Source organism: Hevea brasiliensis, unplaced genomic scaffold, assembly GCF_030052815.1.
Source record: "Hevea brasiliensis isolate MT/VB/25A 57/8 unplaced genomic scaffold, ASM3005281v1 Scaf1, whole genome shotgun sequence".
Classification (NCBI taxonomy): Eukaryota; Viridiplantae; Streptophyta; class Magnoliopsida; order Malpighiales; family Euphorbiaceae; genus Hevea; species Hevea brasiliensis.
In genome coordinates, this window is record NW_026614585.1 from 10,336,251 (window position 1) to 10,407,651 (window position 71,401).

A 71,401-nucleotide genomic window follows, 5' to 3' on the forward strand; every position below is an offset into this window, starting at 1 on the left:
GGAGCTAATACATAGTGATGTATGTGGTCCATTTCAGGAAATGGCTAGAGGTGATTTTCATTACTTTATTACTTTTACTGATGATAAATCAAGGTTTGGGTATTTGTATTTGATGAAATACAAACATGAATCCTTTGAAAAGTTCAAAGAATTTAAATCTGAAGTAGAAAATCAAACAGGAAAAAGTATTAAAGCTCTTCGATCAAATCGTGGAGGTGAATACTTGAGTACTGAATTTGATGAATACTTGAAAGAGCATGGCATTGTTTCCTAGTTGATTCCTCCAGGAACGCCACAGCTGAATGGTATATCTGAAAGGAAAAATCGTACCCTATTAGATATGGTACGTAGTACAATGAACTATACTGATATGTCAATCTTCTTTTTGGGATTTGCATTAGAATTAGCTTTGCATATTTTGAATAGGATTCCATCAAAGTCAGTTTCTTCCACACTTTATGAGATATGTTATGGAAGAAAATCGAGTCTTAAGCATGTTAAGATTTAGGGCTGTCCAGCTTATATCAAAAAGCTGAACACTGATAAGTTAAAAACCAGATCAGAAAAGGGTTGATTTGTTGGATATCCAAAAGAAAGTTTTGGATATTATTTTTATTTGCCTACATCACAAAAGGTTGTGGTAAGTAGAGATGTCATATTCCTTGAACAACAGTTTATTCAAGAAGGAGGCAAAGGAAGGCAAATAGAGTTAGAATTGGAGAATTCTGACCAACCAATAGATCAAATGGATATAGATCCATCTAGTCAACCTACACCTATTGATGAAACATTTACAGTAATTCCTCGCAGATCAACCAGGATATCTCACCCACCAGTGAGATACGGTTTCCTTCATGAAGATGAATAAGAGTTGTTTACTCATGAAGAAGTAGCTCATGGAGATGATCCACTTACCTATGAAGAAGCTATATCAGATATAGACTCTTCAAAATGGATTGAAGCTATGAAATCCGAAATTGATTTCATATATAAGAATCAAGTTTGGGATCTTATTGACCCACTTGAAGGTATTGTACGTATAGGGAATAAATGGGTTTTCAAGAAGAAAATTGGTTCTGATGAAAAGGTAGAGACCTATAAAGCAAGGCTAGTAGCGAAAGGGTTTCGCCAAAGGCAAGGAATCGACTATGAGGAGACTTTCTTACCTGTTGCCATGCTTAAATCAATTAGGATTCTATTAGCAATAGCTGACACTATGATTATGAGATTTGGCAGATGGATGTCAAAATAGCTTTTCTCAATGGATACATTGAAGAAAACATTTTTATGGAACAACCTAAGGGTTTTAAATCCCAAGATGGTTATAAGATATGCAAGCTAAAGCGATCCATTTATGGGTTGAAACAAGCTTCGAGGAGTTGGAACATCCGTTTTGATGAAGTCATTAAGTCACTTGGCTTTATAAAAAATGAGGATGAACCATGTGTATATAAGAAGGTTAGTGATAGTGCTGTCACTTTCCTTATCTTATATGTGGATGACATTTTGTTGATGGGTAATGACATAGGTATGTTGACAGCTGTAAAGGTATGATTGTCAAATATATTCTCCATAAAAGACTTAGGGGAGGCAACCTATATTCTTAGAATTCGCATCTATAGAGATAGAGCAAAAAGAATAATTAGTTTATCCCAAAGTCTATACTTGGAAAAGGTGTTAAAGAGGTTTAACATGCTTGATTCCAAGAGAGGATTGTTACCAGTGAGACATGGTATCCACCTTTCTAAAGAGATGTCTCCAAAGACACCTGAAGAAAGAGATAAAATGGTCAGAATTCCATATGCTTCGGCTATTGGAAGTTTGATGTATGCAATTATGTATACTAGGCCGGATATCGCATATACTGTTAGTTTGACTAACAGGTTTCAATCCAATCTAGGTTTGGAATACTGGATAACTGTCAAGAATATCCTTAAGTACTTGAGAAGAACTAAGAATTTTTTCTTGATTTATGGAGGTGGTGACTTACAATTGGATGGTTATACTGATTCTGATTTTTAATCAGATATCGATGATAGAAAGTCTACCTCTAGGTTTGTGTTCATTTGTAATGGAGGTGCAGTTAGTTGGAAGAGTTCCAAACAAAGTACGCATCACTGATTCCACTACAATGGCGAGCATATTCTCGCATCGATGTCAAAAAAAGGTTGTTTGGATATAAAGAACCCCAGTCTCATCAGAAATCCAAACACATAGAAAGGCGCTACCACTTTATCAGAGAGATAGTTGGGCAAGGCGATATAGCCATGTAGAAAATAGCATCAGCTGAAAATCAAGCTGATCCATTCACTAAGCCTATGTCACAAGCTCAGTCAGATCGACATCTTGAGAAGATGGGTCTAAGATATTATAATGAATGGCTCTAGTGCTAGTGGGAGATTATTAGTAGTATACCTTAGAGCATATCATTTAGTATGTATCTTGTACATATTTTATTAATAAAAGGCAATTTCACTTTTCCGTTTACATAATGTATTTATGTGTAATAGAAAAGGTCCATGGATATTTTATTAGAAATTATATTCTTAAGTTGTTAAGAATATGAGTGACAGTATTTCTCGCACAAAGTATTATAAATTGATTCACAATCGAGGATACTTCACAATAAGGATATGACTTATCCAGAAGGATTGTAATCATGTTTGTTCCCAAGTTATTTATATGAGATGTAAATAAGATGGAATGGTGAGTCTCATGCCATATAACAAACATGATAGGTACTTATGCATGATAAGTAGGCCGAACCAGTGACGCATATGACAAGCACATAGAGTTTACTCTTGTCAATGTATTGTCATATATCATATCAATGCATATAATCTTTAAACCTGAGATAACACAGTTATCTTGTATATAGGTGGTTTGAGTTTGATACTGCTTTCATACTTGTACTGTGTATTGGTATATGGGCATGTGTTAGCTCTTACTAGTTATATATGGAGGTAGGTGTTGATCAAGATGGAATCTGTTACCCTAAGTAAATAGGGATAAAGTCCTATGTTCATTTAATTATTCTTGATGTTTCAAATTCCTGGCTAGGACAAATAGATTTAATCAGAAAAGAGTTTCTGATGAGAAAATCTTTTTAATCAAGAATTGGAATAAAAGGAGAACATAATATTCATACAAATGGGTTTTGACATAAACCATGACTCCAGCTCGAATTGAGATTTTGTAACAAAGAGATTCTAGTGCATGGTAACATATGATTATAGGTTCATTCAAAGGTATTCCTTGTTACTGATTGGGTGACCATGGCATGCTATGCTAGGTGTCAACCATGGTCTATGAGATGCCTAAAATGATTTAGAGAAATCATTTATGGTAAGAAAGAGTTCTGATGATATTAAGAGTTAATATCATATCTCATTGCCAATTAGTAATGAGCCTAGTAAGTCACACACATACACAAGATAATCACCAAGTTAAATGTGATTTAATTGATTAATCAAAGAGTTTAATTGATTAATTAAAGAGTTTAATTGATTAATTAAATAGGTTTGGTTTGCAATAAGATTACAAAGTCCCTAGCATGGCTTGAAATCAAATCTAGGTTATTGAATGTATAGTATAAGTTAAATTTATATTTAAAGTGTTTAAATATGAATTTAATTATGAGAAATTAATTAATAGAGATTAATTAATTAATTTATATTTGATATAAATTGATTAGAAGAGGAGAAATAATTATTTTGGGTTAAGAACTCAAAATTACAACATAAGGGTAATTTAGTCATTTCATAGGGTAACATGTGGCACCATGAGATGGTGACACATGGCATCATGGTTTGTCATTTGTCTTCCTATCATGCAAGATGATCAAAGTCAAGATTAAGTATAGTTTTAACACTTGGCTTAATGTGATTAGGTCAATTAAAATTAAGATGCAATTAGGTAATGACATGTGGCAAGGGTTTTAAGTGATGACCTAATTATATAATGTGATGTTATGAGAAAATAAAAAATGAGACACTCTTCTTATTTTCTCTCAAGTGTGCCGCCACCCATAGCTCTCTCTCCTCTCTTCATCTTCTCTCATCAATTCAAAGAGAATAATCAAAGTTTCTTTGAATTAAAATTGCTAAAAATTATTTCTAGTGTCCTATATACATCTACAACCTCTCTAAAGGCAAAAACCTAAATTACAATTGGTTGGCAAGGCTTGAGAAGCTGGTTTAGGGGCTGCCCATTGGTGATCTTGACGTGGACAAGCTAGAGGGACAACAATTGGGGTCCTAGGTGCTTCTCAAAAGTACCAATTACATCTACAGTACATCAAAATGTTAGTGCACATGTTATTCTTTTAATCTAGGGTTCTAATGAATTAATTTGTTAATTCAAAAATCTTAAATGGCAAATGTAGATCCTAATACATATTAAAAGTGTTTTAATATGCAATTGAATATTGAAATCAATTAGGTACATAATGAATGTTGCATGATACATGAAACCTTAGAAGAAAATTTTTGAATTCAATATTCTAATTTAACAATTTACATGCTTTCGCTCCTTCAGATGGGACCTTCCTTCATTAATCGAGAGTCCTCATTAATGTGGGAAACTCTCTAGGTTATAATTAGCACATCCCTTTTGAATTAGAGTCCTAATTAAAAGGAATGAAAGTCTTTACCCGAATTAATCCAATTTCCTTACACACACGTCGCACCCTCTATTATTTAGGCATCAACGACGAGATGAATAATGTGTGAGCCGAGAGTCCTCCTCACTCAATATGAATCTCTAGGGATTGAATATTACCTCTTCGGGATTAGAGTCCTAATTTCGAGGAGGGAGGAATTTAATATATTCACAATAAGTTCAACAAACACAATCCCGATTCACTTTGGAGCCTTCCCATTTACCCGTGTTCATGGGAAGTCCAGAATAGTAAGATATCAAACGTTCCTTTAATAAGCCACAGGAACCAATATTATAATTTTAACCCCAATATTATTGGTCTTAAGTTATAAAGAGCACATCGTTAAGTGTATTTACCCTCGTTGAGGGATGATGTGGAGTGCCTAACACCTTCTGCACACGTATACGGATCTCAAACCTAGAATCTCTATTTTTGAAGTGGTCAAATTTTTTTAAGCAATAAATGGTTTTCTTTAATTTCTCTCAAATTAAAGTGGTGACTCTTCACTTTTTCACTTTAACAAGAATCGTTTGACAACCGCAAAACCCCTGCGACAATGTTAGAAATATTTATTAGGTTGTGATTGTTTAGGCCTTATGTGATATTAGAATAAATTACACATGTATATAATTAATTTAGTTTAATTATTCTTAGGGTAACTTGGTGAAAATTTAATTAATTAAGTTAAATAGAAATTTAGGATTGTTTGAAATTGAATTTATTTGTACATTAAATTCTCAATAGTAAATTAATTTTAGTCATCCGGTAAATATTATTTAAATAATTAGCAACCCCATAGATCGGTATTACTTGTGCATGAAAACTGTTTGTAAATAATAATTATTTTGTGAATTACTTGCGTGTGTAGGATTATAATTACATTTTTAGGATAAAGTTTAATAGAGGAATAGTAAACAAGACTTCTAAAAATATTAGTAGAGGATTGGCACTCGAATTAACGAGGTTAGACCAGGCGTAAGTGGTGCCTAATACCTACCCCTTACTTATCCACTATCCCGAACCTAGACATTGGGCTATAATAATGACGGTTGTGGAAACTCTATAAGGAGTAAGTTGTCATCCATAACCCTCGAAAGAAACACTAAATATGTCCTGGTTATTACCCGGGTGGCGACTCCTATCTATCTATGCCTTTGTGGCATAAATCTTTAGTACTGTGATTGTGTTATGAAAAGATGGTACTTACCAGTGGTTTGATTCTATTAGGATTATATGAAGTGCATGTCTAGGAAATGTTTTCTAAGGAGGTGGTACTTAAGTGAGACCATTGTGACTCCACCATCTTTTCTGGGCATTACTTGGTGCATTTTATATAATTCTAGTGGATGATATTTCGCCTCACGTCTTATTACGACTCCACCCCCCCTCCTCTTACGTATCCACTATCTCGAGCCTAGACATTGGGCTATGGTAATGACGGATGTGAAAACTCTGTAAGGAGTAAGTTGCCATCAATGACCCTCGGAAGAAACACTAAATATGTCCCGGTTATTATCTAGGTGGCGACTCCTGCCTATCCATGCCTTCGTGGAATAAATCTTTAGTATCGTGGTAGTGTTATGGAAAGAAAGTACTTACCAGTGGTTTGATTCTATTAGGATTGTATGAATTGCATGTCTAGGAAATGTTGTCTAAGGAGGTGGTACTTAAAAAAGATTATTGTGACTTCACCATCTTTCCTGTGCATTATTTGGTGTATTTTATATAATTCTAGTGGATGATGTTTCGCCTCACGCCTTATTACGACTACCCCCCCCCCCCCCCACCACAAATCTTACAGTCACAACCATCTTTCAAGAAAAGAAAAAAAAAAGTCAAGGAGTTTTCAATGCTCTCACAACCTTCTTTCAAGAAAAAAAAAAAGTCAAGAAAATTACTAAAAGACCACATAGTTTTTTTTAATAATTTTCCTTTTTTTTAATACCATCTTAGCATATTTCTCTTTCATGTTAATAACTTTTGATGGATAAAAGACGCAAAGTCTCCATTTGTTAATTGTGCGAAACCTAAGTGTATCATTTGTCACAAACTGAACCAAGCCCTGAAATAAAAATGATAGAACTACAATATACTTTTTTTTTTAATAATTTTACCTATATATTTTCATAATTGATATGCAATCCTTTCGTTACTGTAATTTGAGATCATTACTAAGAATATTATACAACAATTATATATATTTTCAATTAATTTCTTTGTATCAGAAATCAATGAAGGAAAAAAAAAATATATATATATATATTATTTAAATCGAATCCATTATAGATTTGAGACACAAATATGTAAGATTCATATATTTATTAACTGAATTCTAAAAGACATTTTATGTCTTGAGTCCAATGAATTAAAACTCACTGATTTCTAGTTTTTAACAAGATTAAGGATTTCTTTCATATCTACCACGCGAGGTTTTGGATGGGATACAGTATCTTTTGGCTCTACCGCAACTAAAGACGGCTCCGTTGGATAAAGGCTTGGAGCCCACTAGAGGTTTTCCGACTTTTGGTACGCTGTTGCCAAACGCAGATGGGGCTGTGTTTGAGTGGCTTCCTCTTACTCCGATCTTACTTTTCCCAGGACGCTCTGCAATATACCATGTTGTTAATTATCACATTAAAATTGTAAAATATTATATAAATAGAATCCATTAGATCATCAGAATTACGAGAAAAAAAAAAAAACCAAAGAGAATTAACCGTGAGGACCAGATAATAATTTGCGGACAAATCTTGCATCGAGGTTGAGGTCCATAAAGAGGATTGATGACAAGAGAAGGCAGCAGCAAAAGAGGAAAGAAAGTGGGATTTTGTTAAGCATTGTGAATGAAAAACTAGCTTGTTTTAGCCGTGATGTGTTTTGATGGCTAATAACCAACATATATTTTGCTATACCATAGACGATTAAGACTACGCTAGTTGATCCATGCAGAGAATCTTATGTTCCAAGTCTATCTCGTACTATAGACGTTAAGCGTCAATGACTGATACATATTGACCTTTGAAAGTGATTTCCAAAGTCTTGAATTCCATTTTGGGCTCAATTAATGAATCGGAAAAATAAAAAATAAATTTTGCCCCGGAAGTTTTGAGGCATTTCCCAATAAAATCCAAAATTAAATTTTACATCCAGTAAACCCAACACTTTGGATTTAATAGCAATTTAACCCAAATTTTGACTGAAAATTAGATAAAAAAAAAAGGCATATTAATTTTATTTTTTTACCTCATAATAATTTAAAAAAAAAATCAAGATCTGAAGAACAACAATAGCTCCGCTCAGAATTAGTAAATATAGCTAAAATTATTCAACAATAGTCCTAAAAATTTTCAAACAATTTCTTTCTTGCAAATTGCATCTCGTATTCAATTAATTAAAGAAGAGGCAATTAATCAACTTGAGCCTCCTCTTCTTTAATTTATTTGAGCAACCACCATTGCATGTCGTGAAGTAATCCACAGTATCGCCATCACTATCAGCAAAAAGTCCTCGAGTGAGTGATGAGGCTGATGAACGAAAGGCTAAGATTGAGTGAATGGAAAAAGTAGGGATTTGATATTGAATGGGCTTTCAAGAACTGTTTGCTCTGGAGAAGAAGAAAGTGTTATTTATTTTATAATTTTTTTTTATTTTTTAATTTTACAAGCTAAAAATTAGGGTTAAGCTAAATTTAATTTGAACATGATAAATAATAGAATCAAATTATCTTAATTTAGTAATTTGATTCAATTTTTAAGGTAATTTAATTTGATTTGATTTTATATTTTAAAATTTTTAATTATTTTGATTAATTTGATTTTAGAGAAAAAATTGACTAAAATAAATTGAATCAAATTACGTTATTAATTTTTAATTAATTTAATTTTATAAAAAATTTTTAAATTATATATAATTTTATATATATAAATTATTTAATTTTACTGATTAATCGTTATTAGATTCAAATCAATGTTAAAATCAAATCAAATAACTTGAAAATCAAATCCAAAATAAAAAAATTTATCCAAACTCAAAAATCGATCAGTTCAAATTTAATAGAACTAGAATAGAGAGATTCGATTCGTTCGATTTTTTATTTATTTTAATTTTATTTTATTTTTAAAATATAATAATTTAATTAATTCGATTTTAATAATTTATTTCAATTCAGTTTAAACAAAATATTCAATTTTATTAAAAATATTTAATATTTTTAATATTTTTTATACATATTAAAAATGTCACGTGCTTTTTGGGAAAATTTTCCTCTTCTATTTACTTTTTGTCAAAGTTTGGGTTAAAATGCTGTTAAACTCGAAGTTATGGGCTTATTAGGTCTAAAAGTTGATTTTGGATCTATTTGGACATGAGTAAAAAAATTCAAGGACAAAATCGAACTTTCATCCATTAATGAATCCAACAAGTCGAAGAAACTAGCTTCTCACTTGGAATGCAATTATAATAAGGATAAATCATTATTTAATTATGTATTTTGAAATTATTAAATATTTTATTCCTTTATTTTCAAAAATAGATTTCATGGTCCATTCGTCTTTTTTTTTTTCAAGTATATTTTATTGATTAAAAAAGTCAAACGAAATATCAAATTTTTAGATAAATTTTAAATTAATCTTTAAGGTATGTAAAAAATTACAGGTAAATCTCTCTTTTTTATGAAAAACAATTTAGTCCCTTAAACGGACTATTTTATTCATAATATTTATCATTTTTTAATCATAATATATATATTTATTATATTTTAAATATAATATATACAATTATTTAAATAAAAATATACTAACTATTTAAATGAATATATAAGCTAAATATAAACAACTTTTTTATTAATAAAACAAAATCTTAGAGACTTAATTATTTTAAATTGGGAATTAAGGGTATTTTACTTATTTAACCTAAAATTAATTGTAAATTAGATCAAATTTAGATGGGGGACTAATTTATTGGCTGAACAAAAAATTTAAGAACAAAATTATTTCAAATTAAAAATAATGAGATTAAATTATGAATTTCGATAAACTTCAAGGACTTATTTATGATTTACCTACACAGTCACATGTAATGAATAATATATATATTGTATAATAAAAAATAAATAATGAATAAAATTATCACTAAATGTCAATTAAAAAAATAAAGTAGATAGTACATATAGTTTTGATAAAAGTCTTAAGTTATCAATTCTTCTTTTGAATGTCAAAATTTATTAGAATTATAATTTTCAAATATTTTTTAGTGAAATTGTTTAAAAGAAACTAAGTGAAAATTTTTTAAAAAATAATCCTTATTAATTATTGATTAAATTTTGTGCTTCATGTTTACTGATCATAGAATTCTTACTAACTTAAGGATATTCAATTTATTTTTCTCAACTTAAAAAGTATTCAATTATTTTGGCATAACTAAATTTCAGATTTATCATGTAACATGCTCAATTTTTTCTATTTTTAGTGACATTATTTTTAATGACATGTTTTGTCTGTTTTGGTTATTGAAAATATTATGATTGTTTATTTAGTTATGCAATCATGTCAAGCAGTTAAAACCCATCAAACAGCAACAAATAACCTAAGAGAGAGAACAGTTTTTTCTTTTTTCCCCTATTTCTCTAGGCTTTCAGGCCCTTCCTTGTGCCGCATCAAGCCGCCTTTCTGTGTCCCATAGGGTGGGGAAGTCCGTCCTTTCTCTCGCCTGTATTGTGAATTCCCTCTCCACCTGAGTGGGATCGTAGATAGTTTTTGGAAATTTTGTAGTGCAGCCGGCTAAAATCGAAGAGGGACTTACTGTGGTGGCTGCAGTAGCTTCAATGGTTCTATTTTCTGTTGTGTTTTGGCTTGTGATTATTGCATGCACAGAATCTTATGGTACCATCCTATGATTATTGCATGCAGAGGATCTTGTGAGTCATTGTTTAATAGAATGTCACATCAATATATAAATATGAGAATTGATCTCTTATATAACTCTCTTAATTCAAATTCTACTAGTGAGTTCAACTCAAATCGGACTTTTGTTTAAATTCAAATGTGGGAGCCAGTGAGATCAATTCAAGCCGTGCCTCATCCCGACTTTCCATATTTATAAGGACTAAGTTCTAGCGAGACTAGCTCAAGCCGCGATTACCAGTTCAATCCATATCCACGTATACCATATAATAATAATAACACACCTAATTCTAAATTATAACAATCACAAACAAATAACAATAATTAAATACGTAGTGATCAAAATATCCCTAATATATTAACTATTTGTGTGCATAATTAAATATTTATAAAATATATGAGCATGCCGAATATATAATTAATATTGAAATTACAAAATAATCAATATTTAACTCACAAACTGATCAACCCAATTGCAATTGGTCTAGTTGGAGAGAAGAAAAGTTAGCCGGTACCGATCACCTATACAGACACAATGATCTCTATTAATTTATTGACAAAATTAATCAATTAATTTAATTGAAGATGCATGAATAATTTCTAAAGTTTCACTGAAATTTCAGTAGAATTTCCCCTATAACTGGACTTAACCCCACTGCAATAAAACGTAACAATAACAACGCACATGGTCTCAGGCCCACAACAATAATTATAATGCCCATTTGAGGCCTACAGAAAACCTAATCTAGGTTAAATCTTCCAAACTCCAGCTCGGATCCCTAACTCTACTACAGTTTAATAATTATTTTTAGCACTTCAAAAAAATATATAAAAGTATTCTCGAAGGTCTTCCACATCGTTCTTATATTAATTAAAGTCATTTCACTAAGCTAAGAATATTTCACAGATTTAACCAGCTAACTTAATCAAGGTACAAACTACACAACTTAAGTTAAGGACTACCTTAGCAAATTCTGCTATCTTGAACGCGTTTAGAATGTTTGAAAATGCTGAAATCCATTGTAATATTGACTATGTTCCGATACGGACCGTCGAGCATTAGGATCAGGCCGGAAACTCGATCCTGAGCGCCAATGAGCTATCATCGATTCGAGTGTATATCTAGGATACTTATGAGCTGCTAGTGACAGATTCGCTGACGGTTTATCAAAACTCTACTTTGATTGCCCAATATCAGCCGATTTAATTTAGGCCGTCCGATGAACAACTTCTCCGTTCGATCTCCAATCAAGGTGTAATTAGCGTCAAAACGAAGCTTAAGGAGTGTAGATCATGATCCCCAGGTCCGATCATCCAAACTGGCCACCGGTTGGTCAGAATCTAGCCAGAAAGTCATGAAAACCCAAAACTTCTCTCCCCTTATTCTCACTCATCCAGCCACCAAATGATGCGAAATTGGTCCCAAAAGAAAGCTTATGAAATAAGCTTTCCAACACCACCAAAAAAGTCCTAATCGAATTTCAGATGAAGCCAGAATCATGCCTGAAATTTCCCTCCCCTACTTGGGCGTTGGAGAAGAAAATCCCTCCATTTGCATCGTTACTAGTTCTGCTCCAGCCAACAGACAGCTCGCTGACATGGCTTGGGTGGTGGGGCTCCTCGTCGGCCGTCGTCAATGGCTGGAGGAAAAGCTGCTGGTTTGTTTTTTTTTTACGCTTTTAATTACCTATAAAGTCCTAAAGTTGTGTAAGTTTTTCAATTAGGTCCCCAAATTCTTTTCAATAGGGTCCAAAAGTACTTTAATTAGTTTAAATCAAATTTTAAATAAAAACAACAACAATAATAATAACAATAATATTTTAAAATAAAAAAATCTCATTTAATAATACCAATACTTTAATTATTTGTATAATATTAAATCTTAAATACTTTCATAAAATATGTTTAAAAGAAAATAACATTAAAATAATAAATTTTTTATTATAAATAAAATTTAAAAATTTTGAAGGCATTACAAGAAGGAAAAATCTCAGGGTGCTTACAGACGCCTTTGGGTGCTTGCTAGCCAATATGAGAGCTCTGTTTTTTCTCCACCTTTAGCACCGATAACATATCCATGGCAAGGCATCTCCGGATCATATGGGCTTCCAACTTTTCCTCCCTATGTTTTTGGGCTTATTATTATGCAAGGGACCTTCTTTTAAGGCATCTCTAATCATTTTCAACTCTCTAATGGTGCCCTCAATCAGTTTCCTTCTTCCCCAACGTACTGGTGTTAGATTGTTGTTTATGCTGAGGTTGCCATGGTTCAACACCGAGCTCCTCTGGCGCTTTCTCTTCTACACAGTGAGAATTTCTACCAACTCGCGAGCATAGGGTCAGGTCTAGATCCATTCTTTGTTAGAGTTTATCTTGTTATGGGTTTGGACCTCTCTTTTAGGTAGAGTTTGAGGTGTTGTTGCTACTTTTATTACTAGTATAGCTAAGGGCCTCTGGCTAGTTATTAATGAATCTTACAATTATCTATCGAGAAAAAGAAAAAAAAAAGTCAAATAGTTTTCAATGCTCTCCTCATTTTTTCTTTTACCTTATTTCCTTTTCTCCATCCTTTCTTCTCCTTAATTTCTCCTTTAAGTAGTCACGATGTGTTTTTTATCGGTGGCTCCCTCTCCCAATAGGAGATTTGGATTTGTAGAAAGAATTCAAAAAATGAAGTGTTGCATAATGTTGAGCCTTTAAATGGAGGGTATTTTCCACCGTTTGGCCAAGTACAAGTTTTACACGTCAGACTATGCTGTATCAACTCAGTTAAAATCGTCAAATTATTTTTAATATTTTTTTATAAATGATTAATATTTTCATACAAAAATATATTATATTGATTTGTCTTTAATTATTATATTCTATTTACAATTAATGAAATAGTCTTCCTGGAAAAGTAATTTCCATTGAATTTTATTGTATTTAATTTTAGATATTAAATCATTTGTCAATGTTCCTTTAAAATAAACAATCATTAATGATGTTTGTTGACTCACATGATTTACCTACCTCTCATATTTTTTCTAGGTAAAACTCACTCTTTGTAGATTGGTGGGCTGAGCTCCTTTTGCTTTATTAACTTCGGATAGTGGAGAAGTTTGCAGATAAAAAGGAAACTTTTACGCCAATCTGGTAGCGTAAATAGCTCATCAGTTTTTATTAGATTCATTATATTTTTATTAAATTTTAAGAAAGAAAAATTTTATCTAGATTTGATATATTATAAATTTGTGTGCCGTGTGTTATTTTTATGTGATTTGAATTTTAGATATATTTTTCATGGATTCAAATTGTGTTCCGACTCGAAAATTTTATGTTTTTATCTGATTGAAATAAAAAGTAAGGCTGTAGTGGTATGGGAGGGCACGGGCCAACAAATTCAACCTTGAAACCAACCAATAATCTCATTGGGGGTGCTCAAATATTATAATATTCTATCACTTTTTAGTAGAGTTATGAGATAATTGAGAAATATAATAGGTTTTGAATTTGAGAGTTTTTTATGATTGTTTCTTATTAGTAAAATTTTTTCTCTTATCTTGCCTGTAGACATAAATTTTATATTATTATTTTTCTCTTTTTTTATATTATATAATTATGTAATTATATATATATATATATATATATATATATATATATATATATATATATATATATTAAATTTACGCGTCTAGTGTATTGTAATATATTGTATCTTGAGATTACAATAAGGGTCTGTTTGGGTGGGCGTGAGGAAAGGGTAAATAAGAGTAACGAGAGGTAAGTAATTATTATACTTCTGTTTGGAAAGGGGTGAGCTGGTGAAGGGTAAGGGTAAGTAAGGGTAAGGTTTACCCTCCCTTACCCCTCAAATCTCAATTTTTCTTACACCCCAAATTGGGGTGTAAGCAGGGGGAGGTGAGAGATAAAAATTATTTTATTTTTTATTTTCCTATTATGTCCTTAATTTTTTATTAAAAATTCAATTATACCCATTAAAAATAAATCTAGTTTATCACTATAAATAAATGTCTTCTCTCTATGGCCGTATCTAATCTCTTCGCTCTCTCTCGTGGATTTTGAATTCTTACAGAAAAAAGGTTAGTTTTATCTTTTTATTTAATAAATAAAAAATTACAAAAATTTGTTTTATAACAATAATATTTTACCTACCTTTTAAAAAAATAAAATATTTTAAAAGATGCAAAATGACATTTGTATTACTTTATATATATCTAAATTGAATGTTGAAATAGTATATATCATGGTCTAATATAAAAAGACAATAAAAAATATAAATTATAAGCCATTAAACTAAAAATAAAAAGCCTTAATTTGCATATTAAAAAAAATAAAGAATAAATTTTATCTAATAGAAAATGATATTTTTATAATTTTAATAATTATTTACTCTTCTTTCACCTCTTTCCAAACATAAAGAATGAGCATTATCTCTTCTTAACTTTCCATTAGTTCACCTCTTTCCAAACATGAGAATTTTTTTATTGTAACCCTCCTTACCCTTTTCCCTCCTTACCCTCCCTTACCCTCCCATTAATTAACCTTCTCTCACCCCATCCAAACAGACCCTAAATTGAAAGAAGAATTTTCCGGACATGAACCGATTGATCTGAAAAATAATGTTGCCTAAACAAAGATATGCAAGAGACCTTTTTACAGAGAGCATTGAAAAGATTGAATCCAATGAAAGCCAAAAACATCAATTAATTAATTAATTAATTAAAAAACAACTCGCAATAGGAAGTCCAAGAAGGGAACTGCATGGTTATTGATGGATGGGAATGGACTTATAATTTAGAAACTAGAAAGGACTGAGACTCAGACTCAGACAAAGACATTAAGGTTCTCATCCACTGTAGTGTATTTGAACTCAGGGTAAAGCTCTGAAGCCTCCACCCCAAATGATGCCTCTATCTCAAAATTGGTCTGATCTCCCTTCACAAACACTGAGTGTCCAAGTGCATATATTACATTCAATGGGAACTCCGCCTCTGCAACACACCCACCAAGTACAAAAATGTCAACCTTGTTTAAATTTTATCTAATATGTGGCTAATAGAAGGATGAAGATGAACCTTGAATGGTCTTGAGAAGTTGTTCCTCAGGAACATAGATTCTTTCAATGGTTTTGCCGATCTTCTTCTCCCACAAGGACACAAGATCATTGAATGAATAGATATTGGCTGGGGGTCTAATATAGAGGATCTTATTCAAGGTTCTTGTATCTTCCACAGCTTTGATAGTTTAGGTGGCTATGTCATCTTCCTGGTTGAAAATTGCTGCAGATCAATTAAAGAAGGAACCAACTATGATTTTTGTCACACCTTACCCCTCTGTAAGGTATAACATGATCCCATAGAATACCTAATGAACTACCGAACTTCATCTACCGATAACTCATTAAGTACCCTACAAAGGATTTTAAACCAATTTTCTTATTTTTGATAAGTGGTGAGCATTTCTAATAAGTATTTAAAACATGTAATTAAGTGGAAAGCTAGTTGGAAATTTTGGCTCATTTTATTTTTCCGCAAATTTTATAAAAATTTTGACAGAGTTTCCTCTGTATTTTAAGAAAACAGTTCTTCAAATACCTGTAAAAAGCACTTCTAAAAGTTTTTCTCAACCACTACTTCGGTTTCACAATCAAACTCAATCAATTTCACAATCATTTCAATAAATTTCTCAAGTTCAAAATTCAATAGTCCTCAAGGTACAGTCAATCAATTTCATACATTCATATTTCTTTAAAGATAAACAATTTATGTATACATCATACAAAAATTTACATTAAGAAAATCCAAACTAAAGTTTATTACAAATTTTATACAGATTTTGTACAAGCTGCTCAAAACCCATCTTCACATGTCCATACATTTCTGTGCATTACATACATCAAAATAAATATTTACGATCAGGGTATAAATTATACCCGATAACTTCAAAGCAGGACGATCCTCAATCCTCAGCAGCTCAGTCTGCTGCTCCTCTAGTCTCTGTATCTGCGACAGCAATAGAAGCTATCGCTGAGTACTAGGACTCAGTGGTGCACAACATACTAAAATAATCTTTATGTAAAATATAAATCACAGTTATTCAAAAATTTGACTAAATATGAGCATTAAACACAAAACGTGAATTATGAAATTTTAATGCAAACCAAGTTCATTTCGAAGTATCAAAACACATTTCATAAAACCCACAGTTAGATCATGCCATTCGAAACAAATAGAATCTCATTAGCCAGAGGCTAAAGAGAAATCACATCACAAGGCTAGTTAGCTCAAATATATGGATATCCATTCACATCCTCTTCTACTGGCACACCTCAACACTTCTCCAGAGAAGGAATCAAAATTCGAAACAAATTACCCCCACTAGTCATGCTAGTGAGGTGTTCAAATATATGGTCATGACACTGTGGTTTCAAAACTTATCTTAACAATTTGCTAAACATTGTCATTTCAAATATACACAATAACTTTCAACAATTTAAGTCAAAACATCATAACTAATGTCACAAATAAATTTTCAATAATTCGAAGCAAATGTAAAATACATATTTCATTCACTTTATCAATACATTTTAAAGCATAGTGATGTTGTGCACAAACCTCACACGAGTCGCCTGTTGGCCTTGACTCGACTCCTCGGGTTCTGTCCCGGTATTCTTTTCCACTGAAACACACAATTTTATAATGTTTCAGTACTATAACTTAACATAAATCCAAAATAAATTTAGCTTCACTTTTACCTAGCTCTAATGTACTAAATTTGACGTTCTGGAAATTTTGTGTTTCGGGTTACTATTTACTGCACTATTCAAGTCAAATTGTTGACTTTTTAAGGATTAATAGGTATGGGAACTCCAACTTCACCCACATACCACATTTTGGTCATTAAACTTGTTGGTTTTGGTCATTTTCTCAAAGCTTAGGTCATTTTGGCAAAATTGCCAATTTTCGATTTTGGTGCTCCGAAGTTGCACTGTTCCATTGGTCAATCTACTGTTGGAATTTGGCAAAACTTCCTTCATAGAAAATGTTCCTTATTGTCTTAAGTATATTCTCATTTTTGGATCACCTCAATCGGAGTTTTGTAGCTCAAGTTATGGCCAAAATACAATTACTGTTCACGTGCACTGTTCATACTGGTATTCTGGTTCTAGCAGATTTTTTTATCCAACTTTGTTCAGTAATTTGATCAAGTTAAGTTCATAATTTGGTCTAAATTTCTTCATATGAAATGTTCTACTATGTCTTATGTTTCCATCGGTTCAAGAATCGCCTAAATCCGAGTTTTCTAGAGAGAGTTATAGCCATTCAAACATTACTGCTCAAATGGCAATTCTGCAGTTTTGCAGGTTTGGTAACTCAACTTTGCTCAATAATTTGAATGGGTTAATGGCCTAATTTGGGTTTGTGTTCTTCATAAAAGTTTTAGGTCTATATCTTATCTAATTGCTAGAAAAATTTCAGGTCAATTTGACCTTTTTAGCTCGAGTTATGACCAAATGAACAGTTACTGTTCATTTGGTCAGTTTGGTGCAGTGGCAGCCTGCTCTCATTTCACTTTGGTCAATTGGTTCACTAAGTTTTAGTCAGTTTTTGGCCATGGTTCCTCGATGAAAATGGTGCTATTTTATGTCTATTTTCATCTCCAATTGGTGGCATATCAATTGGACTTGTAAAATTTCCGTTTTGGTCCTTCAAAGTTGGTTTGGTCATGCTGCTGGAACCTACGAATTTGTCTTCCATTCTAACAATTCCCACACATCTCCCTTGGTCATTATTGACCATTTTTCAGCTCACAATAGGTCAAAGTCATCATTTAAGCATTTCTCCAAAATTTGGTTCACAAACCCTAACATTCAAACCCTAACTCATTCATCTCATGCCTTTAACTACATTTAATGGTTTTAATGCTAATCATTCAACTAATTAAGACTTTGAAACTCATTCTAACTCATTTAATTCATGCAATTCATACTCCCTTCAACCAGGCCGAAATTTCAGCATGGGTCCTTCCCCCATATTTGTTTCATTTAATCAAGTTCTAAGCTGATTTTAAACACTAATTATGCATTTAAATGGAAAAATAAGGAGTTAACATACTAACCTTAACTTAAAGCTTCAAATCTCTAGCTTTAGCCCTTCTTTCTTCTTATACTCTTCTTCCTAAGTTGAGATTACAAGTTCTAGTGAGGTATTTAAGGGAGTTATGAAGGTTAAGTGAAGAGAATTAAGCTTAAGTGTAAGCTTAAAGGAAGAAAATTCCATGGAGATTCATGGAGGAAGTGGGGCGGCAACCAAGGGAAAGGAAGAAGACAATTCTAATTTTTTTTTTATTTTATTTTCTTTAATCTTATCCCCTTTTTGAAGACCAAAAATCCCAAATTAATAAAATAAATTAATTAATCATTTATGACATCATGCATGATGTCATCACCTTTGACTTTTCCATCTTCTCTTTTTTTTTTCTATTTATTTTTTTTCTATTAGTTCTTTAATTTAATTCTCGATTCCGAAATTTTTTTTTCTCCGATTTTATTTGACAGTTCGGTCAGGAGTCAGCTCTCGGGGTCAATTGACTAAATTGCCCCTCGCCGGTTCATCCCGGTTTGCAAATAATCCAATATTTCTTCCGGCTCCCTGACCTAATTATTTGACTGGCTTAACAGTTCTTTTTCGTGATTTTCTCTTTTCCACAGTGTTCATAAGGGTCCTAAGGATCATGGCGTCACTTTTTACGGTTGAAATTTGAGTTTAAAGCGACTTGTGATCGTTCGAGAAGGTCACCCATCGCTGTGACTCTCGGCTCGTTTAACTTCTTATGTTTTGTTTTTCTTGTTTATACTTAACTAATTGGACATTACTAATTATTTGTGTTTATAGCTTCTCTAGTTGTTTTAAGTGTGGTTCTAATCCCCTTAATTGTCCGGACCGATACCAGTCACCGGAACAGTGAAATATACCTGGCTATGCAATTAGGGGTGTTACAATTTTTCCTTAGAAAATTCATATCAGGCTAATTAATCACAACCGAAATTCAGTGTTCATTTTTTTACCTTTGGGATTTCCATCACCCAATATGACAACTTTATCTCTTGGAGGAGCTGTCACTCCAACCTGGTTGAAACTCGGAAGCAAATACCCAGCAAAAACGTTGGAAACCACATAGGTGTATGGAATTCCCGCAGCCTCAATAGCTCGTCGGATTTTAACCCTATCGTCAAATGCGGGAAATTTACCGTACAAGGGTAAGTTAGAAATAAAAATTACTAAAAGTGGGTGCGGTATGAAAAATTTACGAGATCAGGGTGAGAAAAGTCAAGAGCCTAAAAACGCTAATACCAGTAGCGTTTTAATGTCCAAAACGCTATTAATAATAGCATTTTGTGCGGATGGCATCCAAATTAAAAAAAAAAAAAAAAAAAGCTGGACGCTACTATAAGTAGCGTCCAGCTTTTGTTTTTATTTTTTTAATATTTTAAATAAAATATAAATATTATTTTAATAAATAATATTATAATAATTAATATTATATATTATTATATTTTTATTATAAAAAATTATTTTTTAATTTAAAATTAAATTAAATTTTAATTAAATTAAAAATTAAAAATATAAAATATTATTATAATAAAAAATTTAAAAAAATTAAATGAAAACCTAGACGCTACTGTAAGTAGCGTCCAGTTTCTTATTTAATTTTTAATTATTTTATTTTTACATTTTAAATAAAAATATAAATATTATTTTAATAAATAATAGTATAATAATTAAAATCATATATTATAATTTTTTATTATAAAAAATTATTTTTTAATTTAAAATTAAATTAAAAAAATATAAAAAATTTGTAATGTAATTTAATTTTAATTTTTAATTTAATTTAATTTTTAATTGAAAAATAATTTTAATTTTTTATTTAATTAAAAATATTATTTTAATAAATAAAATCATAATATTTAATATTATACATTATAATATTTTTATTATTATCAAATATTATTTTTTAATTTAAAATTAAATTAAAATTTAATAAAATAAAAAATAAAAAAAAAATAATTAAAAAGTTTAAGAAAAATTGGACGCTAATATAAGTAATAAATTATATTTTATTAAATTTTAATTTAATTTTATATTAAAAAATAATATTTATAATAAAAATATTATAATATATATTATTAAATATTATAATTTTATTTATTAAAATAATATTTATATTTTATTTAAAATATAAAATAAAATAATTAAAAATTAAAAGAAAAATTGGACGCTACTCATAGTAGCGTCCAATTTTTCTTAAACTTCTAAATTATTTTTTTTTTATTTTTTATTTTATTAAATTTTAAATTAAAAAATAATATTTATAATAAAAATATTATAATATATATTATTAAATATTATAATTTTATTTATTAAAATAATATTTATATTTTATTTAAAATACAAAATAAAATAATTAAAAATTAAAAGAAAAATTGGACGTTACTTATAGTAGCGTCTAATTTTTCTTAAACTTTTTATTTATATATTTTTATTTTTTATTTTATTAAATTTTAATTTAATTTTAAATTAAAAAATAATACTTTATAATAATAAAAATATTATAATATATATTATTAAATATTATAATTTTATTTATTAAAATAATATTTATATTTTATTTAAAATATAAAATAAAATAATTAAAAATTAAAAGAAAAATTATACGCTACTTATAGCAGCGTCCAATTTTTCTTAAACTTTTAAATTATTCTTTTTTTATTTTTTATTTTATTAAATTTTAATTTAATTTTAAATTAAAAAAAAATATTTATAATAAAAATATTATATTATATATTATTAAATATTATAATTTTATTTATTAAAATAATATTTATATTTTATTTAAAATATAAAATAAAATAATTAAAAATTAAAAGAAAAATTAGACGCTACTTATAGTAGCGTCCAATTTTTCTTAAACTTTTTATTTATTTATTTTTATTTTTTATTTTATTTAATTTAATTTAATTTTAAATTAAAAAATAATATTTTATAATAATAAAAATATTATAATGTATAATATTAAATATTATGATTTTATTTATTAAAATAATATTTTTAATTAAATAAAAAATTAAAATTATTTTTCAATTAAAAATTAAATTAAATTAAAAATTAAAATTAAATTAAATTACAAATTTTTTATATTTTTTTAATTTAATTTTAAATTGAAAAATAATTTTTTATAATAAAAAATTAGACACTGGATCAGAAGAAGATTACTCATTCACTTCAGAAGAATCCAGTTCAGACACTGAAGCCCATTACCCGTCTTACCTGGCCCAACATATCCAATCCTCCCAATCCACCTATGGCCCAGACACTATTCCAATTCCTTTAGTCCCGATCCATATTCTTCCCAGTAAGTATGAACGGCCCATTAGTGTCATTGGCTTCCTGGATACCGGGGCTCACAAAAGCATGATGAACCCAGCCATCTTACCCTCAGAATACTGGGTCCCTCATGAAGAATACTTTAAGGCTGCAGATGGAAATGTTTTCAAAACTAGCCTTATCACTAAGCACCCAATTGGAATCCAGTTCTTCCCCACTTGTATCCTTTGGACTAGGGTCATCGGGTCGGATCTTCCTGACAAGGATCTATTGATAGGCTTTGACTTGTACCAACAGGCGAAGCATTTAAAGATCCTCCCTACAGGATTGAAGTATAAGAGGAGCTTTCAGCCATTTACTTCTGTCCCAAGGTTATATTCTCTGGCTGATGCCTCAGCTGAGTTCCAAGAACACAAGGAGCTGCTCTTACGGTCCTGTGCTGATTCCCATGCACATTTTCATCATCGCCACCCCCTGTGGCAGAATTCGGATTTCTTTGTCAGTCTTCCGTTCAAGCTTAATGAAGATATCAATCCGACAAAGGCATCACACCCGGGGATGAACCCTACAGACTTGGCTCTAGCCCAAGAAGAATGCAAACAGCTCCTCCAGCAAGGTCTCATAGAACCCACTTCTTCTCAGTGGGCCTGCCAGGCCTTTTATGTTGAAAAAAGATCTGAGCGATTAAGAGGAAAGAAACGGCTTGTCATTGACTACAAGCCCCTCAACCACTTCCTTCAAGATGACAAATTCCCGTTACCAAAGCCTGAGGCCTTGTTCACTCAACTGCATGAAGCCCATATCTTCTCAAAGTTTGATCTCAAAGCTGATTTTTGGCAATTGGGTATTAACCCCTCTGATAGGCCCAAGGCGCATACGCATTCCCTGGCCCAATACCAATGGGAGTCCTTCCATTCGGCCTTAAGACGGCCCCATCAGTTTTCCAAAAGGCCATGACAAGGATATTTGAGCCCATACTACACAGTGCTCTTATCTACATAGACGATATCCTTCTCTTCTCCAAAGATGTTACGGCCCATAGGACACTCCTCTCCACATTCCAACAACTGGTGGATTCCTATGGAATTATGCTATCAGAAAAGAAGAGCTCACTGGCCCAAACTGACATCGACTTCCTTGGAATGAAATTCAAGGATGGAAAATACCAACCGGGACCTCACATTGCAGAAGAATTACTGAAGTTTCCTGATGAGGACTTGACAGTAAAATAAATACAACAGTTCCTTGGTATTATCAATTACATCAGGAAGTTTATCCCGCATGTGGCCGCCCACACTTGCCAGCTGTCAAAGATGCTTAAAAAGGATCCCCCACCATGGAGGGAAGAACAGACATGTGCAGTCAAAAAATTAAAAGAAGTGGCCTTAAACCCGCCACCACTAAAGATTCCCAGCATTGGATGCCGCATCCTTCAGACTGATGCTAGTGACACCCACTGGGGTGCAGTCCTCGTCGAAGAAATTCAAGGAGAAAAGCATATCTGCGGACATGCTAGTGGAGAACCTCAAAAACATTATCATTCAGTCTATAAAGAGATATTGGCTGTCAAAAATGGGATAAAGAGATTCGAATTTCATCTGATTGGCCACCACTTCACTGTGGTCATGGACAGCTCATCCTTCCCAAAGGTTCTAGACTTCAAAAACAAGTCTCTTCCTGAACCACAATTACTGAGGCTTAAGGACTGGTTCGCCAAGTATAAATTCACAGTCCAGCATATCAAAGGGAAGCACAACTTGGTTCCTGACCTCCTATCCAGGCCAAAAATCCTTCACCTAATCCAAGCTTCCTCTTCACTCCCCTTGATCCTCATGGCATCATCCTCATCCTCTCCACATACTCCAGCTCCAATGCACAATTTCCTGGTTCCTACTCCAGACAGTTTTCCCCCTGGATGTTCACCAAACCAGCCTATCTCAAAAATGGCTAAGTTCGCAAGGGATCATCTGTTTCACTACCTGAGTGCAAGAAACACCCTAAGGGGATTACTCCCCTCCTCGACTGTCTTTATCCCTGATAACCCTTTCCTCACCTGTTTCAGTATCCAACCTGGCAGAGAACTCATCCTAGAAGAACTATGGCTCCTCTGGTGCATGGTTACACTCTATTCCACAGGACTGGAATTCCCCCTCATGGCCCTGTATCAGTATGTTATGAACAATACTAACAGGACTCTCCTGTCCAGATTTCTAGAATGGTTCAAGCCCATTTCAGCATGGCGCTCTGACTGAAGCGCATCATAGACACCCATGGAATAGAAGAGGCCCATCGCTACTCATTTCAACATCGGGACCTTGTTCATTTTTCACGTGCCTTTCTCTAGAAGGCAGATGGACTCCTCTGGACCCGAATCACTGAATACGAATGGAGGACCTACGAAGGATCAATTATTGACAAAGATGCCATGGGACCCTTGAAAAGACAACTAGCTGAGTACCTTTGTGAAATCAATAGTTACTTTTGTCTAGTGCCTACCCATGTGAGTTGTACATCACTCGGTCCCATCCGATCCCTCACTGATGAGCCTATTGACTGGACCCATCCCATGTGGCAAGATTCTCAGGATCCAATTGACACAGAGTCACGAGATGCCATTCAGAGTGCGGACCCACCATCTCCTGTTCACCAACAGTGGCCAAAGGACTTTTTTGGAATCGACTCTGATGACTCTGACTTTGACACCCTCAATCTGTCCACCACTCCTTGATAAAAGCAAAAGTTTGTCAATAATGTAATAATGTGTGTTTGTCTTTATTTATGTTGCTTTAAGAGTGTCGGTAGCCAGTTTCTAACCGGTTGCCTGTAATGTCAAGAGCCTCCTCGCCTATATAAGGAGTTGCTCTCTTCAGTTGTAATCAGACTTAGTTCCCTTTTAATAATATCCTCTGAAGTTCTCTTCTATGGCTTTCTAAACTCTTCTCCTTCTCTCCGAAAACCTTTGAATGTGTATCATACTCTTATAATCAGAGATACGTATGCTCTACACTTGCCTCTTTAAGAGGATCCTGTATCGAAATATCTTTGTTTTGACATTAAGGTGCGACGGTCCGTTATCACATGTGTAATGAACAAAAGGGCACTGACCAGAGTACCTATGGAGAGGGAAGAGGCATAGCATGAGTTCATTATATGTGTGGTAAGGGCTCCCGGCTTATCTTGGTATCAGAGCCTGGTTATGTTTGTATTATACATACTTCATTGGTAAGTAGGGGAGAAATCTTCAAACTCTTGTATTTCTCTTAATTTCTGTATCCTTGTTTTACGCCATCTTCTCTTATCTTGGTATATCGGTGAAACCGAATCGCTTAACTCCTTCTTAGAAGGTAGAGCGATCTCTGGCCACAACTAGCTGTACCAAATATGGCTTGTCAAACACCTAACCCTGTTTCTGAAACTCATCTCCAAACCCCTTCTCCCTCAGAGATTGTTAACCTCACTTCTTCTCTTTCTTTCTCTTCACCACTTCGAAGAACACTATCCTCCAGAATTGATAATCTCATAGAAATATCTACTTTACCCGAAGATGCTCAGGTTGGAGAATCCCTCCTTCCTCTTCTCAGTCCATACAACATCTATAGACGATCTGGATCTTTAACCAGATCTATCAGATCTCTCATTTCATCTCGAAGATCTTTGTCAAAAGAATATGTTCAGCCTCAGAATGGACCAATGCTCTCTCGAGTTCATCTGTTGAACAATATGTGGCGTTAGAAATCCCTCATGACTCATCCCGGATGGAGACAAGAAGGGTTTTCTCATCTTCATTTTGAGTATGCGACTTATCCTCGATCTACATGGGAGGCGAGGTCTTCCGATTCTGACTAGAGTGTCTCTCCTTGATACACGATTCCTGCAGTATGAACATGCGGTTATAGGAACCTGCCTCACCACTTTGCATGCTGGGAGCATGGTGTTGACATTCTTCCCAAACTATAATCTCTCGCTAAGAGATCCACATCTTAGCACTGCCCTTAAAGTTCAGGTTCAACTCACTGGCGCTGCTCAGGTGACCTCTTCGATGATGGCCACCTTACACCATCAAATCATCTACAGATTGCAAGATCATGCTGTAGATCTTTCACAGCCATCTGTCTCCAATGATGCTCTGCTTGTATTGGCTGATACTGAAACCACCCCAACAATTGTTCAGATACCTAGGCAACTGCCTAGAAATGAGCTTGAACAGCTCATTCCAAAGGATTGGTTAACCAATTATGAAAGGCTTCATTCAACCTCTCAGCCAATCCAGATTACTGAGTCTTCTTTCAGAAGAAACCCTGATGGAACGGTGCAGACCACGTTTCAACCTCCTCGACATTCTACAGGCTCTTTGCCTGTATTCCAGACCATGATGGTCCAGCCATTAGAAAAGGAGCAAGACTACTATCCCATTGGAGCAGTAACACCAGACAATCATTACATCTATCCTCAGAAAATAGATGGTCACTGCCCCTGGGATCTCCCAGGTTCTGGAGCATGTGATGAAGATTGTGATTGTCAAGACAATTACTGGGAAAATGAATATGACCATCCCCTGTCTGATAAAAATTGGAGGAAGCTCACCAAACAAACAAGAAGAGCCTCTTGCAAGCCACAACAAGTTCTCAGCAGAGACTATCCAGATAGTAGCCCATGGATTGGTATCCATGAGGAAACCAAACAGAAGAAGCCTCTTCCTATCTATGAGCTTGCCCTTGAGATCATCAGAAAGGAAGGAAAGAAACTACCCCCTCTTAAACCAGTTTCTTCTCCTCCTCCTGCACTTCCCCTAGTACAACCTTGTATGATGTTTTCACCTGCCTCCTATGAAGCAGATTTTCCTCCATTAGCACTGTGATGACCAGCAGACCAAGATCTCCACCAGACCTTTCATTCACTCAACTAAGGTTGATAGTGAAGGTCAGACAACCCCGATCACTCAAGCTGAAGAAGTTTTAAACTGGCAAACCAAGAATGCTGCTGTCCAGAATAAGACGCTACAGCGTATTGATTCCAAGATTGACCAGGTCCTCACGGGACTCGGCATGTTGATCAAAAGATTGACTCCTTCACTGCTTTTGCCCAAAACATGTATAAGGATCTCCAAAGCAGAATTACCCAGCTTGATAGAGATTTGAAGGCTTTGATCCAGCAACGGAGATTTGGTGTAGAATTCAATCAAAAGGAACAGGAAATAAGAAGGCTGAAGAAACAATTAGCCCAAGTTGAAGCAGACTTGCACAAGCCACGAAGCCCAGTCTCTTTCACCCATTCAGGCCTTTCTCTGCCCAAACAACTTCTAACCCTTTCCTTCCTACACCTGAACCTGCTTACTCTCCTTTTGGACCTTTTAACTATTCATATGAACCACCTCCAACATATCACCCATCTCCTTTGTTCAGACCTACTCCAACACCTGCCAGATATGAGCAAAAGAGTCCATCTTCCTCAGAAGAATCCCATCCTTCAAAAAGGAAGATTGATAAAGGGAAGGACAAAATGTATCATGATCCTCCTCCACAGCATATGGTGTCTATACCCTCTGAGCCAGAACCAGAAGAAGATTCTTCTGAAGACTCGTCTGATGATAGTGAGGACGGACGAATGGATATCACGACCTTTGCTCATGGTGATCCTCACCATGACCTCCCAAACAGGTCCTTCACCAACCACAGATTCTACCAGTGGCACTACAGGCCCTACAGGGCCTCCTCAAGACCCCCATGTTGAAATTCCTGATGATGAACCAATTCTAGACTTTGGGCTACCAGGCGCTCCACAACAGGCCAGGCCCAGTTCAGGCCCATGGTTCACCTTGGATGATGTTCCCCCATCAAGATGGAGAGACCGTCTTGCAGAATTTAAAGCTTGGCTTGATGTCCAAATGCTCCGGGAAGGTGCTGACTCCCATGCTATACTCAGAGAATTCATCTCTAGAACAGTTGGCACACTACAAGACTGGTTTTCCTCCATTGGAGAATATCAGAAAGCTCAATTTTGCCACCTGACTCCCTTACAAGCAATCAACGCTCTCTTTGCTGAATTTCTGGGAGATGCATCCTTATACAGCAAGCAGTTAAGACAAGAATTCTTTGATATGCGCTGCTGTTCTTTGAAAAGATCAGACATTGAGAAACACTACCAGCGCATGACTCAACGTTATTATCTGCTTAATGGTTACAATGATGTCAACCTCCGGCATACCTATATTGCCTCCCTACCAGAAGCATTGCAACCAGAACTCCATAGAAGTATTGCTGCTACCAGAAGAGCGATGAATGCTATCACCATAGGAGAAATCCATCAAATGACTACGCTTATGCGGATAAAATGTGCGAACAACAGAAGCTGTTCAAAGATATCATTGACAACAGCAAAGCTTTGAAGAATGTATGCCAAAAGTCTCACCTTGCCATTAAATGCAAGGAAAAGAATTGTGAATGCAAGACAAAGAAAAAAGCACATTACAAGAAGCATCCTTCTGGATTCAAACCCCCTTTCAAGCAAAAGAAAGGAAGAAGGTCAGTCAGATACTTTCGAAAGAAAAGAACGGGTACAAAGAAGTCTGAAAGGTGTTATATCTGTGGCAATCGTGGTCATTATGCCAAGAACTGCCCAAAAAACCCTAATAAGGCGATTAAGTTACATAACACATACAATGAGCTTCTCACATCTCCCTGGAACATGATGATGTTGAATCCCTGTTATTTATTAAAATAATATTTATATTTTTATTTAAAATATAAAAATAAAATAATTAAAAATTAAATAAGAAGCTGGAAGTAGCGTCCAGGTTTTCATTTAATTTTTTTAATTTTTTTATTATAATAATATTTTATATTTTTAATTTTTTATTTAATTAAAATTTAATTTAGTTTTAAAGTAAAAAATAATTTTTTATAATAAAAATATTATAATATATAATATTAATTATTATAATATTATTTATTAAAATAATATTTATTTTTTATTTAAATTTTTTTTTTATTTTTTTTTAGTTTGGATGCCATCCGCACAAAACGCTATTATTAATTGTGTTTTGGATATTAAAACGCTACTGGTATTAGCGTTTTTAGGCTTTTGACTTTTTTTCACCTTTAGTAATTTTTATTTTTAACTTACCCTTGTACGGTAAATTTCCCGTCAAATGCTGATTTTACTGGCTCAACAGCGTGGACATGATCCACATCATTTCCGAACTCTGAAGGGAGGAATCTCTGGAAAACAGAGGAATTTTTCAAAACAGAAGCCACTAGACCGGCAGGAGGAAAAAGATATTAAAAAAAAAAAAAAAAAAAATCTGAAAGGGAGCATACCTTAATGTTCCCAGCTTCTTTAATGGCAGCGATGATCTTCACTTGATCAGGTATTTGACCTTGACCTAATGTGGAGATCACTACATCTACTTGCTTTATTGCCTTCACCAAGCTCTCGTGATAGCACAAATCTCCCTGCATAGATCACACAATTTTTAGTTTTTTGCCAACTAATGAAGAAGAAGAAGAAGAAGAAGGAAGTTTGCTGAATGAACATACAATGAGGACATTGACGCCAAGGCTTTTGAAATTGTCGATGATGGTGGACTTGGCAGGGCCAGAGAGAGTGGACTCTCTCACAAGAGCAAAAGTTGGATGACCAGACTTTGCGCTGGCTTCCACTATGTGTTTTCCGATGTACCCAGTTCCTCCGATGATCAGAGTCTTGCTCTTTGATGCCATTTCTGAAACTTTGAGGTGATAATTTGTGCAGACAGAGATCAACAAAGAGATTGATGATGATGAGTGAGAAGCTCGAGAAGAGGATTTATAGGAAGAAAAATGTCCATGGCCAGGTGTACATCTCAGAAATTACTGCTATACCACCAGGATTAGATAGAGAAAATTGGAAAATTCTGTCTTTCGTATCTGGTTCAAGAAGCCACCCATGTTCGTGCAGGTTGAGTTGAGTTTCTCAACTAGTAGACTTTTTGTCCCCTTAAATAAAAATTAATGTTGTAATTTAGATTATACAGTTTAACAAGCTTTTAAAATTGAGAAAATTCAAATTTATCTACGATAATTTCATGTACATAGTAGCATTTTTATATTATATGATTTTAACAATATAGCTTAGTTAGGTAACTTAAATTTTTGGTCTGAAAATAATTATTGCAAGTATTACTTTTTATCTCATCTAATTAATGGAGAAATTATGCTTAGTAGAGATAAAGATAAAATTAAAAAAAAAAATTAATGCATCTCAATTTTTTTAAAATTATAAATAATTATGAATAAAATAATTTTTAAAAAATAATAAATAAAAGTGAATAAAAAGAGTAAAAAATATAATTAAAGATCACGCTCATAAAAAAAAAAAGAAATAAAAAATATAATTAAAGATTACCCTGTGCTCATAAAAAAGAGAGAAAGATAAGAAGGGATAAATGCATAATTTGTTTCTTAATATATTTCATTGATGATGTATAATACAAGCAATTGATGCTAGAAAATTTCAATATTTTCCATATGGGTATTCATTAATTATAATATTAAGGTTATTTTTTAAAAATTAAGTTAAAGTAAGTTAATTCATTATGAGAAATTTAAAGATTTATAAATAATAATTTGATTAATTTAAGTTAGATATTCTAATTTTATTGTGGGTTAACATTTCAAATCTAATGGAGACTGAATTTGGTGAGTGGACTTCATAATTATTTCATAATTAATTCAATAATTATGATCATATAATCGATTATAATAGAATTTACATGAAATTAATGTTCCATGTTTTCTTGATTTAGATGGCTTTGTTGAATGTTTACTTATCGTGTTCAAATTCTCAAACCTGTGTACGTTGCTAGTAATTCTCTTCCATACAAACAAGTAATCATAATATGAGGACTGAATTAATGCATTTTTTTTATAATATGAACCAAAATTGGACCGAATCCAATTCTAATTTGTTCTTATGTTTTTGATAATTATAATTTTAATTCGATTTCAGTTTTGTCAAGTGATATTTTCTAGCAATGTTATAATTTTTTTTTTTTTAAGAAAATAGTTTGAACCGACCAAGCTGACTGTTCAAACTACCTAATTAGATTTGGTTATTGAAAAAGGGCCCTAACTAGCACCCATATAGCCGGTTCAGGCTCAGAACTGTTGACTTGAATCAGTTTTGGGTCATGCCGGTCCGATTGGTTCAGGGCCTGAACTGCCCATGGCCGCCCATAAATGGAAGAATTGAAAAAATAAGACTTGCTTTGTGCCTGGAAAAGAAATGATTGGGTTGGATTTTCCAGTTTAAATACAATAATAGAGTTCTCCAGCGTTTCCAGTTTTCTCACCTCCCAACACAGATTCTTGAAGTTTTGCTAAATTTTTCTTTTTTAAAAAGAAAAATAAAATAACAATTTGCAAGACAATCTGAATATACTGATTTCATTACCAACTCGAATGACTATTTCAAACAAAACCTTCAAATGAAAATAAGAATCCATAGCATCTAATCCAAAACAAAACCAAATGAACCCGAATGCAAAGTTGATGAAAAGGCACTTGTATTAATTCAGGAAAAGAAACAGTGCATTCAACAACACAAAACCAATTACTTCAACACAAAACCTCATTTGTTAAGGTGCTTTTTCAAAATAATTCTACTAAAAGATATATTATAAAAAAAGAATAATAAATGTTTTGTTACTCTTGCCATAATGTTTGGTTAAAATAATTGCAAAATAAAATGTCTGCCTATCAGACCAATAATTTTTTTTTTTTTACCAAATTGGAAAATATTATTATGAAGGTTGATTAGGCCTTTATTTCAAAAGACAAATACTTATGGGTAACAACTCAGTTCAAGCATTCTATGCGTTATACAAATAGTGCATTATATGAGCTCTACCAACACAAATTAGCAAATTCCCCTTCTGCAAATGTTTCTTCTTAACATTTCAATCAGCTTCAGACAAAACATGTTACGTCAGTCAACAGTCTCATAAATCAATGAGGTAGCATGGAGATGAAGAAGATCGAAGTCAAAATCACTCCATTCTTACACTAAGGTCTCCAAGTACTCACTGATTGTAGTGTATTTTATATGTGGATATAGTTGCGTCCCATCTACCCCTCCAGAAGACTCGATATCAAAGTATGTGTGATCTCCTTTTACAAAGACAGAGTATATAAAGACCAGAGTCATGTTGTCTGGATATGGAGTCTCTGCAATGCAATCATATGAAAATCAGATTGATTGTCTGGAAATGAGTCTCTGCAATGCAATAAGCTACTGGATCTGGGTAACATAAAGAAACCAAATAAACCAGAAAAGGGTGATAAGAACACAGCACATTCTATTGGATCTCTTGGTCCAGACTAGGACCAGAAATTTACTTCTCTGCATAAACTATGAGCAAGTCCTCATCTTGTTTCATCTACAAGGTTAATACAAAGATTCTAAGCACACAGAATGTCATGGAAAATGGGATCAAAGTAAAATACTTCTAAATAGAGCAAACATCCTTTTGCTTTCCTATAGGCTATAGCAACATTCAAACTTACCCTGTATTTTCATGTTTTCGGTTCAAGTAGTTATCATCACATAGTCACATCTAGTTTTGATGGCCATAACATGCAACTTAGACGTAATTAATCTTGACAGTAATTTTTCATGTTTACTAAATTCATTAGCTCAAAAATAAAAAGATGCTCTAGCCTGTAGGTGATTGTTATAAATATAAAGAATTTAAATACCTTTGATTTTTTTAAGAAGTTGGTCTTCTGGTACATAAATCCTGTCAAGCTTTTTCCCAATCTTAGACTCCCAGATCTCAACCAGCTCATTTAATGAATAGACATTTCCTGAAGGCCTCAAATACAACACCTTGTTCAATGTACGTGGATCATCTATTGCACAAATGGTGAAGGCAGCAACATCTTCCACCTTCACAAAGACACCTGCAGATAAACTGCATCTATTAGGATTCCAAAGGTAAGAACTTCCAAAAAAGCCACATCAACAATATATTGCTTAGTTGAAACTCGAGCAGCAGACCTTTAACATTCCCATTTCCAAACACTGTGACCTTGTCCCTGGGTGGAGTCTTTAAACCAGGTTGAATTAGTGATGGAAGTAAATAACTCATGAGGAGGTTGCAGCAGATGTAAGTATAGGGAATGTCTTCAGCTTCTATAAGATGTCGAATCTCAGATTTCATTGAATAAAAGTTTTGATCCATGTCGGATATTTGGACTTTATCTGGATCTGCTCCAAATTCAGATGGAATGAACTTCTGTAACAATACACACATTCAACTATTTAAAAGAGGGAACCAATCTTTGATTGAGGAGTCTTTTATTCTTGTATGGTAGAATGTTGATTCATAATTGGTATACACAGCATTGCATACAGAGGGATGCTAATTAACAAATTCCTAATTTATTTCACAGATAACGTTCTTTCATACTTAGTCTGCATTGGATGGATGGATCTTGTCAGTATGTTTCAACAAAGCAGATGTAACCAGCAAAATGATACACTTTCAACCATAATATTGAACAAAAACCAGGCAGGTGATGTAGGTGATGTACATTTTGATCAATTACAAGAATGGGTATAGGCCCATGTAAGATTGAATAAAACCATTTTCATTATAATGAAAACCTAGAAAGATCAATGACAAGGATTGATGCCCATATTCAAGCAAATTTCTTACAAAACCAAAAATTGTACCGGTTTCTACCATTAGCCTACGCTTTCAGGTATCATTTGTTTAAAATTTAGAATGAATGCTACACTTATCAAACTTTTGGAAAAAGAAAATACGAAGTAGAGATTGCAGTTATCAAATTTGTGAAAAAGATTGCTTGTTATCATTAGTGCCAGTTGAAATTTTCCATCAGAGATTTTGGCCAAAGACCAACGTTTCCAATAAGTGGTAACGGGAAACACCAGTGCTAACATTTGCACCCAAGTTCCAACTTCCACGAGCTGTCAACAAATGCAGAAAAAACTTCCCTAGCCCCTTCATTTGGGTTTTCCTATCTAAAATCGAGTATAAGAGGTCTGCACTGCAGTTTATGTACTGACAAGTAAACCACAGTGAAAAAGGGTATCCTGTGAAAAAACCCTCATCACCCTCGACATGCAGATAAGAATAATTATAACAACCTCGATGCATCCAGCTTCTTTGATAGCTTTGATAAGAAGCCTCTGATCAAGAACCTGTTTGGATGGAATTGAACATATCACCACATCCACTAGCTTCAATGCCTCAACTAGATTCTCCGCATCCTCCAAACAACCCTAAAAATCCCAAACAGCAAAAAAACTGATACTTTTTTACTTCACAAAACCATAATAAACGATTAACAAAAGACCCAGAAAAAAGAGAAGAGAGAGAGAGAGAGAGAGAGAGAGAGCTACCTTGAGGACTGTGGCACCAGCATCAGAAAGGGAATTTAGTTTTTGTAGTTTGACAGGGTCATTGAAAGCAGAGTCCCTAACAAGAATAAAAGTTGGGTGATTGAATTTGATGCTAAACTGTGCCAAATGATATCCTAAATTTCCAGTTGCTCCAATTATCAGTACTTTGCTCTTCTTCTCCATTTCTTCCTCTTGTCGGCGTCTAGTTTCAGTTTTCCAAAACCCTCACGGGAAGGGACGCGCATTTTGAGTGTCTGTACGCCGTCGTTTTATTTGTACGAACTAGAACAACGGGCACAATGGACTTTTTGAAAGTACCCGAAACTGCTTTCCTCGCGCAAACCTTTAAATTTGAAATTTGAAAACCCAAGAAAACGTAACAGAAACCAGAGCCATTATCATTGATGACCTTCTCTCTCTCTCTCTCTCAAGATTTTATCTTTATAAGTTGCAGAGAGTCTCTTTCTCTCAAAGTTCATCATTCTTTCAAAATTTTTTATTTTTGAATGCTAATTCAGTCTCAAAGAGCGCTGTTTTGGAGAAAAGATTAAACTTTTAGACTGTTCTATCTTTGCTAGATCATCAATTTCTTCAAGGTTTCTTTCGTTGCTTCATTCCAGCTTTCGTCTTTTTCTTTTCTTTTTCCTTATTTCTTAAATTTTCTAGTTAGCCTGAGAATTTTGGAGTTCGAGACAGAAAATATTGTGCAGTTATACTATGTTTTAGAATCTGCCATTACTGAAATTTGTTTATAATTCAAGAACTCTGATTTGCCATAGGCCACTAAATTTAGAAAGCAAAGAATGATGTGTGCGCATTTTAGATTTTAGTTTCTAATGGTTGCAGAGAAAATCGAGTGGCAAAAAGGAAGATAAATCTTTTTTTTTTTAATTTAAGAGAACAATATTTCGAAAGTTTAGATGTTTCTACATTGTTTTATCAGTTGATTCTGTTTTTCTATAATAAAACCAATTCTTAATTGTTCATTTTCAGACTTCTGGTTGGAGAGACAGGAATCACCAGGCATCAACTACCACAATCAAATTGATCTTTCCTTCAGGACCGATTCTGTGGTACATCTTTAAACTTTCTTTATATGTTAATGGTTTCTTGTTTCTCTTTTATTTTGATTAGTGTTATCAACAATTTTCCATTTCCTAAGAATTTGAAGCGATCTTTGCAGGTGGGTATTTATAGATCATTGCAAAGATGAATGATTTAATGACTAGATCATTCCTCAATTACGTAGAGCTCAAGAAACAAGCCATGAAAGATCTGGAATCCGAGCCAGACCTTGAGATGGGCCAATTAGATCCTGATGATGAACAGAACCTCTCAAATTTCTTTGAAGAAGTAAATGCGATTAAGATTGACATGGAAGAGATGGCCAATCTCCTCCTTGACCTTCAAGACCTAAATGAAGAGTCAAAATCCACTCACAGTATGAAATTGCTGAAAGGAATTAGAGACAGAATAAACTCAGATATGTTCACCATTCTTCGAAAAGCCAAGGTTATCAAGTCAAGATTGGAATCACTTGACAGGTCTAATGTGGATAATCGTAGTTTGTCAACGGCTTACAAAGAAGGTAGCCCCATTGATCGAACTCGTGTTTCAGTGACGAATGGCTTGAGAGTTAAATTAAGAAACATGATGCATGATTTTCAATCATTGAGAGACCAGATTTGTAAAGATCACAAGGAGGGGCTCAAAAGGAGGTACTATAATGTGACTGGTGAGCAACCGAGTGAGGAAATGATAGAGAAAATGGTTTTGGGAGGTGGGCAAGAGAAGGTTTTTGAAGGTAAAACAGATTTGGTGATGGAGAATCAAGAGAGGCATGAAGCTTTGAAGGAGATACAGAGAAGCTTGACTGAGTTGCATCAACTGTTTCTTGATATGGCTGTTTTGGTAGAGAAACAAGGTGATGATATTAACAATATTGAAGAGAATGTAGCTTGTGCTGGGACTTACATCACTGGTGGGACTAATGGGCTATACTACGCTAAGCAAATGAAGAAGAAGAGAAGCAATTGGGGTTGTTGGATTGGGTTAATTTTACTGGTACTATTGGTAATTCTTGTTTCCACCCTTGCTTCTTGAAGTATTTGTAGGACATTTTGATAGATGGTTTTTATTGTTAAGCTTGCATGAATGAGATTCGTTTTTTTGATTATATACACAAAAATAGAGAATTTCTCATGAAAGATGGAGTGTTATTGTGGTTGATGGATTCCATTAGGATTAATGTGTTTGATGATATCTCTTCGTCTCCCACTTTTTACAGTTTCTTTGTAATTCCATATTTGGACAACTAAGAGAATAAGATTACTTTTCGTTTGAGCTTTGAAGCACATTATCACTGACAGTGTTTTTCATCACCCATTTTGAAAAATCAAAGCTTATTTGAGGTCATTGCAAATTGAGACTTGGGCACTGAATGCTCCTGCATTCCCCATTTCCACTCTTGGCGTGTTTCTGGGTCGCATGTATTCCTAATTGATTCTTCTTGAAGTTGAAGAATAAGAAGGCTTCATATATATATATAGTAGGAGTACTTTTGATCGCGCGAGTAGATGCTACAATTCAATTTTAAGATAGTAGATGCTAAAAATTCATGTTCATCCATATATGTAATGATGGGTCAAGTTTCTGCTGAGGACACCAGCTAGCTTTGGATACCATTTAGGAGTACTTTTGTTGCATTAGCTTGCTTTGTAGTCAAATTCTGCTAGGCATAAGTTTCGAAGTATCAACATGCTGTAAATTATTGTGGGCTGAAATCAGTATAAATGGTGGCTGTTCAGAGGGCCTATCACACACATTTTTAATTATTGTTCTATTTCGACCCGGAGGTTAAAACATGGGCCACTGCGGACCAAGAAATTTATTGCACAACTTCACTTTCAATTTCAATTTCAATTAGTTACAATATTAAAATGTTTAATTCCGTTCCTCCATATAATACATTAGCCTCCAATCTAATTCTTGCACCTTTCAAGTGATTGTTACGTGGAAATTATCAGTTGGAAGTATAGTTATTGAACTGTTAACACGGAGGAAGATCCTTGGGTGGAGGCAAGATAGATTGATCTGGGCCTTTTCCATTCTCAACAACAAATGCTGTTTTCAAACCCCAGCCTGTATGTAGCTCCAAGTGACAATGCATAAACCAAAGCCCTAGAAAGAATAAACAAAGGAAAAACAAGAAAATCAATACCATAATTTGCTGATTAAGAGGTTAAACTAAAAATAAAGTACTCTCAGTGCCTGAAAATACCTGGATTATCTGCCCTGAACCTTATGGCAGTCCATCCTCCAGTAGGTACTCCAACTGTATTTCTTTCAGGAGGATCAACCAAGTTAAATTTTGCTAGATCCTTTTTAGGATCAAAGTTTCCAATCCCAGTTCCAACTACAAAGAAATTGTAGCCATGTAGATGGAATGGGTGTGACTCAACAGTAAGAAGATTTGTGTCTTGCAATACTAATTGCACAGTTGAATTGTAGGCAATTTTGCTAAGCCTGGTGCCTGAGGTAGTGCCAAGATTGGCAGTAAGAGGTGCACCAGTGTAATTGAATGGTGTTGGAGGGTTATCTGGGAAGTCTGTTCTAAATACCCCCTTGATGTTGAAGTAGTGAGCTTGAAGGAGGCCAATTTTAGGCATTACAAAAGTTATGTTGTTCAAGGAAGCTGTGAGCTGAGTTCCATTTAAGCAATATGGACAAGGGTTCATTCCTAAACCAATTGTGTAGAAAAGATGTCTGTCCACTTTAAGAGGTACATTTGCTGGGAATTGTGGAGCGTTTAGGCTTCTAAGCTTAGAATTGTAGCCAAGGGCGAAAACTGTGTCATTAGGTGCTGGAAGCTGAGGAAGGATAGGAAGCACAGAGTTTGAGATGCCTTTATATTGTAGTATAGCAGTGGCAGTTTTATTGTCAATGGAAAGTGGTGCATCCATGAAAGGTCTGGCGGCCATGAAATACCTGCCAGGCGATTGTGTTGCTTGAACAAGAACGTTTGTGGTCTGGCCTGGTGCAATAAGTATTGCTTGAGTTGTAAAGGGTTTGGTGTAAACTGCATCAATTTCTACTACTGTCATGTTGTGACCAGCAATGGCAAAGAAAAGCTCATCGTTGAGTGCAGCATTGATGATCCTCAAGAGGTATGTCTTTCCCTGCTCAACCTCCATGGCAAATGTATCTGCAAGAAAAGGTGGAAAATGAGAAAGCAAGCATATAGTATTGACATGCATTGATGAGTTTAAAATGGTGCTATATAGGAATATACATAGGTTGAAGGTTATCCTAATGATGTTAGGAAATGAAGCTTGTGGAATCAGGAGCTGTTAGAGGTTCTAACTGAACACATTTGATCAAACTACTGTTAGGATTCAATAGCTAACAGCTGATCCCAAAAGCTGAACCAAACACCCTTGCGATATATCGAAAATTTACTCACATTTCTCGGAACATGGGAAGAGTGGCCCTGGTTTCCCATTAATTGTATGTGCATCAGATGCATTTGGTGGCAATCCCAGCTTGTTCCCTTGTTTAACAATCTCTTCCACATCATTGTTCCACCATTCTCCTATTGAATTTCAACAATTATGGCAATTAGCAAAGCCAAGCACGTTAAATAAGTATATACTTGAAATAATACAAGTTTAAAATAATTATGTTATATCAATAGCCCGTGTATGGAACCCACCAAAAATGATGACTTCTTCCATGTGAGGCTGAGGGAAAGGAAACGGGGTCCCTGGTTTGGGCATTATAACTATAGCACCATAAACAGTAGCCCTTAGCCAAAGGATATGTGCATGCCACCATAGTGTTCCTCTTTGGCCTGTTACATTAAAATCATAGGTGTAACTTCGGCCTGTCTTGATCGGACATTGTGTTATATAAGCAGGTCCATCTGCCCAGCCATTACGAAACTGCTTGAGTCCATGCCTGCAGGCACCAAAAACATTCCTTTGTAATAATTATCACAAAACCTGCATGGTGGTTTTAGTTTTATATTTCCTGAGGTCACTTTCTTAATCATACCAATGAATAGACATGTTATATTGGGCATGGTTGGTCACATTCACAAGAACTCTATCTCCTTCTCTGACATAAATTGTTGGCCCTGGAAACCTCCCATTTACTGTCACAATGGGCTTGGCATGACATAATCTGCTAACATTTTTCACTTGAATCTGAAAGAAAAAAATGCAACAAGAAATTGGAGTTGGCTCAATACATCTGGAAATAATTGCGCATACAACTTGCTCCTGAAAAAGAAAAGTATGCTTAAATTGGTAGTGATTTTAATCACTCACATCAAATTGGTATTGCTTAACAGCAGCTTGGACTGGTGGGGAGATAAACCCAATTAAGCAAAGAAATAAAAAATAAACTCTTTTACTTAGAACCATGTTGGGTCTAAATATTTTGAAGGGCATGAAATGTGTGATTTTTGTTGGATGAGACAAAGGGAGTCAAAGTTACATTGCATTTTATAGTGCTCGAAAGATAGAACATATCAGTTTGTTAGAAGAGGATGGTTGTTGTTGAATTAGGTAGAGGACTAGCTGGCAAAGAATAGCTTGCATACCAAAGCTTGTAAGCAAGATGCTGATAAGGACTTGAAGGATATTAATTCTGCTTGAAGAGGAGATGAGGAGAGCAGAAAAACCTCATGTTTTTGTTTAAAATAGTAGCCATGTAAGAGCATGAGAGCTACTCTGAGCCAACCTTCACCATTTCCACCCTGGTCAGCTTTACCGTCAAGGAAAAGTGATTGTATTTACTCTCTTTTTTCCTTTCTTTCTTTCTTGTTTATTTTGTTCAGGGGTGACTATCAAGAACCATGTAAGGATTTCTTCTACTTTTCATTCCTTCCTGGACAGTTTGGTTGTCGATATCAAGAACCTTGCTTCTATGCTTTCATGGGTTCAATATTATATTGTATTTAAAATAACTTACAATGGTGGATTTGGAACCTTTTAGTATTCAGAATTATTTTGATATGAATCTTTTCCACAAAGCCATTAATTGCCTCCTCCTTCCTACTGCTTGTATTTGGTCAATCTTTGTTGAGTAATGGCTTGTGTTTCATGATAAATAATTGAATTTAATACTATAATTACGCCAATTGAATCATGAACAGATGAAGCCAATAGTCAATTCAATTTGCAGTTGGGCTTTTAAAACTTTGCTTAATTAGTAAGGGTGATGTATCTCTACCTGAAATTCATGTACGTGTCCGTCTCCACCATTGATTTGCAGATGGAATTGGATGAGCTAATACAGCTCTTTCCCTCTTTCATGAAGAGGGCTAATAAATGAATGAATATCAAATAAATAACCATTATATAGAGAGAAGAAGCAATCAAAAGTGTGCAATTTTTCTAGTTATTGGGAGCATGACCCTTGATAATTGTAGAGCTTCTTTTAAAGTAGGTTGGTGAACTCCTAAGCCAACTTTGCCCACCAATCATGGCCTTGGTTAAGAAGGGTGCAGCCTCTTGTTGGGATAAGCTCTGTGACCATTCAACCCTATGACCTCTGTTAGCTCCCGGACCATAGCACTTTTATTCCGCGTAGAACACCGCACTACAACGGATAATAAAAAATGTCAACTTATTAATAAGGAATAAATAGATCATTTCTCGTTTCAATAAGAAAAAAATAAAAAAAATGTATATAAAAAACAACTAATTATAGGAAATAATAGATAAATATAAAAATATTATAAATAATAATTAAATTAGTTATAATATTCATTCTTATATGATAAAAAAAATTATGTGTATTAATAAAAAAATATATTTTTAAAAAAATTATATTTTTAATTCTTATATATGGTATAATAAATTAATAATCATATGTCTATTTTAATAATAAAATAAATAATATAATATATACTCTTATTAATTATTTTAGACATAATTTTATTAAACACTTAAAATATATTAATCGCAATTTATCAAATATTAACTATCTGTCATAGCTATTAGATGTATTTAACCGTAAAACCAAATAAGCCTTATATTTATACATTTGTATATGTGTATGTACCTTTGCTTGGTTTGGGAATCCCAACTATCCCAACCGGCCGGGACTATTGCACTGAACATGTAAGATAGGGCAAACGCTACTCTAGAATAATCACCCATGGCCTTCCTAGATATGCACTTCCAATTTCTGTAATCTTGCATCCCAAGAAGGTGAAGCCACTGTCCTGAGTTAGAGAGTCCCTGTGTTGGGCTGTTATGGATCCATTATTTTTGAAAATTGAATGCAGGTGACACCTCTGCATACACAATATCATAGTCATGTAAATTCATTTCATTTGCCAAAAAAATAAAATATATACATATAAATATATACACTCACTTCAAAGATTGAAGCAGCATTGCCACATATGAAATCAGTAGCTCCTTCAATATAGCAATTGCTATAATAGTGTGATCCGGTGTCGTCCAAGAGGGTGTCTTGACATGAGAGAATTCAGCATCCATAGAATGCAGCTCTATGTCCTGATAACCTCAGTGCAACAGCTTTGTCACCACTACCATATGTATTCTGTGCACAATCAGCATCGAAATTAACTTCATCACGACAAAATTGTTCTATTTAGCTTCATCAAGCTTCCTCAACCAAATAATGAGGAAAATACCTGGATAGTGAGAGATCGTCCAGCAAAATCAGAAGCCAGTACAGAAAGTGTTGGAGACTCAAAAATGTTCCCTCCATCGCTCCATGTCATTATGGTGTTTGAGGCCCTTGTGCCACTCAGTGTTATGAAGGGCTTATCAGCAGGCGCAACCAACTTTTCTCTGCTTAAACCAGCATTAATTACAGGATTAAATCATGTCAAGTTAATTAATTATGCATATATGATTATTGATTTATTCAGTATTGCAGAAATAGAAACCTGTATACCCCTGGCTTAACCAAAATGAAAACCAATTGAGAGTTATTTGGAGGAATAGAGTCTATGGCATCTTGTATTTTCTTGAAATCTCCTTTACCAGACTGATCCACCCTGATGAGAACTGCAGTTAACAAGTCTTTGGAAGCTGTGGCAGCAGTAGCAGCTGCAGCCATGAACGAACCTAACACAGCAATATGAGCTAAAATCATCACAAAATTATAACCAGAAATCTACATTGCAGATGCACCAATGTGAGAATGTGAATAATCTTTTTTTTCCCTTTGTCTCGAGTGCAGTACAAAGATGTCGATTCAGTGAAGGGAATGAAAAAGAAGTACTTGATATATATATAGTGATTAGGGAAGAACTTAACTATTGCTTAAGGTCAATGAAATTGGTGGCTGCAGCCGATTCTTACTGTTGAAGTTCAAAGATAAAGATGGCTGTCTTAACGTAAACACATGCAAATCAGTGAAATTAATTATATATATATTCTAAACTAATGAAACTCAGTTGCCAGCAAGATTGGTTGAACATGTACTAATCTATTATTTGTTAACGCAAGCTGGCCCAAATCTTTGTTCAAAATCATGAACCCAAATATTATTAGACAAGATTAATGAAAAGGCGTGCATTAATTCCAAATGAAGTAATAACGCCCGTCAAATATATAACCATAAACAAGCTGAATATATATTGTAGGAAGTTTAGAGGTTTGATTGGCGGCTTATTAGAATAGCAAAACACTGAATTGGGTTAATTAATGTTGCTTATCAAAAAATGAATCCTGGCTAGCCCCTATATAAGCGCAGATTGCCCGTCAGATATATAACCATAAACAAGCTGAATATATATAGCAGGAAGTTTAGAGCTTTGATTGACGGCTTATTAGAATAGCAAAACATTGAATTGGGTTAATTAATGTTGCTTATCAATAAATGAATCCTGGCTAGCCTCTATATAAGTGCAGATCGCCCGCCAGATATATAACAATAAACAAGCTGAATATATATTGCAGGAAGTTTAGAGCTTTGATCGGCGGCTTCTTAGAATAGCAAAACACTGAATTGGGTTAATTAATGTTGCTTATCAAAAAATGAATCCTTGCTAGCCTCTGTATAAGTGCAGATCGCCCGCCAGATATATAACCATAAACAAGCTGAATATATAATGCAGGAAGTTTAGAGCTTTGATCGGCGGTTTATTAGAATAGCAAAATACTGAATTGGGTTAATTAATGTTACTTATCAAGAAATGAATCCTGACTAGTGTAACACCCTTTACCCGATCTACAGTGTAGCCAAGCAAGGCGTGCCATATTCGGTGCCGGAGCACCCTATCTTGTCTTGTCGTGTATATTATTATTTTAAATTCCATTTATTTATATTATCCCATGTGTTGAATTTTTTTTTTTGTATCACATTTTATTTTTATGGAGACCCGGACAGAGTCTCCTCTGTTTTATTAGCGTTTGGCGGGTTCCACTATTCACCTGTTAAAACAGGTTCATATGTCATACCATTTTTCCATGCATCATATCATATCATTGTTTGCTCACAAAAATTTCTCATATTCATTTCAAGTAAATACATTTCATTTCATTCATATCAAATCATGTACAATATTTACAAACTGTTATACAATCTCAAAGTTTAATTACATCACTCACTTATGTACAATTATCAAAATACAAAAGCTAAATACACATGGGCCCTACCAAAAATAGACTGCTGAGGTGACACGTCACACTACTGTAAAATCTGCTCTAACTCACTGTTTAGACTGGTCCTGCTCACGAGTACCTACGCGATGGAAAAACTAACGCGTTAAGCATAACGCTTAGTGGTGCATAAATTAAAGTAAAAATAACTAAATAATTAAAGATAATTATTCCTTGTATAATTTCATAAAGAAATATAAATTTCATGAATTTTGAGTCATTTATATGTTTATTGAACTTTAGGAGCAAATAAGTTTATCAAGATCTTCTCTGCTCATTTATTCCATATTCAGTCTTATTAAATTCATATCAGTGCCCAAATAACCTATAACAGACTATAAAGACTAAATACACGAGAGTATACTAATTAGACATCTATATGTCTATCATGTATACATTGGTCATGTCAGGTACAAGGCCAGCAGACAGGCATAAAGCCAGAAATCATATCAGGCACAATGGCCAACAGGCTGGCATAAAACCAGAGGAATAATCATATTAGACAGATATTGTATATCAATAATCATTCATGTAGACAGTACTGCAATTTGTAGTCCCTAATTGGTATACCAATTGATACAAGCTATATGCATAAGTCTAGGTATACTTTGAGCAAATTAGTATTATTAAATACTTATGGACTTATTATTTCATGTTATGCACTATTAGTGCTTTATAGCAATTTCATATAATTTGTAATGGAAAAATAGGTTCCGATCTCACTTTCATGTAACTTATGTATTTGGAAAACCATTTAGGTAATTTACATATCATGCATCAAATAATTCCTTGAACCTTTCTTTAGGTCCAGATTCTGTCCCCTATCTTTGCCTAACAATTTGGCTAAGATGTAGAGTCTGTTTGACCACACTTCCTTCATGGAAGTTGTTCCTCTATATTTAAACATTGATTTCCTTTTTGAATCATGTTATTTGCAGTTTTAAAATTCAAGTTATGGTCAATTTTTCAAGAATGGTTCATTGACTCTTTATGATTCCAGAACTAGTTAGATTCTGGAGTAAAATTTTGTCTAGTCATTTAGGCATGCTACAGTCATTTTTAGGTCTAATCTGCTTCATATGAGTTGTTCTCCTATGTCTTAGGTCACTCGAGTTCAAAAATTACAATTTTTCAGGTTATATAGGGTGATTTATAGCTAATTAACTGACCTGGACTCCTGAACCCTGTGCCTTCAGGATTTCAGGTTCAGATTAGTGTGTTTGATTCTCATTTTAGGATTCTTACACTCAAAATTTGAGGAAAGTTCCCGAATCAACGTTGGAGTCATGTTCTTAGGTTTTCAGAACAATGTGGATCATCCCAATTGGAATTTCCTAATGGGAGATATGATATAAATACTGTTCTGGGGTCAAGTGGCTATACAGTTCAATTTCAGAATTTAGAATACTAACTTGTCCTAGCAAGTTGACTAAATTCCATTAGGTTCTGGATTTTGGTCAAAACACCAAAATTATAGTTCTAGGTCTTATGGAGATTTTGACTTTAGAATCACTATATTTGCAGTTTTGTAGACTAAGTTATGGCATTTTTGCCAAAACTAGTTGGATAGGTTAAAGTCCATAATTTTAGGTCAATTTTTTGATTCTAGTCAGAATTATTGACCTAAATTTTTCTAGCAAATTGGTTAGGTTAGAGTCAGAATTAGGCTCTATGTTCCGCATGAAAAATGTACTCCTATGTCTAACCTTTCCAATGGTTCAAGAATCAAGTAATTCTGACCTCCCTAGAGTGAGTTATGCCCATTTAAACATTTACTATTCACATGGTCATTTTTCCAGGTCCAATATGTGATTTTCCAGATTCAAGCTAATTTTAAGTCATGTTAGATCTAATTTCTGGGCAGGGTCTCTACATAAAAAATATGGCTTTATGTCCTTGCTTGCATTTCAATCACTTTATACAAGTAGGCAAAAGGGTCCATGGAAAAGAGAGGGTGTGGGAAGCCACATCAGGTTTTTTCATTAATTTTTTTTATGGCTTATATGACTATTTAATTGTGCTAAATTCAAAAATAAAATGAATTAATTGAGTAAAAATTTTATTTTAAATATTTAATTAAGTTTTTATTGAAAATTAAGAGTCAAATTAATCTATTTCCATCTCCAATAAGAGGGGGAGAGATTTAAAAAAGGAAGGAGAGGGTTGTTGCTTGTCAAAAATAGTTGACATGCATGGCCATCGTTTTTATTATGATTTTCTAGAGCATTCTAACTTTTTGTAAATTTTAAATTAAAAATTAATTATATTATTATTATTATTACTATAAAAAAATATTTACCTTTTTAATAATCTTTTATACCTATCACAAAAATATTAATATTATCATAATAATTTATTTTTTTATAAAAATAAATACTTACTCATTTATTAAAAAATATTAAAATTATATTTATAAAAATTACATTATGTTTTAGTGTAATTCGCGTTAAGATTCGACTCAGTTATGTTCAAGAGTTAATTATTTAAGACCTCAAATAAAATATAAATAATATGCATGAATTATATAAAAAAAATAATTTTATTAAAATTATTATAATTTTATTTTTAATTTATATGTGTTCTATTTATTAAAAAAATATTCAATTATAATTTAGAGAAAATTTTTAATATAAAATAAGGTTAAAATTTTAAAAATTTTAATAATAAATCAGAGATAAGAGATAAAGTGAAACTCTTGCAACATCCTTTCTTATTTTTGATGTGTCGCACACTTATCAAAACGTGACCTAATAATTTTTTAAAGCGTACCCAATTCAAACACGTCAAATTTGGCGGCCCCCAGAATAAAGAAAAGTCCAAGAGCTCCACCACTAAAACAAAACAAAAGCAATAACAGATTCATTGTTTGACGAGCGAGAAGAACGGAGATAACGAAGAAATGGAGGTTCTGAATGAAGAAGAAGAGTACAATTGGAGAGAAGTGACTCTTCCATCTTTGATCCCTGTGGTTCCTAAACCAGAGCTCGAGAGAGAGAGTGGAGAGAGGAGGAGAGGCAGAGACATACTCATAGCTATCGATCATGGACCCAACAGCAAACACGCCTTTGATTGGGCCTTGATCCATCTCTGCAGGCTAGCTGATACTATCCATCTTGTCCATGCTGTTTCCAGTTTGTCTCTTCGTCTTCCTTTTTCTTCTTTTAAATTTCTAATGTTTTGCATCTTTCGGGTGATTGATTCTTTTTTAAATGGGTTTTTCTTTTTAGGCGTGAAAAATGATGTTGTTTATGAGATGGCCCAAGGGCTTATGGAGAAGCTTGCTGTGGAGGCTTTCCAGGTTGTTATGGTGAGTGATCCATCTTCATCTCTCTCTAGGTTATATTGATTTTTCAGGGATCAATAATCTCCGGTAATTTATTATTCCCTCGGATACTTGTTGATTTGTATGCAATTAGGTGAAGAGTGTGGCTCGGATTGTGGAAGGGGATGCAGGTAAGGTTATTTGTAAAGAAGCAGAGAGATTGAGGCCTGCAGCTGTAGTGATGGGTACCAGAGGCAGAGGCATAGTTCAAAGGTACCCTCTCCCTGTTTTTCTCTGTTCTGTTAGAAAACACCTCAACTAAGGAAATCTTGCTATTATCTTGCAGTGTGCTGCAGGGAAGTGTGAGTGAGTACTGCTTCCACCATTGTAAAGCAGCTCCTGTTATAATTGTTCCTGGGAAAGGTATTACTTCTGAAATTAAATCCTTTTGTTAAATTTTTATGAAGTTAAATAGTCATTTAAATGGAGGATTTCAATTTGATACATGAATTTTAGTCTTTGTATTTGGTTGAGTAGATTTATTGAATATAAATTATATTGTGAATTTGGAATTACAACTATAAATATTCATAGATATAATTATACTTATAAAATATAAAATTTTTCTTGTTCAAATGGATCATTATGTAATTTCTTTGGTTGAATTTATTTATGCATCTTTGAACTTGCAGAAGCTGGCGACGAATCATTGATACAATGGAAGTAATAACATTATTGCAAAAGGAATTGTCACAAAAAACATTATTGCAAGAGGAAAAAATGCAGCTTGGGCATTTCATTAAGATTGTAAAATTTGTGTGTTTTGGGTTTTTTCTCTCTCAGGAAGGATTGGGTTGTGAATTTTGTATGATCTGCATTATGGCAAAGTTTAGTTTTATGTAATCAGAATGTCTATTATTTGTATGGTCTATGAGAAACTTACTGATTTTACCAATATCTTCATTTATAATCAGAATCATGTTCTGCAATTTGGGACGTAAGCACTGCTTGCTTTTGGGGTGACTCGGTGAATTTGGCAATGCATAACAATTTTTCAAAAGAAGGAACTTAATGAGCTCTTCTTTATTTTGTTGGGTACTTATTTAATAAGTACTCACAAGTTCAGTAGTTTTACTGAGCTCATCAAGTTCAGTAGTTGGGTTTTACTAACAAGCAACAACTCTTGAATTGTCTGCCCTATACCTCACAAACTCCTCTAGAGTTTTCAACCACTCACTTGTAATCTTTTGCACATCTGAATACTTTTATGATCAAGCCTCGCTAGTATTTTCACACCAATTATAAAACACAATCAGTTTATCAACATACTTGATTGCACAATTTGAAAAGCTGGTGTTGAAAATCTATGGTCTAAGCAAAATTGTGTGGCCCTTTCGGGACTGGTTCAACTCGAGCTTAGACCTTGGCCCTTCTAATTTCTAAGTGGCTCAAGAGAAAATAGCTGAATGCCTGAATCATCTGCAAAAAGTAGGATTCACCTTTACAGTTCGCACACTTTAGAACAACTTTTTTGAATGTTTTTACCAGCATGTTCATCGTAATAATTTATATGAAAACAAAATAATAGAAATAGGTCTTCTTTAATTCAACAAGACATGGCTCCCATGAAGAAGTTAACGAAATATTTTATGTATTCTCTACCCATGCCTGTGTACTAAGAGTAACGAAAGAGCTAAAATAGATTTAGCTGCACATTTTTTTTATGTTAAGGGACTAATGCAAAATTAGCCCATCTGGCAATTGACGCTGAGCCCAAGCCTGGAATCAATATGCCTACATACATTAAAAATGTCGAATATATTTTCGGCCATATTATCAACATGCTCATGCAAAAAAAATTAAAAAAAGTCCCAAGTGATACATTCTTTGGCTCTAGTCCGAGCAATTATAATAATTTATCCCTGCTCATCGTTCCAATTACACTAAAAAAAATACCATAATACTAACTGCTCCTGATAAATATATTAATTTGTCACTTCTAAACATAAATAATATATTTATTACTTTTAACTTTATAATCACAATCTATTTATAGTTACAATGGGCCAAAGTCTCTTAAATTTTATGTCCTTTTTTTATACATAGGACAAAATTAAATAATCTCGTATATAATGCTTTTATTTAAATATTAGAAACTCATTAGAATTTTGAGTCGTTACATTAACAGCGGGATTTTTAACTTAAATATTCGAGTGAAACTTGTAACACGAGACCAAAAGCCCTCTCTAAATCATTCTTTTGATCACAAATTCGATTTTGTTACATTGAAATTCATAAACATGTTTTCACTGGCAATGGAGAAATTTTAGTAGATAATTATTAATCATGATCACGGTGGGTCGTATATAAACTCATTATAATTATTGATCAAAATCTTTCTGTTGTATATATAATGATTATGTGAAATAATTTCTCTTGTTGATGCCTCTCTATTTTTTTTAGGTTTTCTCTTTTAATATGAATTAACTCTATTTTTTTTTTTTTTGCCTTTTAAATCCTTAGCCATACCATCCTTTTCTGTTTATCAGGAATTTCCATGATTCTTGTTAAAAGGTAAAGACACAAATTTGGTTGCGCCAAACAAAATCTTCTGGGAATCACTTAATTGCATGCACAGCCAATAGAATCTTTATTAGTCAGCTTTATACGTACATACTCTGCACCGTATGAATTAGAAGGAAGAAAAGAAAAGAAAAGAATAAAAAAAAAAAAGGAAAATTCACGGAAAGCTGAAAATGGGCCCAAGAAAGAGAAAAGGCAGTATCATGTTTCACCATCCAAAGAAAACAAAGAGAATCAAAGAGATCTTGGCAATGGCTGAGGGCAGGTCCACCCCTTTCACTATTTCTCAGTGGCTTGAAAACGAAGGCATATGAATATGATATATATATATATATATATATATATATGCTCAATGGCTTCTGTAAATCCAAGAACAAGAAAATGCAGTGAAGGCAAAGGCTTAGTGGTCCCTTGTTTATAGCCGCAACCCAACACAGAAATGCCCTTGTCTTAATTATTCGTCAAGACATGGATTTTTTAAAGAGGTATCTATGTCTTTCAAAAATGTACATTTTGGACCTTCAACTTTCCACAGCCTGAGAACTCCACAGACTGCTGGCATAGTAATTTGTTTTGGCTACCTAAGCCCATTAACCAAATGATGTCAACATTGTAACTTCCCACCAAGAGAAGAGAAGAAGATGTCATTCTTTTTACTTAATCCTTACAAAAATAACTTTGAGAGAAAATTTTTGTATCCAACATCAGAAAATTGGGTTAGTTTTCTTTGGGAATAAGGAAACAACCCAACAAGTTAGGAAATATCCTGAAACATGCTCTTAATTATAATTAAGATTCATTTTGTGCGTATATGTACAACGGTTTTAGTGTTTGTGCTACCAAACCTTCATTTTTGGAGGTTCCCCCTTTATTTGGTCACTCAAAGAAGTAGTTAATGTACTTGTGTTAATTGCATAACATTCTCATCTGGAATTGCCTATGTTGGAAATTGGTGCATCGAGCTTTCAGAATCAGAAGCAGCCTCTTGTGGTTATGCATAGACTTAGTAAAGGCGTTAGAGCGTGGGTAATTGAGGATGTCACCCATTTCCATGCTTTAATTGAAGATGAAAGTTATTTCCTAGTTTATACCAACTTGATCAGACATTACCAGAGACATCAAATAAAAAAGCTTTATTGAGAATTAGGGTTTGGGTCATTTTCAGCCTATATTAGTGGTTCTAATTTGCTTTCAAAGATGAAACATGTCAAATGGCATGCAATTAAATATCCATAAACTATGTAAATGCATAGCAAAAACTTAGATTTTTGAATGAAAGAACCACATATAGTAGACTCCATAATGAACAAACATCAATTAAATATAATTTGGATAGTTGATAGTACATATAAAAAAAAAAATTATTTTTGGAGTGGTTTCCAAAGCTAACAGGTCTCAAGTTTGATATCCAGTCCAAGCTAAATGCAAAAAAATAAAAAAAATAAAAAATAGGGCATTGCAGCTAATTCATGCTCCTTATTCCATTCATCTGTGGCCTAATTATCAGTGTCCACATCAATATAAATATTATTCTGTCCTAAAAGGGTGCTCAGACAGTCCACCTGTAGCCTCTACATCCTCTGGCCTTAATTAAACCTTTGTCACTCAGGTTCATCCAACAGAGGGACAACTTGTGCCACTGGACTACAGGGATTCGTTTTTCATGGATGTGATATGTGTAATCCACTTGTGGCCATATTCTTGCACATCTCAATTACATCTTGTGGTTTTGTTTTACTTCTGCACTTTTTGTCTTTCAACAATAGAATTGACAAGGGTAATTGTGTCCACAAAATAGAGATGTGCTTAGAGATATCTAATTTGTTTTGTTTAAACCAGATCAAGCATTTGACTACTGAGTTCATGCTTTACTTCAATGATTTTAACCTCCTTTGACCCACCAATGTTTTAACTTGCCTTCAACCCCAATTCTTTGGTCCCCAGATCGGTCATGATCGAACTTTTTGGTGTAACCAAAAATCATTATAGTGTGATTGCTACATACATTGTGAGAAAAGGAAGGATTTGATGTTAATAGTTATGATTTTATTCGTGCTATGTCAATGCAAGTATGCATACAAATATATACGTATGTACTTAGAGATGAAAAAGAATCAGGATATCAAAGGCATTTAGAATAATCTCTCTTCCAAGAATCGTATAAAATCGATGTTCCCATTCACATCTCCATCTTCAGATTGGTAGCTTCAATGGCGCCTGCAAAAAATTAGTGTAACATCTTTCAGAATCATTTTCTTAATCTTATTAGATAATGGGAGGCAGGAGAATTTAGGAAGAGAAAAAAAAAAAAAGCCATCTTCACTATCTAATGGTTAGTATGATTAACAATCATAATCTCCAAGATTATTTGATTGTGAGAATCATACAGTTTGTCAAATCTTTTACCTAGAGGGACCCATTTATATGCCACCAATTGGAAATAGATGGCCATTATGTCTTTATACAGTCAAAATGCTTAGCACCTTTGATTGCTTCCTCTTGCTAAAGAAAATAGTTAGAGAAAATTATGGTCATTTGAAAAGATCTGTGGTTTTGATCATTTGGAAGAAAAGATGGAAAGTTCCCTGTAACCAACTTTTTTTTCTTCATTTCAATCACAGACATTGATTATTTTTTTAAATTTTTCCTAAAGCAAAATCATTAGCATTTGTGGGGTTTTCCTGGGTCTCCATCATTGCTAGTTAAAACCCACCTTGCTTTTTATTTTTAGCCATATGGAAATTATCAAAGCAATAAAGTGGAGATTGAAAAGACATGTTAGCTCTATCTTACCTGTAAATGGCTGAGGTGGGAAGGATGTTGATCTTCCTTGATCAAATGCTACATTATACAGATTTTGTAGATCAGCATCCCAAGTTGATGAGGCCTGGATTTGCTGCAATAATTATGATTTACATGAGAAAAACTGTAACATGTGAAATTAGAGACAAATATCCTAAGTGTATGTAAGACTTTACATTGAAGCAAGAAGATTCAATAAACATTTCAGGGATTGATACAGGAGCGCTGATAGTTCTTCTAAGTCCCATATCAGGAGGATTTATCCCCATATCCAATCCACAGCATGTCACTAGCTGTTGTTGTGGCTGCTGCTGCTGTTGCCGTTGCTGTTGCTGTACTGGATTAAACTGAAGGTAGGCAGGATTAGTCATATCAGACGACATCCCAATTGCTGGAAAATTGGTTGTACAACCAGGAAATGCCTGCTGATTGTAACAAGTTAAGAAGTGTTCAGTAACATTATAAAGCCACAAGTACTTAAAATTATGCTTGTATGTGGTGAAATTATACTTTACCTCTTTGGAAAATAAGTTGTCAATGTTAAAGTCGAGCCTTGGATTGACAGCAGCTAGTTTCATCGACAAGAACTGGTAATGGGAACATATCATCAAGACCAAATTCAAGAATTTGTAGATATATGCAAGTAAATCAATGTTTCTGAATAACGATAATTAATTACCTCTACTTGTCGTTGAAGAGATTGAACATAGTTAATGATTTCGTCAAGCATGCCTGCTTTTCCTGTGATTTTGTTGCATCCTGGCACCAAATCTTGCAGATACTTCATTCTTTCACTGATTTTTTCCCTCCTTACCTGGAAAATTCATATGCACGAAACAGGATTGCTTAAAGAAAATAAGTGTAGGTATATGCCTAAACAAGGTCCTTCCTACTCACTCTTTCAGCTAAGCTGTGGCTATCAGTGGCTTGACCCCTGCGTACCCGGACATGAATGTACTCTGGTTTTTGAACCTCAGTTACTTTAGAATTATCCTTGGAAGTCTCTGCAGAATTTTCTTTGTTACTGTTTTTGCTGGTGGTACTGCTTTTGTTGTTATTTTTCTCTATGAACTTTGACTCTCCCTCCTCTCCACATCCTTTGATCCTTTTGTCTCTACTGTCATCTTCTGCAACAACCTATACATATACCCAGAAAGAATCTTTCATTAATAGGTAGAACAAATTAAACCAAGCAATACTATGCGTCCTTTAAGAACCTGTTGCTTCTTAATTTGACAATATTATTTGATAGAGCTTGTCATGAGAAAAAAAAAACAAAAAAAAAAGATTGAATGACACAGCTGAAACAGAGCTGTGCACCCAATACAGAGTGAAATCAAGAACCAAATTTTTTCTTTTATAAGCAAAAGAGCTCGCCAATAAAGAAAAGAAATTGTAATGAAGAATTGTTATGCAGAGTTTTAAAGAGCGAATGGTCATCAAGCACACTCAAACACACCTTTGTGTTATTCTGCACTTTATCAATCTTTCTCTTCTTCAAACTCTCTCTACCAACTCCAGAACTCAACTTCTCTGACACAACAGGCTCTCTGCCGTTGGCCAGAACAGCAGCATCCACCGCAGCCTCCGCCACAGCAGGAGGGCAGCTAGAAGTCCTAGAAATAGCATAATTAATATCAAAACCGGAACCATTGTTATTCCCATAGCCACAAGGTCCAAACCCCACCAAATCAGGCCAACCGTTATCCATCAAAGCAGGGTCAGGCTTCACAGACCGAGTTACAACCTCACCTAGATCACCCTGAAACCCTTGAAGCTGATGCTGCTGCAAATGAAAAACCCCGCTCAAATCACCAAAAAAACTATCTTGAGGTTGCTGCTGCTGCTGTTCTGGTTGCCATTTAAAGCGAGCCCTTTGTTTCTCAGGCACAGTCATGTCCGTACAGTGCAACATCTCCGGCAACAATGCTCTATTCATCGTCCGGAACAAGCACACGGTCGAGAGCCAGAAAAGGCTAGAGAGATAGAGAGAGACTCAAGAAAAAGAACAGAAAAAGAGAAAGATTAGCTGAGGGAAGGGGGAGTAGCTTCACTGTAGTTTAGTGACCCGAGTCACAGACGAACTACATGTAACATACACAGTTGCAGATATAGGCAATTACACATACATGTGGGTGGGTGGGTGGCTACGTGTGTGGAAAGGATATTGGGATTAGGAGGTTTCAGGTTTCGAGTCGAACCAAAAGGAGAAAGGAAGAGAAAGGTGAAGGGGAAGAAAGATAAGAGAGGAAATAATCTGAAGGGTAGAGAGGGAGAGATGTGAGGGTTGGGTATATATAAATGGGCAGAGAAAGTAGCCGGAATCCGACAACAACTAGCCGGAGGTTATTATGAGAGAGAGAGAAGCAACTGGGGCAGCGAACCATGGAATGTGTCCATAACCAGAAGCCGTGGGAAGTGGGACCTACTGACATGACCGCCACGTGGGCGTGTTCGAAGCACTGGAAAACGACGTTGCCTTCCCTTGGAGGACTGGCTGGGTGGTGCATCCGTAACGGGTTTTCGGAGTTAGGAAACATGCACTACCGGTCAATATATATATATATATATATATATATATATATATATATAATTTTTCTCCCTTATTTCAAATTTTAATATATTTCAGATGCACACAATAATATTTATACACCATAGCATCTAATAATTTCTCTTGTGTTTTTGGCCCGAGAAGGATGGCGGGAAACTCGGTCCTTGTTACGTAGTTACCCACATGCACGCTTACACGTGGCGACTGGTGGCAATTGACTGAATGCCGAACGCTTACGTGGACAAACGGGGTTTTAGCATCCTAATGATATATACTTAATGGTATTTTTTGTAATTATTTTTTTTTTTTGAAAATATAATTAATTTTTATTAAAATTTGATATTATTAAATTAAAGTTCATTTAGTAATTAATAATAAATTTAATTAAATGTACAAACAAAATAATTATTTTTACAACAATTATTTTTTAAAAATTAAATAATTTCATAAATTTATATATATATGTATATTTTTATTAAAGAGCGTGAAAAACACTGCTTTCAATTATTGGTAGTGTTTGTAATAATATAAAGTACTTGATTTATTAGTTATAATTAATGTGTGGCCCATATTATTTCCTAATGTTTGCATTTCTTGAACTTACTAATTAATAGCTAATTAATTAAAGCCCTAATGTATTTATTAGCAACATTCCAATGGTCTACCTTAATTAAAAATAAATGCTATTTAACTTTTGAAAAATTCAAGACTTGATGTTGTTTTGACTCATAAGATATATATATATATATATATATATATATATATATATATATATATATATATATATATATATATATATAAAATAAGAGATAAATAAAGAGAAATATAATATGATTATCTTGTAGTTTTTATTTTATAAAGAATTGTCACTTGACACTAATCAACTAATATTATTATTTTATATAAAAATTGATGAAAAAATTAATATTCATAATATGAATCGAGCCACTAATCTTTATTAAATTTTATAAATTTAAGTTTTTAAAAATAATTTTTATTAATTATAAGTCTGACTTTTAAATTTTTTTGATTAAATTAATGAGTCAAAAAACAATGGTTAATTGTCACAAAATTTACCTAATAAAGCTGTATAAGTGTTGGAATGTTTGTAGGTTGAGCAATCGTTTTCAAAAATTTTAAGTGATTGTAATGAAAGTAAACGAAAAATCTGGCAATGAAATGACATGATTAGGGTTTGGTGCTATCATGAAACCCTACGGGTTTCCATAATAAAAATTTGTGTGCATGGTCAAGCCTTAATTAGCATTTTCATGCAGCCACTTGACATTAGTCCTTTTTTTTTTTATTAGGAGTCCTTTGGCTTTAATAACAAGACAATTATTTTCGTTATTATTCCTTATGAACTTAAAATTTTATTTCATAATTTATTAATGTTGTTCTGTTTGTTTCGCTAGAAAAATAATTTTAATATTAAAAATATTTTTATATAAATTTTTTATTATTTAATTATAATATTAAATTAATAATTGTGTTTATTTCATATATATATATATATATATATATATATATATATATATATATATATATTTTACATTTTAATAAGATTATTAAAATCTAAAAAATAAAAATAATTTCTTCTTTTAAAAAGAGAAAATTATTTTCTTTAAAAATAACTTAATTTTTTCTTTAACTAGGAAAATATTTTCTATTTATTCTTTTTTTAGTATAGCAAATATTAAAAAGTACATAAAATATTTTTCGTCAAACAAATTGAGTCTTAAACTTCATTTGTTTTACAAAAGAAAAACTAAAATATAAAAAAAAATTTCATAAAAATTATTTTTCTAAGAAAACATTATTCATTGTTCGATTTCAACATTAAACAAATGGTATGTATTTCAATAATAATATTGTTATTATAATAATAATAATAATAATAATAATCTTTACCCATATATATGTATATGAGGCAGGCAGCAACCAAAATGACATACATGCATTTGTGGATCACCTTTTCAAAATATTGACTTTTTTTTAAGATTGCAATTAACTTTTTGAATTTAAATTTAATTAAGATTAAATAATAAATAATAATAATAAATATCAAATTTTTGCTATTATCATTATAATTATGCTTATATAAATGTTGCCCCCAAAATGTCATGATATATACTAATCGGTCGGTTTTCACACATTAAGATTAGATTTTCTCTTTGAATGATTTTAAGAGTACACTCTCCCATATTAATATAATGCATTCATGATAAATAATCTTAGAGGGAGAACTATCTTAGGCCTTGGGGGGCCTTGACCCTTCCCAAAAGTAACATCTTTAATTTTCAAATAATTATATATATATATATATATATATATATATATATATATATATATATATATATATATATATATTATTCTAACCTTGGTATTGTGGACTTCGTGTATGTACTTTCATTTCGAGAAAATTCGATCGTCGTCCGGATCTACAATTTCGGGCCGAGCAGATAAGCTGCTAGAATCATTTCAGAACCGGGTCAAGATTATAGGCTACCCCACCGTTTTCAAATGTTCTGGACGCGTTCCAGTTGTCAGATTTGGACGCTTTCCAGTTGTCATATTTGGCATAGGTAAACTCAAACTCTACATTACTCAATTTTTGCCTTGTACTGAGTTAGAATAAAATTTATAAAATATTCATAGATGATAAGAAAATTACGATTCCTATTGCAATAGCCTTATAATATTGTTAAGGACCGCGGGGCAGGTTTATAGAATTTTTAAAGTTAGTTTGGATAGTTTTTGAAAAATATAAGTTTTGAAGTCCTATAATTGAGTTGTTTGATATTGTGATTATTGCTTGACTTGGAAGGCCCAGGAGGGGCCATATAATGATGATGAGATATGGGTTGAGTTTAGAAGTGTTATTTGAACCATTTTGCAGGTTGGGTAGGTCTTAGGTATAAGGGAGACTCTACTGGATTTTCGGCACGGCCTAGGACATCTTTGGTCTTTTCTTAATTTGTATTGAGTCAAATATATTAAATAATTGTAATAAAATTGTCAGGTAAGTTGGGACAGCCTTCCTCCTCCTCCCAGCCGCCACAGTGACTTCGGTTAAGTCTATGAGTAAAATATTAATTTTAATTATAATTTCGATATTATTATATGTTCAAGCATGCCCATGCATTACTTATAAATATGTATCTATGTAGTTAAATACTAGTCACGTTTTATATTGCATTCATAATTGTTGAAGTATCATAGATGTTGTTTGTGGTAAATTGGAGCAGTGTGTGTGCATGGCGTGCGTGTGGTATGGTATTGGATATGGACAGGACAGGTAGACACGGCTTAAGAGACACTCGCTGGGACCCAATCCTTTGGGGTAGACACGGCTTGAGAGACACTCGCTGGGACCTCGCATTTTGTTTATTAGGCTAAAGTCCGGCTTGAGAGACACTCACTGGCAGAAGTTGGATTAAGAGGGCTATATAGGGGATCAGCTCCCATATATATATTGTTTGACAGTGTTGGGTGTGTGAGTGCTCCAAATTACATTTTTGCTATTATGATATGAAAATATTGACGATGTTGCATTTCACTCCACAGGGTGTATTAGCTTAGATAGCTATAGAGATTATGGTTAAAATTGATATTTTACTCTCTGAGTCGAACGCTCACTCTTGTTCATATATTTTTCCAGGCTACAGGAGGATTATTTGTTATGGCTAACCTGCTCTTCTTCTTCGTAGGTCTATTGATAGTATTTAATGTATTTTGTATAATTGAGTTAAATTTTTAGACTCTGCACGTGTTAGAAATACTTATTTTATTTCGGCCTGTATTATAAAAGTTATGTTGGACCTGTAAGATTATTAACTGTATGCATGATGGGATTGGATGAGGGAGCTGAGCTCTCATTTGAGTTATGACCTTTTGATTATGTGGAGGGTGAGCTGAGCTCCCCAATTTATTATATATTGTGTTTACAGGTCGGGCGAGTCAAAAACTCCCCGTTAAATGGTTCATTTTATGGTCGGACTCTGTCCGATTGAATTCTTGAAATTGGGCCCAAATGGGCCTTAGAGTTGGGTTGAGGAATAGTTAGGCTTACTACGGGCCTCGGGAGCTTTAGACTGGCCCAGGTCCTATTGCCGGTCCGGCTCATAAGTTGGGTCGTGACAAATGTGGTATCAGAGCTTAGGCTTTAGTTTCATGGGAAAGTGTGCACCTAGAGTTGTCACATGTGGAGTATAGGATTCTGTTTCATCTTTTTTCTGTAATTCTTCATTTCTAGATTCTGCGTTATTCCTCGGTTAATATAAGAGTGCTTCAGTTTAGCACCTCAGTTTTGTGAAGTACATAGAAGTGTGAAATAGAGTTAGTAGACATGTTGAGGTCTGCCATGGAAATACATTCTCCAAGAAACACTATATTTCTATCAGTGTGGGTCTAAGTGTTGTGCCTATCTGGTGCTAGGCACGAGTACATAAAGGTGAGTTTTGATAGTATAATTGCACTAGATAAGGGTGAGGATACCACTGCTGGCAGTCGTCAGTGGATGACCCAGTCAGAGTAAGTTTATGATAATGGTAGATTCAAGAGAGATATGAGATTAGGAGGCCTAGTCTATCAGGACGTATCGTAGTAACTATACAATGTTCTCGATATCTACTCTGTAAGCTGCAGATTACAGTACCGACATGAGATTATTGTGTAGAGCTGCATGCATCCCCGTGGTGCTCCATAATGAGGGTATTTGCGAATGGCCTCTGTTTTGGTACAATTATGCTAGAACAGAGTTCTATATCTGCAGAGGAGTTGGAACTCCTGGTTAGGGATCTAGAGCTAGAATATCGAAAGATCACAGTTGGGTGGTAACTAGAGTCAGTAACTCGGTTACCCTAACTTGAGCTCGAGTTACCCTAACTTGAGCTCGAGTTACATCCAGAGTTGCCATCAAACCAGAGGTTGCGGATTAGTTGCAAAGTAAAGGTGACATCTATAGAGTGAGACCATCTGGTCTTCGGTATGGAATTTTGGATGGTTTTTACAGTACGACAGATGTTTTGCTTAGAGCTTAGTGAGAATAGTATATCTTGTGTGTATCAGCAAGGTGTAAAGTACAACCCTACTACCTAGAGAAGGTCAGAACTATGAATTGATGATTTACAGAGCTATGATATGATAAGAGAGTTATTAATTTGACATGGTTTTGGCAAGGTGGTAAATATAGTACCTTTGTTGCAGTAAGTTAGGGTATAGTCCTATCTTTTCAAAAGAGATTGAAGGTTATTACTGATAATGATGACTTATGGAGTAGTGTCCCAGATGGGATTATAGCGTGAGATGGAGAGTTGTTAGCTCAGGTGTTCTGGAGAGGGTACAAGTTCCATGTAGGAATTATAAGATGTAAGATAAAGATGTATGTAAGCCTTTAAATTGAATGACGGGTTTGGATACCTAGTATTTTAAGTTTCAGCTAATTAAATGGATATGAAAAATTAGAGTTGCTACAGATCCCCTCCCTAAGGTAGTTGGGGGTAGTATGTAGTCCAAAAGGGTAAGAATAGAGATCACGCAGGAGAAGTATGACTGTTATTCTCTAAGTTCATCCTTAGCTTCTTAATGCTTAAGACTAAAGTATACTCCAAATAAAGTAAAAGAAAAAGGACAAAAGTTAGCATTGATAAATCATAGAATATGTATATATATATATATATAGATGGAGTGCGGTTCAAATGTAGTAGGAGAGATAGCCTGAATGCCAGTAGAAGTCTAGCTAGGGTAGTTAGAGGATCAATTCTGAGTAACATTGAGGTATAGATGACATGGTAGGGATAGTGGAAAGGTATAAGTTTCTGATATGACAATCAGGTTCAAAAATAAAATAGAGCTAAAGGATGGAAGAGTGAAAGTTCAAATTTGGGTAAGATAAAAAGAGTTGGCTAAAGAATAAACTGGAAAAATAGATTAGGATAAGATTAGGAAGAATAGAGCCAAAATACCGAGGAGGTGAATGTGGTTCTAGGAAGGATAAACGAGATTAAAAAAAAAAAAGGATAGAGAGCGTAGAAAAGGATGGCATTAAGAAGAACATTGTTAAGTTATGGAACCCAGAAGTACAGGACTTAGAGCAGGTCATAATTGATGTAGTGTTAGGAGCCTGAGCCTAAAGCTTAGAGTTACAGGATTTGGATTAGATCTTATCTGTTTTCTACCCCCAAGGTAGGATAATGTGGCAATGACATAAGAACCATTTTGGTTATTGACAGTATAATGGAAATTAGGTGAGGTGTGCGACCAAAGTAGGTAGTAACTGTTGAGCGTGCTATAGTAACTTGAATTGTATTGTCAGATAAAGAAGCAAGATCAGTAGGAGTAAGTTGGATAAAAGTCAATATAAGGGATATAAATATGCAAGATGAGGGATAATGTCACAGAGTCTTGATATTAAAATTTAGAGTGGTGAGACCTAGAGTTAAAAATTGGAGTTAGACATATATTTTTAGTGCGATCGATAGAATAATTATGTAAAAAAAAAAAAGAGTAATGATAAATAAATAAATAATAGTATGATAATATGTAGCAGAATGCTAATAACGGTCAGAATAGGACAAGATAGGTATAGATGTAATTATAAGATATTGAGAAGTACATGGATTAGAAGAGTGATTGTTGGTAAGATTAGAGTAGATCTAAAAGAATCTGTGAGTGCTTTTATCTTCTAGAATATAACTAAGTATAAAGAGCATTGGACAAATAATTATAAGTATGGAAGATAAATAGAGAGTAAAAAGGAAATAGTAAATTCTAAGATGATATATCAGACAAGACAACAGTATAATAAGTGATAGATACAACTGATATCTTGTAATAACGCACAATAATTACAAAGAAATAATAAAACTAAAAAGGGAGACTAAGGGGTATGAGCTAAATCTTGTTTATCAAACAATGGTGTACCATAAATAGTGGGAGAACATTTCTTCTTCTTTTTAAATTGGCTCCTGTTTCGATTCTAGGAGATTATGTTAAGAAGACAGGTCGTGTCAAAGTGACCCAATTAATTGAAAATTTGATGGGCGTTAGTACATATCCAATCTTTTGAGGCGAAAATGACGATAATGGTGTACCTAATGTTAAGTATGAAAGAATGATCAGAGAGGTGACAGGAGTTAAATCGAGCTAGTTATTAGGGCTTACAACCGTTTTGAACTATAAGCTAGAGGAAGTGCTATTTGCTAATGAGTTACAGCGAATGAAATTGTTACTAATGGGAAAAGTTGAGGCTGAAGTTTGGAAAGCTATGGGTAGTATATGTGATTATATTAAGGAGAATGAAAACATGAAGTATCTTGTTCAGAATTAAGTTATGGCACATATTTCCCACAGCCGTGTTAATGCAGATGAAACTTATAATTTCTGGGGCTCCTATCCATCCATGATGAGTAATTTCCTACTAAGGCTGGTAGGGAATGATAATGTTCTGATAGATAAGTTGGGAAAGGGGATACAAAAAGAATTTTTTATGGTTAATTAAAAGTGTTACGTAATGTGAAGAATGTGCTGGTAGGAGTCAATCGTAAAGTTAAAATTCTCGAAGTAATAGAACTAGTAATCAAGATAAAACTAAGAAAAAAAAAAGAAAATTAAAGTTGATGATGGGATGGACATCCTTGAAGGAAAAGGTGTAAGGGTGAGATAGGACTAAGATTAAGGAATAAGTACAACATGTTGAAAAGATATCAACGATAGCAAAAATAGGAAAAGAAAGTGGATAAGATCCAAAGGACAGGAAAAAAGCTCGATAGAGCTAGTTACAATGATGAGGATAAAAAGGAATAGGTATGCTAGGAACACACTAAGAGATGTTTGAAACAAGTTATTATGAGATGATAGATTAAAGTAGTAGAGCCTCGATCTGAGTGCCAATGTGTCAGAAGTAGGCCACATACTAAGAAGCTTTAGGAAGAAGTCTAGATATTTCCATTTCAGAGAAGGAGTGGGAAACGATAAAGTTGCATTAACTGGGTTGTCAGGGAATACAAATACATTTGTCCTATAAGAGAAGAGACCCAGTTCACTTTCCAATATTGATAAGTGGTGTAGGGTACGCTTGACACTTGGATGGAGCTCTACATAACTAGTTACATAAGATAGACAAGAGCTGGTCTAAGGACCTTAGTAATGACACAAAAGAGATTGAAAATTTAAAGTATCATGGGAGTGAGAAGATTTATAGGTATTGACCATTAAGGTCATAGGACAAGTGAAGGTTTCGAACGAGATGTATATGATAGGTGCTACAGGAAAGCATTTCATAGGATACTATAAGGTAAAGAACATAAGTCATGTTTTTGAGAAACAGAGATTATTGAAATAAAGGAATGAGGACTGAAGTCATCAAAAGACATGTTAGGGCGTAATAAAAGTGAGGTAAGCGCCAAAGTTGATTAAAGTTATCAGATATCAAGTCGAGAGTAGTGGAGTTATAATGAGTACTAGAGATGACAAAAAAAAAAGAAGGGTAAACGAGTAGTCAGATGTGATGGTTTAGACTCAGAAGGAGGATGGTAGCTGGCATACTACGACAGGGGTAGATAGACATAAAAATTTTTAACCATCCATGAAGATCCAAGGCAGAAAGATGTAAAATTTGCAATGGGTGACCGTGTTCTTGAAGGTTTCTCCTATGAAAAGGGTTATGAGATTTGGAAAGAAAAGGCAAATTAGCACTCTGTTATATAGGACCTTTTAAGATCATAGACAGAGTGGAAGCAGTTGCCTATCAGTTAGAGCTGCCACCAAACCTTTCTCATGTCCACCCAGTATTCCACATTTTCATGCTTAGAAAGTATGTTTCCGATTCTTCTCATGTGCTGCGACCAGACACAGTGGAGTTAAATGAGAATTTGATCTTTGAGGAGCAACAAGTAGCCATAGTAGACTATCAGATGAGACAACTTTGGTCAAGGCAAATCCCTATGGTTAGTCCTGTGGAGGAGTTTATCTATGGAGGAATACACTTGAAAGTTAGAGCGGGATATGTGCAGCAAGTACTCATAAGTTTGATATGCAACTATGTGTCATTGTTCTGCCTTGCGTAAAATTCGAGGACGAATTTTCTATAAGGGGGAAAGAATGTAACATCCCTAATTTTCAAATAATAATAATAATAATAATTATATATATATATATATATATTTTTTTTTTTTTTTTATTCTAACCCTGTTATTGTAGATTTCGCGTATGTACTTTTATTTCATGGAAATTCGATCGTTGCTCGGATCTACAATTTCGGGCCGAACAGATAAGCTGCTGGAACTATTTCAGAACCGAGTCAAGATTATAAGCTACCCCACTGTTTTCAGACATTCTGGACGCGTTCCAGTTGTCAGATTTGGCATAGGTAAACTCGAACTTTATATTACTCAATTTTTGCCTTGTACTGGGTTAGAATAAAATTTATAAAATATTCGTCGATGATAAGAAAATTACGATTCCTATTGCACTAGCATTATAATATTGTTAAGGACCGCGGGGCAGGTTTATAGAATTTTTAAAGTTAGTTTGGATAGTTTTTGAAAAATATTAGTTTTGAAGTCTTATAATTGAGTTGTCTGATATTGTGATTATTGCTTGGTTTGGAGGGCCTAAGAGGGGCCATATAATGATGATGAGATATGGGTTGAGTTTAGAAGTGTTATTTGAACTATTTTGCAGGTTTGGTAGGTCCTAGGTATAGGGGAGACTCTGCCAGATTTTCGCCACGACCTAGGACATCTTTGGTCTTTTCTTAGTTTGTATTGAGTCAAATGTATTAAATAATTGTAATAAAATTGTCAGGTGAGCCGGGACACCCTTCCTTCTCCGCCCAACCGCCACAGTGACTTCGGTTAAGTCTGTGAGTAAAATATTAATTTTAATTATAATTTCGATATTATTATATGTTCAAGCATGCCCATGCATTACTTATAAATATGTATTTATGTAGTTAAACACTCTGCACGTTTTATATTGCATTCATAATTGTTGAAGTGCTATGGATGTTGTTTGTGGTAATTTGGAGCAGTGTGTGTGCGTGGCGTGCATGTGGTATGGTATTGGATATGGATAGAACGGATAGACATGGCTTGAGAGACACTCGCTGGGATCCCGTATTTGGTTTATTAAGCGAAAGTCCGGCTTGAGAGACACTCGCCGGCAGAGGTTAGATTAAGAGGACTGTATAGGGGATCAGCTCTCATATATGTATTGTTTGACAGTGTTGGGTGTGTGAATGCTCTAAATTACCTTTTTACTGTTGTGATATGAAAATATTGACGATGTTGCATTTTCACTCCACATGGTGCATTAGCTTTAGATAGCTATAGAGATTATAGTTAAAATTGTTAATTTACTCTCTGAGTCGAACGCTCACTCTTGTTCATCTATTTTTCCAAGCTACATGAGGATTATTTGTTGTGGCTAACCTGCTCTTCTTCTTCGCAGGTCTATTGATAGTATTTAATGTATTTTGTACAATTGAGTTAAATTTTTAGACTCTTCAAGTGTTAGAAATACTTATTTTATTTCGGCCTGTATTATAAAAGTTATGTTGGACCTGTAAGATTATTAACTGTATGCATTATAGGATTGGATGAGGGAGCTGAGCTCCCATTTGAGTTATGACTTTTTGATTATGTGGAGGGTGAGCTGAGCTCCCCAATTTATTATATATTGTGTTTACAGGTCGGGCGAGTCAAAAACTCCCTATTAAATGGTCCATTTTATGGCCGGACTCTGTTCGGTTGAATTCTTGAAATTGGGCCCAAATAGGCCTTAGAATTGGGTTGAGGAATAGTTAGGCTTACTACGGGCTTCGGGGGCTTTAGGCTGGCCCAGGTCCTAGTGCCGGTCCGGCCCATAGATTGAGTCGCGACACCAAAAGTTTTGGAAATTAAAATTTTACCCTAAAATTTAAATTTTTTTTTAAAAAAAATTACTGTTTGCCCTCTTAAAATTTTTGAAATTAAAAATTATCTATAAATTTTAGTATATTTTTAAAAAAGAAACTATTATTTACTCACTAATATTTTATTTTTTTGTTTCAACCTCTACATTCTATGTAAATTTCATTTATATTTTTTATATGATTTAATTTTAGTCTCGTAATATTTTATATTTTTATTTTAGTTCCTATATTTTTATCAATATTTCATTTAATTTTTTTAGCTTTTATTTTTGACCCTCAAGAATTTATTTCTATTTCCACCCCTAAATAATCCTAAAATACTTTCTAGTGGAGTCAAACTTTAACTGATAAGAAAGGGGGAGCTCCAAAATTTACCAATTGGATTAACTATTCAACATAAATTTAATGATATATTAGTTAAAATGATATATTTAAAAGATAATAATGAAAAAAGATTTTTATATAAGAGAAAACTTATATTCCCCATCATTTGTTTGGTTTGTGAAATTAAATAATTAATTTTTTATATTATAATTATAAAATATTATTTACAAAAAACACGCCAAAAATAAGAAAAGGACACACTTCTTAATAAAATCACAGTAATCTTATTAAAGTATACTAAACTAAATATCTTATACACACTACACTACAGAACACCCACAAGCAATGTGATGCAAAGGATGATCATAAAATAGTTATTCATTAATTTGTATGTGAAATAGTTATTCAAAATGTGTAACACCCTAAGTAAATCCCACATCGGCAAAACATGGAAGAGATGCTGGGTTTATAAGTTGATAGTTCGTAACCTCTAATGACGCGTTTTAAAACTGTGAAGGCTTTGGCCCAGAGCGGACAATATCACTAGTGGGCCGGCCCATTATATTTGTGGTATCAGAGCCGCTCCGCGTGCAACCTTGAGCAATGGTGGGGCAAACCTCAGCGAGGACGCTGAGTCCCATAAGGAGAGTGGATTGTAACACCCTAGGCAAATCCCACATCGACAAAACACGGGAGAGATGCTGGGTTTATAAGTTGACAGTTCGTAACCCATAGTGACGCATTTTAAAACCGTGAAGGCTTCGGCCTAGAGTGGACAATATCACTAGTGGGCCGGGTCGGGCCGTTACATTTGTGGTATCAGAGCCGTTCCGCGTGCAACCTTGAACGATGGTGGGGCAAACCTCGGCAAGGACCCTGAGTTCCATAAGAGGGGTGGAATGTAACACCCTAGGCAAATCCCACATCGGCAAAACACGGAAGAGAAACTGGGTTTATAAGTTGGCGGTTCGTAGCCCCTAATGACGCGTTTTAAAACCGTGAGGGCTTTGGCCCAGAGCGGACAATATCACTAGTGGGCCGGGCCATTACGATGTATAGGGAATCCTAGTTCTTGCAGGCCCTCTCTTCTCCATTATATGTTTTACATTGATGAATTTTTGTGTAGCCATTCCACAGCCATCTATATGTCATTTCTATATACAGGTGAATACTACGGGCTTCCTTCTTTTCTTTAATGCACCCTTCGTTCTTTCTTTTCTCCAAATGCATGGGGCTTGCACATGTCTCTGTAAGACACTCTCTATATAGTATAATAAAACTGTATACCAACATTATTCCATTTTATTATATTATTCCTTTAATAATGTTGCATTGACATGCCCATTTAAGCCAATCAAATTTTCAGTTAAAGGCCTGTAGTGATTCAGATTGAGCCGGATGTGTAAACACTAGGAAATTCATCACAAGTTTCTATGTGTTCTGTGGCCGGCTTTGATTTGTTGACGTACTAAGAAACAGACAGTGCTTGTGGTTCTTTCTTAGAGGTAGAATACAAGGCCTTAGCTTCTACTATTTATGAGCTTCAATTGCTCGATTATTCATTGACTGTTCTGCACATCTTTCATCCCCAGCCTGCATTATTGTTTTGTGATGATACGGTGTCAGTGATGGAGCAGAAAAGGGACCTAATTAAAAAAATATATAATTCATAAAAATAATATAAATTTATAAAAAAAAATTTTTAAAATAAAATTTATTTGCTAAAAATTAAATAAAAATTTTTGTTAATTAAAAAAATAATAAATATTTAACATTAAAAATTATTGTACTTATAATATATTAATGGCTTAGAATTAAAAATTTTATCTAATTTATCTCAATTTATTTTTTTATAGTAATATGAAAAATAAATTTAGTTAAAATTATAAATTAAATAAAATAAATGATATGATTTTAATTTATAATAGAATTTATTGTAAATTTAAGTCTAAGAAAATTATAATAAAAGAGATATTTCAATATAGCAATGAGATTATGAAAAGAAAGTTACTAAAATTTTAAATTGATGAAAAAATTATTAAAACTTAGATTCATAATATGAATAATCTTTATCAAATTTTATAAATTTAAATTTTTATAAATAATTTTTATTAATTATAAGTCTGACTTTTAAATTTTTTGATTAAATTAATGAGTCAAAAAACAATGGTTAATTATCACAAAATTTACCTAATAAAGCTGTATAAGTGTTGGAATGTTTGTAGGTTGAGCAATCGTTTTCAAAAATTTTAAGTGATTGTAATGACAAAGTAAACGAAAAATCTAGCAATGAAATGACATGATTAGGGTTTGGTGCTATCATGAAACCCTACAGGTTTCCATAATAAAAATTTGTGTGCATGGTCAAGCCTTAATTAGCATTTTCATGCAGCCACTTGACATATTAGTCCTTTTTTTTTTTTATTAGGAGTCCTTTGGCTTTAATAGGTCATTATTCTCATCCCTAAACCCAAAATAACAAGACAATTATTTTCATTATTATTCCTTATAAACCTAAAATTTTATTTCATAACTTATTAATGTTGTTCTGTTTGTTTCACGAGAAAAATAATTTATATATTAAAAATATTTTTTATAAAATTTGTTTATTATTTAATTATAATGTTAAATTAATAATTATGTTTATTTCATATATATATATATATATATATATATATATATATAAGTTTTTTACATTTTAATAAAATTATTAATATCTAAAAAATAAAAATAATTTCTTCTTTTAAAAGGAGAAAGTCATTTTCTTTAAAAATGACTTAATTTTCTCTTTAATTAGAAAAATATTTTCTATTTATTCTTTTTTTTAGTATCTCAAATGTTAAAAAGTATATAAAATATTTTCGTTCAAATAAATGGAGTCTTAAACTTCATTTGTTTTACAAAAGAAAAACTAAAATATAAAGAATTTTTTTCATAAAAATCATTTTTCTAAGAAAATATTTTTCATTGTTCGATTTCAATATTAAACAAATGATATGTATTTAAGTCATGTATATGTAAGTGTTTTCATATTTTAATAAGATTATCAAATTTAAAAATGATTTTTGGAAGTTATTTTTTTTTTAAAATGGTTTATTTTTCATTTTGATCAGATAAATATTTTCTGTTAACTTATTTTTCTAAATACCTCAAATATTAGAAAATATAAAAATATTTTTATTCTACAAAATAAATGAAGCCTTAAAGTTAAAAGATTAATAAAATTAGAGTCTCTATCTTATTAATTTTAATTTAATTTAATTTTGTTACAAAGAATTTAAATCATCAAGCTCATATGAAGAATATTTTCTTAAAATTGTTCTTTTAAAATTAATTTAATATACATAAATTAAATTAAAAATATTATAATTTGCTAAACTTAAGATGCACTAAACCAAAGAGTCAATAGTCGAGGTAATGATAAGGTAATTTACTTGCGTATTTAAGTAGCCATAATTTGAATGTATTGAAGCAATGGAAGGTAGAGTGTTACAAAAACATAATTAGGCTTTGTGGGAATTGAGAAAAATGGGAACAACTCCAGAGAGGATGAAGGCTACTTCCATTATCACCCTCCAATTGGACCCTCTCCATCTCTCTCTCTCTCTCTCTCTCTCTCTCAGTAAGCTTCTCTCTCTCTCTCTCACTTTCCCAATTGCATGTACTTACACATGACCTTATACCACAACTAAAGGCAAATGGGCCTAGCTTTCTCTTTCTCATTTCTTCTATCACTTTCTATGTGGTCTCTTCATCAACACAAACTACCCTTTTTGCCCATATTGCTTCCTTTCTTTTCTTCACTCAAGTTTGTTCTTGATTTTTTTTTTTTGGTTTATTTGGATTAATTAAAGCCCCAAAGTATATTTATCAAAATTTTATGGCTCAATATTGTTGTTAATGGGCTCTCAAATATTTTGAAATTTAAAATAATTATTTTTTTTTTCAATTGATTTTAATTAATTAGGCATATAATAAAGTTTTGTTTTTCTACTTACCAGAATATTTCAGGTTTAATTTTACTTTCCCTTATTTGGATGAGGAGCTCATAGACCATGAAAGCTTGAGAATTGAAAAATATAGATAGATAGATAGATAGATGAGACCTTACAAGAAGCTTAAATGTGTGGTCCAATATTGTAACATCTCGTGTAGAAAGGAAGATCTCGACTGACAGCGATCCTTTGAGAGGATATGGCTCGCTGGTAATCTTGTCCAAATGGAGGGTAGAAATAAACCGAGTCCCAAATCGAAGAGGGAGAAAAAGGTGAAGGGCCTTATAAAGTGGCAAACCTGGATAATGCACTTTTTGGCCTTAAAGAAAGGGTCCAAGGGACAAAACTGTGAGGTCCAATGGACCAAAGCGAACAATATTATCCAGTTCCAAGAGGTACCTTACAATTGGTAGTGTAGTTAAGGGACGAACCAGGTGAAAGCTGATGAGCCTATAACATCCCATGTGGAAAGGAAGATCTTAGCTGAGAGCGATCTGTAGTTCGGGGATTATCCAGGTGAAAGCTGGTGGGCCTATCACCATCCCATGTGGAAAGGAAGATCTTAGCAAAGAGCAATCCTCTGGGAGAAAGGGATCCAAGGGACAAAACTATGAGATACAGTGGGCCAAAAAGGACAATATTATCCAGTTCCAAGAGAAGCGAATAAGATTTCATTTTAAAACTTACTTGGCTTTATACTCCATGGGCTATACATCAATAATAATAATAATAATAATAATAATAATAATAATAATAATAATAATAATCTGTACCAATATATATGTATATGAGGCAGGTAGCAACCAAAATGACATACATGCATTTGTGGATCACCTTTTCAAAATATTGACTTTTTTTTAAGATTGTAATTAACTTTTTGAATTTAAATTTTAATTAAGATTAAATAATAAATAATAATAAATATAAAATTTTTGCTATTATCATTATAATTATGCTTATATAAATG

The 71,401-nt window shown here is 33.5% G+C and overlaps 6 protein-coding genes across 10 annotated transcripts; 2 read left to right on the top strand and 4 right to left on the bottom strand.

Moving 5' to 3' along the window:
• Positions 1-15,136: 15,136 nt before the first annotated feature.
• On the bottom strand, positions 15,137-29,916 carry LOC110646797 (phenylcoumaran benzylic ether reductase Pyrc5). The gene is made up of 6 exons (XM_058141407.1): positions 29,486-29,916; positions 29,267-29,401; positions 29,092-29,167; positions 19,631-19,792; positions 15,639-15,842; positions 15,137-15,554 (listed from the first exon to the last, which is right to left on the bottom strand). Exons 1-5 carry the CDS (start codon positions 29,666-29,668, stop codon positions 15,808-15,810), a joined length of 591 nt encoding a protein of 196 aa, XP_057997390.1. The 5' UTR covers positions 29,669-29,916; the 3' UTR covers positions 15,137-15,554; positions 15,639-15,807.
• A 1,809-nt stretch (positions 29,917-31,725) lies between these two features.
• LOC110668620 (probable pinoresinol-lariciresinol reductase 3) lies at positions 31,726-34,621 on the bottom strand. 3 transcript variants are annotated; one of them, XM_021829951.2, is made up of 5 exons: positions 34,356-34,617; positions 34,101-34,235; positions 32,985-33,222; positions 32,684-32,887; positions 31,726-32,152 (listed from the first exon to the last, which is right to left on the bottom strand). In XM_021829951.2, exons 1-5 carry the CDS (start codon positions 34,536-34,538, stop codon positions 31,986-31,988), a joined length of 927 nt encoding a protein of 308 aa, XP_021685643.2. In that variant the 5' UTR covers positions 34,539-34,617; the 3' UTR covers positions 31,726-31,985. The 3 variants fall into 3 exon arrangements, with proteins under 3 accessions (XP_021685643.2, XP_057997300.1, XP_021685644.2); XM_021829952.2 differs by having other exon boundaries at positions 32,088-32,225; positions 34,356-34,621; XM_058141317.1 differs by lacking the exon at positions 34,101-34,235 and having other exon boundaries at positions 34,356-34,620.
• A 115-nt stretch (positions 34,622-34,736) lies between these two features.
• LOC110668640 (syntaxin-112-like) lies at positions 34,737-36,709 on the top strand. The gene is made up of 3 exons (XM_021829969.2): positions 34,737-34,951; positions 35,349-35,428; positions 35,539-36,709. Exon 3 carries the CDS (start codon positions 35,565-35,567, stop codon positions 36,456-36,458), a length of 894 nt encoding a protein of 297 aa, XP_021685661.2. The 5' UTR covers positions 34,737-34,951; positions 35,349-35,428; positions 35,539-35,564; the 3' UTR covers positions 36,459-36,709.
• Positions 36,710-36,960: 251 nt separating this feature from the next.
• LOC110668622 (laccase-11) lies at positions 36,961-39,841 on the bottom strand. Its single transcript, XM_021829953.2, has 6 exons — positions 39,683-39,841; positions 39,408-39,559; positions 39,067-39,311; positions 38,818-38,946; positions 37,636-38,559; positions 36,961-37,535 (listed from the first exon to the last, which is right to left on the bottom strand). The coding sequence occupies exons 1-6, from the start codon at positions 39,803-39,805 to the stop codon at positions 37,405-37,407; spliced, it is 1,704 nt and encodes a 567-aa protein (XP_021685645.2). The 5' UTR covers positions 39,806-39,841; the 3' UTR covers positions 36,961-37,404.
• Positions 39,842-46,789: 6,948 nt separating this feature from the next.
• LOC110648973 (universal stress protein PHOS32) lies at positions 46,790-48,590 on the top strand. 2 transcript variants are annotated; one of them, XM_058141398.1, is made up of 5 exons: positions 46,790-47,133; positions 47,230-47,309; positions 47,419-47,537; positions 47,611-47,687; positions 47,957-48,219. In XM_058141398.1, exons 1-5 carry the CDS (start codon positions 46,902-46,904, stop codon positions 47,989-47,991), a joined length of 543 nt encoding a protein of 180 aa, XP_057997381.1. In that variant the 5' UTR covers positions 46,790-46,901; the 3' UTR covers positions 47,992-48,219. The 2 variants fall into 2 exon arrangements, with proteins under 2 accessions (XP_057997381.1, XP_057997380.1); XM_058141397.1 differs by lacking the exon at positions 47,957-48,219 and adding an exon at positions 48,239-48,590 and having other exon boundaries at positions 46,835-47,133.
• Positions 48,591-51,871: 3,281 nt separating this feature from the next.
• On the bottom strand, positions 51,872-55,032 carry LOC110648972 (transcription factor bHLH63). Of its 2 annotated transcripts, none has more exons than XM_021803360.2 (7): positions 54,109-55,032; positions 53,547-53,786; positions 53,329-53,463; positions 53,165-53,236; positions 52,826-53,074; positions 52,641-52,743; positions 51,872-52,064 (listed from the first exon to the last, which is right to left on the bottom strand). In XM_021803360.2, the coding sequence occupies exons 1-7, from the start codon at positions 54,586-54,588 to the stop codon at positions 52,027-52,029; spliced, it is 1,317 nt and encodes a 438-aa protein (XP_021659052.2). In that variant the 5' UTR covers positions 54,589-55,032; the 3' UTR covers positions 51,872-52,026. The 2 variants fall into 2 exon arrangements, with proteins under 2 accessions (XP_021659052.2, XP_021659053.2); XM_021803361.2 differs by having other exon boundaries at positions 52,826-53,071; positions 54,109-55,027.
• Positions 55,033-71,401: the final 16,369 nt, after the last annotated feature.

What these genes read in the sequence shown, in the direction of transcription:
- LOC110646797 (XM_058141407.1), bottom strand. Translation starts at nt 29,668, where the DNA reads ATGGCATCAAAGAGCAAGACTCTGATCATCGGAGGAACTGGGTACATC. An exon ending in TTGGCGTCAATGTCCTCATT is followed by an intron (nt 29,402 to 29,485) that starts GTATGTTCATTC and finishes TGATCTATGCAG; the next exon opens with GGAGATTTGTGCTATCACGA. An exon ending in AGTAAAATCAGCATTTGACG is followed by an intron (nt 19,793 to 29,091) that starts GGAAATTTACCG and finishes CCGCATTTGACG; the next exon opens with ATAGGGTTAAAATCCGACGA.
- LOC110668620 (XM_021829951.2), bottom strand. Translation starts at nt 34,538, where the DNA reads ATGGAGAAGAAGAGCAAAGTACTGATAATTGGAGCAACTGGAAATTTA. An exon ending in AAGAAGCTGGATGCATCGAG is followed by an intron (nt 33,223 to 34,100) that starts GTTGTTATAATT and finishes GTATTGTTACAG; the next exon opens with AAGTTCATTCCATCTGAATT. An exon ending in ACTTCTTAAAAAAATCAAAG is followed by an intron (nt 32,153 to 32,683) that starts GTATTTAAATTC and finishes ATTGCATTGCAG; the next exon opens with AGACTCCATATCCAGACAAC.
- LOC110668640 (XM_021829969.2), top strand. Translation starts at nt 35,565, where the DNA reads ATGAATGATTTAATGACTAGATCATTCCTCAATTACGTAGAGCTCAAG.
- LOC110668622 (XM_021829953.2), bottom strand. Translation starts at nt 39,805, where the DNA reads ATGCCCTTCAAAATATTTAGACCCAACATGGTTCTAAGTAAAAGAGTT. An exon ending in TTAAGCAATACCAATTTGAT is followed by an intron (nt 39,560 to 39,682) that starts GTGAGTGATTAA and finishes TTTTTCTTTCAG; the next exon opens with ATTCAAGTGAAAAATGTTAG. An exon ending in CTTCCCATGTTCCGAGAAAT is followed by an intron (nt 38,560 to 38,817) that starts GTGAGTAAATTT and finishes CTTTTCTTGCAG; the next exon opens with ATACATTTGCCATGGAGGTT.
- LOC110648973 (XM_058141397.1), top strand. Translation starts at nt 46,902, where the DNA reads ATGGAGGTTCTGAATGAAGAAGAAGAGTACAATTGGAGAGAAGTGACT. An exon ending in TCTTGTCCATGCTGTTTCCA is followed by an intron (nt 47,134 to 47,229) that starts GTTTGTCTCTTC and finishes TTTTCTTTTTAG; the next exon opens with GCGTGAAAAATGATGTTGTT. An exon ending in AGGCTTTCCAGGTTGTTATG is followed by an intron (nt 47,310 to 47,418) that starts GTGAGTGATCCA and finishes GTATGCAATTAG; the next exon opens with GTGAAGAGTGTGGCTCGGAT.
- LOC110648972 (XM_021803360.2), bottom strand. Translation starts at nt 54,588, where the DNA reads ATGAATAGAGCATTGTTGCCGGAGATGTTGCACTGTACGGACATGACT. An exon ending in ACAACTTATTTTCCAAAGAG is followed by an intron (nt 53,075 to 53,164) that starts GTAAAGTATAAT and finishes TGTTACAATCAG; the next exon opens with CAGGCATTTCCTGGTTGTAC. An exon ending in CCCACCTCAGCCATTTACAG is followed by an intron (nt 52,065 to 52,640) that starts GTAAGATAGAGC and finishes AATTTTTTGCAG; the next exon opens with GCGCCATTGAAGCTACCAAT.